We start from the raw sequence: 72,089 nt of genomic DNA, 5'->3' as shown, positions 1-72,089 counted from the left end.
CTTCTGAATAGAATTGTTGTAATAATTAAATTAGATAATTTATTTTTATTGCATGAGTGTGTAATATATGGAAACCAGAGGAGCATGGATTTCAGGCAGAGTCTAACTGGGCTCTAGACATGCCTGGTGAGCTGTCAGAAGTATTAACAGAAATTTATTTACAGAGATGCCTAGAAGCCTCCTGGTAAACATCTCTTTGATCATTTGAGTAAAATGGAAATCCTAACTTTTGAATGGTATCTTCCACTTGGATTTTTTTTCTGGCCCAGTATTTCATATCTGCATATAATGGAGAGTGAGGGTGTAGAGGGATGATGCAGATATAGAAAGAAAAAGAGTAGTTTCATGGAAGACTCTGTGAAACATTATGGATATCAGCAGGACAATCCCTTTTCCTTATAAATTAAGAGGAGAAATATTTTCTCCCACTTTCTTCAGACCATTATGCAGCACTGACATCTTAAAGCTGTGCTTCCCAATATTTTTTATATCATGACAAACATGGAAACTAATATTTTATCAAAGCTTTAGGGTACTGGAATAGATTCAGAGTCATTGCTGTGGTGATTCATGAAAAAGTTAAGATGAGGTCAAGGATAAGGTTAGTACATGAAGCTTTGGCTGCGAGTTCCTACACTTTTACTAGGGATGGAACCAAATTTTGGCTCCAGGCTGTATATAGACAGTCTGAAAGTAGAAGGGAGGATCAGTTACATGATTCACAGTATTCTTGACATAAAAGTAGTTCAGGAGAGTTTTGTTTGTTTTTGATAGTGAGATCAGATTAAAACATCTCTCATGAGACTTCATAGGGAGGACATTTACGAGATATGGTGAAAACAAATGTCTTTAGCATCATATTTATGATAAATGCAGTGAGAAAATCCATAGAGATTTAAACAAAATCATCAGTATAATCTGACATTAATTCAAATGACTATTCAAGGAAATATATTCTGGGTGGAGTCAAGATGGCAGAGTAGGAGGACACAGAGTTCGTCTCTCTACACAACCAGGGCAGCTACTAGGCTCTGGTGGGGGACCACAGACACCTAAGGGGATGGGAGGAAACCCCTGAGCGACCGGGTAGGATATATCGGGGGGAGGGAGGGCAGGAGAATTGGAGGCAGGATGGGATCAGCATCCCTGAGGGGTGACTGATGGAGCGGAGGGGTTCCCATGCCTGGAGGGGCCCACCACAGTGAGGGGATCAGCGGGGAGGGGGAGAGTCCCTCGAGGGATTGGAGGATTGGAAGGAAGCATGGCCAGTGTTTCCTCTGCCCACTCAGGACCCAGGGAGCCTGCTGAGGGCCCGGGCCTGATCCTCCACCCTCCAAGGTGCCCTCCAGCCATGCTAAGGCTAAGCCCCGCCTCTGCACACCCACCTAGGGCCTTACCTCCGCACTCAGCACTCTGAGGCCCCCTCTGGCCATGCTGCCCTTTCCGGCTGCCCAGGTCCTGAGCCTAGGCCTCGCCCACTGCCCTAAACCTGGCCCCTGACTAAGCCCCGCCCCCCACAACCAAGGCCTTTTCTGGCTCTTTTTTCTTTTTTTGAGGTTGTGGTTCTGTTTTACCTTGTTGTTTCATTTATATTTTCTCTAATAGAATTTTTATTTTTCCAATATTATTTTTTTATTGTTTGTAATTGTTCTGCTCCTTTTGGTTTGTTCCCCCACCCACCCTTCTTTTTTTTTTTTTTTTTTTTTTTGCTGTTGTGGTTCTCTTTTACCTTGTTTTTTCACTTATATTTTTTATTATATTTTTAATTTTTCTAATTTTATTTTTTATTCTTTGTTATTGCAATACTCCTTTTTATTTTTTTGCTGTGCCACCCAGCTTGTGGGATCTTGGTTCGCAGTCTGGGTGTTGAGCATGAACTCCTGTGGTGGGAGTATGAGGTCCAAATCACTGGCCTGAAAGAGAACCTCAGACCCCAGGGAATATTAATTGGAGTGAGGTCCCCTGGAGGTCCTCATCTCGGCACCAAGAATGGGCTCTACCCAAATGCCTGCAAACTCCACTGCTGGATGCCTCAGACCAAACAACCAGTAAGAGAGAGACACAACCACACTCATGAAAAGAAAATGAGATGACAAAAAAATATGTTACAGATGAAGGAACAAGGTAAAAAACTACAAGACCAAATAAATGAAGAGGAAATAGGCAACCTACCTGAAAAAGAATTCAGAGTAATGATAGTAAATCTGATCCAGAATCTTGGGAATAGAATGGAGGCATGAATCGAGAAAACACAAGAAACATTTAACAAAGACCTAGAAGAACTGAAGAACAAAGAAACAGTGATGAACAACACAATAACTGAAGCGAAAAATACACTAGAAGGAATCAATAGCAGAATAACTGAGGTAGAAGAACGAATAAGTGAGCTGGAAGATAGAATGGTGGAAATAACTGCTGAGGAGCAGAATAAGGAAAAAAGAATGAAAAGAATTGAGGACATTCACAGAGACCTCTGGGACAACATTAAACGCACCAAAATTCGAATTATAGGGTCCCGGAAGAAGAAGAGCAAGAGAAAGGGTCTGAGAAAATATTTGAAGAGATCATAGTTGAAAATTTCCCTAAGATGGAAAGGAAATAGCCACCAAGTCTAGGAAGTGCAGAGAGTCCCATACAGGATAAACCCTATGAGAAACACACCAAGACACATGTTAATCAAACTAACAAAAATTAAATTCAAAGAAAAAATATTAAAAGCAGCAAGGGAAAAGCAACAAATAACATACAAGGAAAAACCCATAAGGTTAACAGCTGATCTTTCAGCGGAAACTCTGCAAGCCAGAAGGGAGTGGCAGGACGTATTTAAAGTGATGAAAGGGAAAAACCTACAACCAAGGTTACTCTACTCAGCAAGGATCTCATTCAGATTCGACGGAGAAATTAAGACCTTTGCAGACAAGCAAAAGCTAAGAGAATTCAGCACCACCAAACCAGCTTTACAACAAATGCTAAAGGAACTTCTCTAGGCAGGAAACACAGGAGAAGGAGAAGACCTACAAAAATCCAAAACAATTAAGAAAATGGTAATAGGAACATGCATATTGATAATTACCTTAAATGTAAATAGATTAAATGCTCCAACCAAAAGACATAGACTGGCTGAATGGATACAAAAACAAGACCCATATATATACTGTCTATAAGAGACCCACTTCAGACCCAGAGACACATACAGACGGAAAGTGAGGGTGTGGAAAAAGATATTCCATGCAAATTGAAATCAGAAGAAAGCTGGAGTAGCAATACTCATGTCAGATAAACTAGACTTTAAAATAAAGAATGTTACAAGAGACAAGGAGGGACACTACATTAATGATGAAGGGATCAATCCAAGAAGAAGACATAACAATTATCCATATTTATGCACTCAACATAGGAGCACCTCAATCCATAAGGCAAATGCTAACAGCCATAAAAGGGGAAATCAACAGTAACACAGTAATAGTGGGGGACTTTAACACCTCACTTACACCAGAGGACAGATCATCCAGAGAGAAAATTAATAAGGAAACACAAGCTTTAAATGACACAGTAGACCAGATAGATTTAATTGATATTTATAGGACATTTCACAGAAAGCGGAAGAATACACTTTCTTCTCAAGTGCACATGGAACATTCTCTAGGATAGGTCACATCTTGGGTCACAATTCAACCTCGGAAAATTTAAATTGTATCAAGCATCTTTTCCGATAATAATGCTATGCGATACATGGAGGCTAAACAGTGAGCTACTAAATAACGAAGAGATCACGGAAGAAATCAAAGAGGAAATAAAAAAATACCTAGTAACAAATGACAAGGAAAACACAATGATCCAAAACCTATGGGATGCAGCAAAAGCAGTTCTCAGAGGGAAGTATATAGCAATTCAGTCTAACCTCAAGAAACAAGAAAAATCTCAAATAATCTAAACTTACACCTAAAGCAACTAGAGAGAGAAGAACAAAGAAAAGCAAAAGTCAGTAAAAGAAAATAAATCATAAAGGTCAAAACAGAAATAAATGAAATAGAAACGAAGGGAACAGTAGCAAAATCAATAAAACTAAAAGTTGGTTCTTTGAGAAGAAACACAAAATTGATGAAACTTTAGCCAGACTCATCAAGAAAAAAAACTGAGAGGACTCAATAAAATTAGAAATGAAAAAGGAGAAGTTACAACTGACACTGCAGAAATACAAAGGATCATATGAGACTACTACAAGCAACTATACACCAATAAAATGGACAACCTGGAAGAAATGGACAAATTCTTGGAAAGGTACAACTTTCCAAGACTAAATGAGGAATAATTAGAAAATATAAACAGACCATTCACAAGTAATGAAGTTGAAACTGAAATTAAAGATCTTCCAACAAAGTTCAGGGCCCGATGGCTTCACACCTGAATTCTGTCAAGCGTTTAGAGAAGAGCTAACACCTATCCTTCTCAAACTCTTGCAAAATATAGCAGAGGGAGGAACACTCCCAAACTCATTCTCTGAGGCCACCATCACCTTGATAACAAAACCAGGCAAAGGTGTCACAAAGAAAGAAAACTGCAGGCCAATATCACTGATGAACATAGATGCAAAAATCCTCAACAAAATACTAGCAAAGAGAATCCAACAGCACAATAAAAGGATCATGCTCCGTGAGCAAGTGGGTTTTTTCCCAGAATGCAAGGATTCTTCAATATATGCAAATCAATCAATGTGATAAACCATATTAACAGATTGAAGGAGAAAAACCATATGACCGTATCAGTAGATGCAGAAAAAGCTTTTGACAAAATTCAACACCATTTATGATAAAAATCCTCCAGAAAGTAAGCATAGAGGGAAATTACCTCAACATAATAAAGGCCATATATGCCAAACCCACAGCCAACATCATTCTCAATGGTGAAAAACTGAAACCATTTACACCAAGATCAGGAACAAGACAAGGTTGCCCACTCTCATCACTATTATTCAACATAGTACTCGAAATTTTAGCCACAGCCATCAAAGAAGAAAAAGAAATAGAAGGAATCCAAATTGGAAAAGAAGAAGGAAAGCTATCACTGTTTGCAAATGACATGATACTATACATAGAGAATCCTAAAGCTGCTACCAGAAAACTACTAGAGCTAATCAATGAATTTGGTAAAGTAGCAGGATACAAAATGAAAGCACAGGAATCTCTTGCATTCCTATACACTAATGATGAAAAATCTGAAAGCGAAATTAAGGAAGCACTCCTATTTACCACTGCAACAAAAAGAATAAAATACCTAGGAATAAACCTACCTAAGGAGGCAAAAGACCTGTAATCAGAAAACTATAAGATACTGAAGAAAGAAATTAAAGATGACACAAACAGGTGGAGAGATATACCATGTTCTTGGATTGGAAGAATCAACATTGTGAAAATGTCTGTACTACCCAAATCAATCTATAGATTCAACGCAATCCCTATCAAACTACGACTGGCATTTTTCACAGAACTAGAACAAAAAATTGCACAATTTGTATGGAAACACAAAAGACCCCGAATAGGCAAAGCAATCTTGAGAAAGAAAAATGGAGCTGGAGGAATCAGGCTCCTGGACCTCATACTATACTACAAAGCTACAGTAATCAAGACAGTATGGTACTGGCACAATAACAGAAATATAGATCAATGGAACAGGATAGAAAGCCCAGAGATAAACCCACGCACATATGGTCACCTTATTTTTGATAAAGGAGTCAAGAATATACGGTGGAGAAAAGACAGCCTCTTCAGTAGGTGGTGCTGAGAAAACTGGACAGCTACATGTAAAAGGATGAAATTATAACACACCCCAACAGCATACACAATAATAAACTCTAAATGGATTAGAGACCTAAATGTAAGGCCAGACACTATAAAACTCTTAGAGGAAAATATAAGCAGAACACTCTTTGACACAAATCACAGCTGCATCCTTTTTGATGCACCTCCTAGAGAAATGGAAATAAAAAGAAAGAAAAATGGGACCTAGTGAAACTTAAAAGTTTTTGCATAATAAAGGAAACCATAAATAAGATGAAAAGACAATCCTCAGAATGGGAGAAAATATTTGCAAATGAAGCAACTGACAAAGGATTAATCTCTAAAATATACAAGCAGTTCATGCAGCTCAATATCCAAAAAACAAACAACCCAATCCAATTTAGGGCAGAAGATCTAAATAGATATTTCTCCAAAGAAGATATACAGATTGCCAACAAACACATGAAAGGATGCTCAACATCACTAATTAGAGAAATGCAAATCAAAACTACAATGAGGTATCACCTCACAGCAGTCAGAATGGGCATCATCAAAAAGTCTACAAACAATAAATCCTGGGGAGGGTGTGGACAAAAGGGAACCCTCATGCACTGTTGGTGAGCATGTAAATTGATACAGCCACTATGGAGAACAATATGGGAGGTTCCTTAAAAAAGTAAAAATAGAACTACAATATGACCCAGCAATCCCACTACTGGGCATATACCCAGAGAAAACCATAATTCAAAAAGTCATGTACCACAATGTTCATTGCAGCTCTGTTTACAATAGCCAGGACATGGATGCACCCTTAGTGTCCATCAACAGATGAATGGATAAAGTAGATGTGGCACATTTATACAATGGAATATTACTGAGTCATAAAAAGAAATGAAATTGAGTTATTTGTAGTGAGGTGGATGGACCTAGGGTCTGTCACACAGAGTGAAATAAGTCAGAAAGTGAAAAACAAATACCCTATGCTAACACATATATATGGAGTCTAAAAAAAAAAAAAAAAAGGTTCTGAAGAACCTGGGGCAGGACAGGAATAAAGATGCAGACGTTGGTAATGGACTTGAGATTACAGGGAGTGGGAAGGGTAAGGTGGTACGAAGTGAGAGAGTGGCATGGACATATTTACACTACCGAATGTAAAATAGATAGCTAGTGGGAAGCAGCTGCATAGCTCAGGGAGATGAGCTCGTTGCCTTGTGACCACCTAGAGGGGTGGGATAGGGAGGGTGGGAGGGAGATGCAAGAGGGAGGGGATATGGGGATACATTTATATGTATAACTGATGCATTTTGTTATAAAGCAGAATCTAACACACCATTGTAAAGCAATTATACTCCAATAAAGATGTTAAAAAGAAAAAACAAATAGAAACATAGATCAATAGTACAGGATAGAAAGCCCAGAGATAAACCAAGGCACGTATGGTCACCTAATTTATGACAAAGGAGGCAAGAATATACATTGGAGAAAAGACAATCTCTTCAATAAGTGGTGCTGGGAAAACTGGATAGCTGCATGTCAATGAATGAAATTAGAACAGTACCTAACACCATATACTGAAATAAACTCAAAATGGATTAAAGACCTAAATGTAAGACCAGACAGTATAAAACTCTTAGAGGAAAACTTAGGAAAAACACCCTTTGATGTAAATCACAGCAAGATCTTGTTTTCACCCATCTGCTAGAGTGACGAAAATAACAAAAATATACAAATAGGACCTAATTAAACTTAAAAGCTATTGCACACAAAGGAAAACATAAACAAGACAAATGTAAAACCCTCAGAATGGGAGAAAATATTTTCAAATGAAGCAACGGACAAAGATTAATCTCCAAAGTGTACAAACAGCTCAGGCAACTCAATATCAAAAAACAATCAACCCAATCAAAAAATGGGTGGAAGACTTAAATACACATTTCTCCAGAGAAGACATTCAGATGGCCAGGAGCACATGAAGAGATGCTCAACATCACTAATTATTAGAGAAATGCAAATCAAAACTGCAATGAGTTATCACCTCACACCAGTCAGAATGCCCATCATGAAAAAAATTACAAACAATAAATGCTGGAGAGGATGTGCAGAAAAGGGAACCATCTTGCCCTGTGGGTGGGAATGTAAATTGATTATAGCCACTGTGGAGAACAGTTTGGAGGTTCCTTAAAAAACTAAAAATAGAACTACCATATGTCCCAGCAATCCAACTACTGGGCATATACCCTGAGAATACCATAATTCAAAAAGTCACATGTACCCCAATGTTTATTGCAGCACTATTTACAATAGCCAGGACATTGAAACAACCTAAATGTTCCTTGACAGACAAATGGATAAAGAAGATGTGGTACATATATATAAAATGGAATATTACTCAGCCATGAAAAGGAATGCAGTTGGGTCATTTGTAGAAATGTGGATGGACCTAGAGTCTGTCATACAGAGTGAGAAAGAGAAAAGCAAATATTGTATATTAATACATATATGTGGAATCTAGCAAAATGGTATAGATGTACCTATTTTCAGGGCAGGAATAGAGCCCAGATGTAGAGAACAGACGTCTGGATGTGGTGTGGGGGAAGGGGAGGTTGTGATGAATTGGGAGATTACATTTGATATCAATACACTACCATGTGTAAAATAGATTGCTAGTGGGAACCTGCTGTGTAACATGGAGTTCAGCTTGGTGCTCTGTGATGGCCTAGGTGGGTGGGATGGGGGGAAGAGAGTTCCAAGAGGGAGGGGGTATATGTATACATACAGGTGATTCACTTCACTGCAGCAGAAACTAAAAACATTGTAACACAATTATAGTCCAATAAAAAGAAAAAAATATATGGTATGTGTATAGTAGAGTCTAATATAGTGCATTTGGATCCTCAGTTTTGTGATGGTCTGGTTCAATCCAAGGGTGACTTTTATAATGGAGTATTTCTAAAGCCTGATTACAAATTAGAATCACTTTTCATGCTTTTGTCAAACACATAATAACTGGGCTCCCCTCCCCACCCCCGCAACTTCTGATTCCTTCTGTCTTGTGTAGTGTCTAGGCATAGGCAAGAATAATGAATGTGTGGCATTTTTTTCAGATTATCCTTTATAGATGTTATTTCTTTCTGTTGAGTTTATTATGGGTATAATACAACTATAAGTTTCAGAATATGTTTCCTGAAAAATGCTTGATTCATATCTATTTTATAATTTTAATCAAATACAGAGTTTTAATCAGCTGACCTGCAGATGGGAGTGGCAATGTAATATCTTCACCAACACTTATTATTGTTTGTCTTTTTGATTTCAGTCATCCTAGTGGCTGCGAAGTGGTATCTCAAAACCACTCAAAAAGCCGTGGTTTTAATTTACATTTCACAGATTGCTAATCATGGCTAAAGATGGCCATTTTTAAGTCTTCTTTAGAGAAATGTTTATAAAGATCCTTTTCACATTTCTAGATTGTGTTATCTTTTTATTTTCGAGTCCTAAGAGTTCATTAGAATTCTGGATACAAGTCCCTTACCATATATGTGATTTGCAAATATTTTCTTCCAGTCTGGATTGTCCATTCACTTTCTGGATGGGATCTTTTGTAGCACAAGAGTTTTAAATTTTGATGAAGTCTAAGTTATCTGTTTTTTTTGTTTTATTATTTGTGCTTTTGGTGTCATATAAAAAAGAAACCATTGCCAAATCCAAGGTCTTGAAGATTTACTCTTATATTTTCTTCTAAGAGTTTTATAGTTTTATGATCCATTTTGAGTTAATTTTTGTGTATTATATGAAGGTATTCAATTTCATTTTTTTGCATATGTATATATATTCAGTTGTCCTATTACCATTTGTTGAAAAGACTATTCTTTCCTTATAGAATTGCCTTGGCACCCTTATAAAAAATCAGTTGACCCTAAACATAAAGAGTTTATTTCTGGACTTTCAGTTCTTTTCCTTTGATCTATGTGTCTGTCCACATGCCAGTACCACACTGTCTTTTTTATTTTTATTGAAGTATAGTTGACTTATAGTGTTGTGCCAATCTCTGCTGTATAGCAGAGTGACTCAGTTGTACACATATTTCCATAGTGGAAAACATTCTTTTTTTTAATATTCTTTTCCATTATGGTTTATTCTAGGAGATTGGATATAGTTCCCTGTGCTATACAGTAGGACCTTGTTGTTTATCCATTCTAAATGTAATAGCTTGCATCTACCAACCCCAAATTCCCAGTCCATCCCTCTCCTTCCCCCCTCCCCCTTGGCAGCCACAAATAGGATCTCTATGTCTGTGAGTCTGTTTCTGTTTTGTAGATAGGTTCATTTGTGCCATACTTTAGATTCCACATATAAATGATATCATATGGTATTTGTCTTTCTCTTTCTGACTTACTTCACTTAGTGTGATAACCTCTAGGTCCATCCATGTTGCTGCAAATGGCATTATTTTGTTCTTTTTTTATGGCTGAGTAGTATTCCGTTGTGTGTATATATGTGTGTGTGTGTGTGTGTGTGTGTGTACCATATCTTCTTTATCCATTCATCTGTCGATGGATATTTAGGTTGTTTCCATGTTTTGGCTATTGTGAGTAGTGCTGCTATGAACATATGGGTGCACGTATCTTTTTGAACTGTAGTTTTGTCCACGTATATGCCCAGGAGTGGGATTGCTATATCACTCTGTTTTTGGTTTTTTAAGGAACCTCCATACTGTTTTCCATAGTGGCTGCACCAACTTACATTCTCAGCAGCAGTGTAGGAGGGTTTCCTTTTCTCCATAACCTCTCCAGCATTTGTTATTTGTAGACTTTTTAATGATGGCCATTCCAACCTGTGTGAGGTGGTACCTCACTGTAGTTTTGATTTGCATTTCTCTATAGTTAGTTATGTTGAGCATCTTTTTATGTGTCTACTGGCCATCTGTATGTCTTCTTTGGAGAGATGTCTGTTAAGGTCTTCTGCCCATTTTTCGATTGGGTTGTTTGTTTTTTTTGTTGTTGAGTTGTATGAGCTGTTTGTATATTTTGGAGATTAAGCCCTTGTTGGTTGTATCATTTCCAAATATTTTCTCCCATTCTGTAGGTTGTCTTCTCGGGTTTTTTTTTTTATAGTTTCCTTTGCCGAGTACAACACTATCGTGATTACTGTAACTTTGTAGTAAGTTTTGAACTTGGCAGTCCTCCTACTTTTTCTTCGTTTTCAAGATTGCTTTGGATATTCAGAGTCCCTTAAAATTCCATATGAACTTTAGGATCAACTTGTCAATTTCTGCCAAAAAGTCAGTTGGGATTTTGATAAGGATTGTGTTGAATTTGTAGATCTTGCCATCTTAAAAATATTAAGTCTACTAAACTTTTACTTGGGTCTTTCTGTTTATTTACTTATTCATTTTTTTTTTATTTAATTTTTTTTAGTGGTTTATAGTTGATTTACAGTATTGTGTTACTTTCTGGTGTACAGCAAAGTGTATCAGCCATACATATACATATCCAGTCTCTTCTAGACTCCATTTCCATGTAGGTCATTACAGAGCACCAAATAGAGTTCCTTGTGCTATACGGTAGGTTCTTATCAGTTATCTTTTATATATAGTAGTATGTATATGTTGATCACAGCCTCCCAATTTATCCCCCCCTTTTTCCCCCTTGGTAACCATTAAGTTTGTTTTCTACATCTGTGACTCAATTTCTGCTTTGTAAATAAGTTCATTTGTACCATTGTTTTAGATTCCACATATAAGCGATATCATGTGATGTTTGTCTTTCTCTGTCTGACTTACTTCTCTCAGTATGACAATCTCTAGGTCCATTCATGTTGCTGCAGATGGCATTATTTTGTTCTTTTTTATAGCTGAGTAATATCCCGTGGTATATATGTACCACATCTTGTTTATCCATTCCTCCGTTGATGGACATTTAGGTTGCTTCCCTGTCCTGGTTGTTGTAAATAGTGCTGCAGTGAACATTGAGGTGCATGTGTCCTTTTGAATTATGGTTTTCTCTGGATATATGCCCAAGAGTGGGATTGCTGGATCATATGGTAGCTCTATTTTTAGTTTTTAAGGAATCTCCATACTATTCTCCATAGTGGTTGTACCAATTTACATTCACACCAGCAGTGTAGGAGGGTTCCCTTTTCTCCACACCCTCTCCAGCATTTATTGTTTGTACATGTTTTGATGATGGCCATTCTGACTGGTGTGAGGTGATACCTCATTGTAGTTTTGATTTGCATTTCTCTGATAATTAGTGATGTTGAACACCTTTTCATGTACCTCTTGGCCATCTGTATGTCTTCTTTGGAGAAATGTCTATTTAGATCTTCTCCAGTTTTTGATTGGGTTGTTTGTTTTTTTGATATTGAGCTGTATGAGCTGTTTATATATTTTAGAGATTAATCCCTTGTCAGTCACTTCGTTTGGAAATATTTTCTCCCATTCTTTGGGGTGGTTTTTCATTTTGTTGCTGGTTTCCTTTGCTGTACAAAAGCTTTTAAGTTTAATTAGGTCGCATTTGTTTATTTTTGTTTTTATTTTTACTACTCCCAGAGGAGGATCAAAAAAGATTTTGCTGTGATTTATGTTAAAGAGCATTCTTCCTGTGTTTTCCTCAAAGAATTTTATGGTATCCAGTACATTTAGGTCTTTAATCCATTTTGAGTTTAATTTCGTTCTTTTACATGTAGCTGTACAGTTTTTCCATCACCACTTATTGAAGAAACTGTCTTTTCTCCATTGTATGTTCTTGCCTACTTTGTCATAAAGTAGGTGACCATAGATGTGGGGTCTTTCTGTTTATTTACACCTTCTTAAATTTCTTTCAACTGCATTTAATAGTTTTCAGAGTATAAACTTTGTACTTTTTTGTTAAATTTGTTCTTAAGTATTCTTTTCATTTTGATGTTATCTAAATTGTATTTTCTTGACTTCATTTTTAGACTGTTCATTGTTAGTGTATAGAAATACAGTTGATTTTTGTATATTTATCTTGTACCCTGTAATATTGCTGAACTTGTTTATTAGTTCTAATAGGTTTTTAGTGGATTCTTTAGAATTTTGTATATCTGTAACAAAATATCTGCAAATAGAAATAGGTATACTTTCATTCTGGAAGGCTTTTAGTTCATTTTCTTGCCTAATTACTCAAGATAGACCCTCCAATATAATTTTTAATAGAAATGGTTAGAGCAGATATCCTTGTCTTATTCCTGATTTTAAGAGAAAAACATTGAGCTTTCACCATTATGTATGATACTAGCTGTGGGGTTAGCCAAGATGGCCTTTATCAGGTTGAGGAACTTCTCCTCATTTCCTAGTTTATTGAGTATTTGTATCATGAAGGGGTGTTGAATTTTGTGAAGTAACTTTTCTGCCCTTATTGAGACATTTATGTGGTTTTTATCCTTTATTCTATTGAAATAGTTTATTACTATAACTGGTCATTGTATAAATCCTTTTTATATGTTAATGGATTTGGTTTGCTAGTATTTTATTGAGGATTTTTGCATCTATACTTATAATAAGAGATATTGATCTTTAGTTTTCTTTTCTTGTGGTGTCTTTCTGGTATTGGTATCGCAGAAATTCTGGCCTCGTACATTGAATTGGGAGCTGTTCCCTCCTTTTCTATTTTTTGGAAGTGTGTAAAGTATTAATTTTTTTAAAGTATTAATGTTAATAATTAATATTATGTTAATTTTTTATTGAAGTAGATTCACATACAATATTATGTTATGTTCAGGTGTACAACATAATTGGTCAGCATTTATATACATCAATAATACAATCACCACAATAAGTCTAGTAACCATCTGTCACCATACAAAATTATTAAACTATTGTTGACTATATTCCCTATGGTGTACATTATGTCCCCATGACTTATTATATGACTGGAAGTTTGCACCTCTTAATCCTGTTCACCTATTTTGTCCATTCTCCTACCCCACTCTGGGAACTACCCATTTGTTCTCTGTATCTGTGAGTTTATTTCTGTTTTGTTTTGTTTTTTAGATTCCACATATAAGTGAAATCATGTGGTGTTTGTCTTTCTGTGTCTGACTTATTGCACTTAGCATAATACCTCTAGATCCATCAATGTTATTTCAAATGGCAAGATTTCATTCTTTTCTATGGCTGCGTAATATTCCATTATATACATATACATATATATACACATATATATTTTTCTATGTATACACACACGTGTATATATGTACGTATGTATGTATACACACACAGACACAGACACACACCACATCTTCTTTATACATTTATCTGTTGATGGCCACATAGGTTTCTTCCATATATTGGCTATTGTAAATAATGTTGCAGTGAACTTAGGGGTGCATATATCTTTTTTGAATTAGTTTTTTGTTTTTTATCACAAAAATACCCAGAATTGGAATTACTGGATCATATGGTAGTTTTATTTTTAATTTTTTTGAAGACCTGCATGCTGTTTTCCATAGTGGCTGCACTAATTTACATTCCCATCAACAGGGAAAGTGTACAAAGGTTTCTTTTTCTCCACAACCCACCAACACTTGTTATTTGATGTCTTTTTGATAATAGCCATTCTGAGAGGTGTGAAGTCATATTTCATTGTGGTTTTGATTTTCATTTCCCTGATAATTAGTGATGTTGAGCCTCGTTTCATTTATCTGTTGGCCATCTGTATGTCTTCCTTAGAAAAATCTCTCTTCAGGTTCTCTGCCCATATTTTAATTGGATTGCTTGCTTTTTGATATTGAGTTTATGAGTTCTTTGCATATTTTGGATATTAACCCCTACTGGATACATCATTTGCAAACATCTTCTCTCATTCAGTAGGTTGTGTTTTCATTTTGTTATGGTTTCCTTTGCTGTGCAGAAGCTTTTTAGTTGGATGTAGTTCCATTTGTTTATTTTTGCTTTTGTTTCCCTTGCCTGAGAAGACAGAACCAAAATGATATTTCTAAGACCGATGTTAGAGTGTACTGCCTGTGTTTTCTTCTAGGAGTTATGTGGTTTCAGGTCTTACATTTAAGTCTTTAATTTATTTTGAGTTTATTTTTGGATATGGTGTAAGAGTGTTGGTTCAGTTTCATTCTTTGTATGTATCTGTCCAGTTTTCCCAAAGTCATTTATTGAAGAGTCTGTCTTTCCTTCATTTTATATTGCTGCCTGCTTGTCATAGATTAATTGACTGCGTAAAGATGGATTTATTTCTGGGTTCTCTATTCTTTTACATTGGTCTATGTGTTTTTTTGGTGTGTTTGTCAGTACCATACTGTATTGATTACTAAACCTTTGTAGTATAGTTTGAAACCAGGGAGCATGATACCTTCAGCTCTGTTGTTCTTTCTCAAGGTTGCTTTGAGTATTCAGGATCTTTCATGGTTCCATACAAATTTTAGGATTTATTCTAATTCTGTGAAAAATGCTGTTGGTGTTTTGATAGAGATTGCACTGAATCTGGGGATTGCTTTGGGTGGTATGGATATTTCGAACAATACTAATTTTTTTAATCCATGAGCATGGTATATCTTTCCACTTATTTGTGTTGTTTTCACTTTCTTTTATTAGTGTTTTATAGTCTTGAGAGTACAGGTCTTTCACCTCTGGTTAAATTTTTTCCTAGGTATTTTATTTTTTTGTCTGATGTAGTGGTAAATGGGGGCGTTTTCTTGATTTCCCTTTCTGATAGTTCATTATTAGCATGTACAAAAGCAACACGTTTCTGTGTATTAATTTTTTATCCTGTAACTGTACTGAATTCATTTATTATGTTCTAATATTTTTTTTGATGGAGTCTTTAGGGTTTTCTCTAATAAGTATCATGTCTTTTGCAAATAGGGGCAGTTTTACTTCTTCTTTTCTAATTTGGATGCCTTTATCTTTTTCCTGTCTGATTGATGTGGCTAGGACTTCCAATACTATGTTGAATAAAAGTGGTATGAGTATGCATCCTTGTTTTGCTCCTGATCTTAGAGGAAAAGCTTTCTGGTTTTCACCGTTCAGTATGATGTTAGTTGTGAGTTTGTTACATATGGCTTTCATTATGTTGAAGTATGTTCTTTCTGTACCCACTTCGTTGAGAATTTTCTTCATAAATGGATATTGGATTTTGTCAAGTGCTTTTTTTTTTACATCTAATGGGATGATTATGTCATTTTTATTTTTACTTGTATTAATGTGGTATATCTCATTGATTGATTGTGGATATTGAATCATCTCTGCATCTGTGTGGTAAATCTTATTTGGTCATGGTGTATGATCCTTTTAATGTATTGTTGAATTCACTTTGCTGGTATTTTGTTGAGGATTTTTGCATCTCTATTCATCAGAGATATTGGCCTATAATTTTCTTTTTTTGTAGTGTCTTTATATGATTTTGGTATTAGAGTAATGCTGGTAGAAGGAATTTGGGGGTTATCCTTCTTCTTTACTTTTTTGGAATACTTTCAGAAGGATAGGTATTAACTCTTCTTCAACTGTTTTTCAGAATTCACATGTGAAGCCATCTGGTCTGGATTCTTTTTTGTTGGGAAGTTTTTGATTACTGATACAATTTCACTATTAGTGAGTGTTCTGTTCAGATTTTCTATTTCTTCCTGATTCAGTCTTGGAAGATTGTATATTTGTAGGATTTTGTCCAATTTTTTAGGTTGTCCAGTTTGTTGGAATATATTGTTTGTAGTAGTCTATTAGGATTTGTTGTATGTCTGTGGTATCAGTTGTAACTTCTCTTTTACATTTCTGATTTTATTTATTTGGGGGTCTCTCTTTTTCTTTAGGCGTCTAGCAGAAGGTTTATCTATTTTGTTTATCTTTTATAAAGAACCAGCTCTTAGTTTCATGGATCTTTTCTATTGCTTTTTTTTGGTCTCTATTTCATTTGTTTGTGCTCTGAGTTTTATTATTTTCCTCTTTCTACCAACTTTGGTCTTGTTCTTCTTTCTCTTGTTCCTTTAAGTGTGATGTTAGATTGTTTATGTGAGATATTTCTTCTTTCTTGAGGGAGGCCTATATCACTACAGACTTTCCTCTTAGAATTGCTCTTGCTTTATCCCATAGATTTTGTTTTGGTGTGTTTCCATTTTCATTTGTCTCAGGTATTTTTTGATTTCTTCTTTGATTTCTTTTTTAACCCATTGCTTGTATAGTAGCATGTTGTTTATCTTCCATATGTCTGTGTTTTTCTATTTTTCTTCTTGTAATTATTTCTAGTTTCATACCATTGTGGTTAGAAAAGATGCTTGATATAATTTCAGTCTTCTTAAATTTATTGATACTTGTTTTGTGGCCTAACATGTGATCTGTCTTAGAGAATCTTCCATGTGCGTTCGAAAAATGTGTGTATTCTGCCACTTTTGGATGGAATATTCTGTCTATACCTGTTAGTCCATTTGGTCTAATGTGTTGTTTAGTGCCAGTGTTTCCTTATTGATAGTCTGTCTGGATGATCTAACAGTTGATTTAAGTTAAAGTCCCCCACCATTATTGTATTACTGTTTCTCCCTATATGTCTGTTGATATTTGCTTTATGTATTTAGGTGCTTTTATGTTGTGTGCATAGATATTTATGAGTGTTATGTTCTCTTGTTAGATTAGTCTTTTTATTATTATTTAATGCCTTTCTTTGTGTTTTGTTGAAGTCTTTAAAATCTATTTTGTCTGATATAAGCATTTCTTCCCCAATTTCCTTTTGGTTCTCATTTGCATGGACAATCTTTCTCCATCCCTTCACTTTCAGCCTGTGAGTGTCTTTAGATCTGGAGTGAGTCTCGTATAAGCAACATATGTATGGGTCCTTTTTTTTTTTTAATCCATTCAACAATCCTGTGTTTTTTGATTGGAGGATTTAGTCCATTTATATTTAAAGTAATTAGAGATAGGCATGTACTTATTGCCATTTTGTTAATTGTTTTCTGGTTATTTTTGTAGTTTTTTAAAAAATTTTTCTTCGTTTTCCCTCTTCCCTTGTGATTTGATGACTGTCTTTAGTATTATGTTTGGATTCCTTTCTTTTTATTGTTTCTATTTTGGTATCTATTATAAGGTTTTTGGTTTGTGGTTACTATGAGGTTCACATATAACAATCTTTGTCTATAGCTGTGTGTTCTAAATTGATGATCTCTTAAAGTTGAATGCATTCTAAAAGCCCTACATTTTTTTCTGTTTTCTGTTTAGTTTCAGTGATTTCCACTACCCTGTCTTCCAGATTGCCTATCCATTTTTCTGTATCATGTAATCTACCATTAATTCTCTCTAGTGTATTTTTTATTTTAGTTATTATATTTTTCAGGCCTGATTGGTTCATTTCTATATTTTCTAACTCTTTGTTGAAGTTCTCACTGTGGTCATTAATTTTTCTCTCAAGGTCAGTGGGTATCTTTATGATCATTATGTTGAATTCGTTGTCAGGTAGATTGCTTATCTGTTACATTTAGTTATTTTTCTAAGGTTTTGTCTTTTCCTTTTGTTTGGACAATATTCCTTTGTTGCCTCATTTTGCCTAATTATCTGTGTTTATTTCTATGTATTAGGTAAGTTTGTTATGTCTCCTGATCTTGGAGAACGGGCTTTTTGTAGGGAGATGTGGTGCCTATTAGCATACTCCCTTCTGGCTACCAGAGCCAGTTTCTCCAGGAGTGTACCCTCTGTGGGCTGTGTGCATCTCTCTTTTTTGGTGGGACCAAGTGCTGCAAGCACACTGGTAGTCAAGACTGGTCCCCAGCCTGGCTGTCTGTGAGGCCCTGCTTTGTGTGGTTGCTCTGGGTGCGCTCTTGGGTGAGGCAGGCCCCTGGCATGACTGGTCGTGAGGCCTACCAGCGTGTGACTGTTTAGGATGCTGGTAGGTAGGGCAGGCTCCCAGCATGCCTGGATACGAGGCTTGGTGGTATGTGACTGGTGCGGACATCCTGGTGGGCAGGACAGGCTCCTGGTGTGACTAATTGTGTGGCTGGACAGTGTGTGACTGCTGCAGCTTCACTCGTTTGCTGTGATTGTGACCAGTGCTAATAGGCTAGAGGAAGGGTGCCTGCCAGTGTTGCCATTTCAGCGTGGTAGAATGAGATCACAAAATTGGATGCCATCAGCATCTCAGTCCCTGGCCAGGTTGGGGGAGTTCCACCTGCCTCTGGCCTGAGAGGCTTTCTAAGATTAGCAAGTGGGCTTGACCTTGGTGCCTTTCAAATGCTACATCTGCTGGGACTTGGAGTGAGTATTTGTGCATGTCCTTTAAGGGTGGAGTCTCAGTTTCCTGTAGCCCTCTGACTCTCTTGAGTGTAAGCCCAGCTGGTTTTCAAAGTCAGATATTTTGGGAGCTTGTCTTCCTAGTGCTGTACCCATGGACTGGGAAGCCTGATGTGGGGCTCAGACCCCTTACTCCTAGGGGAGGACCTGTGTATTTCTGATATCCCTACAGCTTGTGGGTTGCCATGCCAAGAGTATGGGTCCTTACCGGACCGTGTCTCTGCTCCTCTTACTCATCTTGTGTCTCCTTCTTTATACCTTTTGTTGTGGAAAAGCTTTTCTTCTAGCCTTCAGGTCATTGTCAGAGACAGTTGTTCTGTAAGTAGTCATGTTTTTTGTGTGACTTTGGAAGGAAATGATCTCAGGTCTTCCTACTTTGCCATCTTGATCTCAACTCTTTATTAATTCTTCTTAAGTTTTTGGTAGAACTCACCAGTGTAGGCAACTGGCCATGGTCTTTTATTTGTGGGAATTATTAAAATTAATAATTCAATCTCTAATTTTTATAGGTATACTCTGGCTTTCTATTTTTTCTTGATTCAGTTTTAGTAGTTTTTGTCTTTCTAGGAATTTGTCCATTTCATATAAGTTAGTAATTTGTTGGTGTACAGCTTATAGTATTCCACTATAATTCTTTTTTATTTCTGTAACGTCAGTAGTAATTTCTCCTGGGAAGGCTTGATTTAGAAGAGGGAGACAGCCAATAAAAATTTAAATAACGAGATCAAGTAGTGATCAGTGTTACAATGATACTAAAGCAGGGTGAAGTGAAAGAAGTGGGCAGGTGGCTATTTTATTGAGTGATAGGTAAAGGCCTGGCTGAGAAGTAACATTTTAATTGAGACTTGCATGACAATGATGAGCTGGCCACATAACTATTCATAGCATTTTAGGCAGAGAGAAATCGCTAGTCCAGTAGTGTAAGAGGTTAAAAGCTGGTGTATTTGAGGAATATAAAGAAAGCCAGTATGGCTGAAGTGTACTGTGTGAGAGATTAGGAGATTAGGCCAGAGATACAGACAGGTCTAGAACATATGGAACCTGGCAGGCAGCTATGGTAAAGAATTTGGATTTTATTACAACTGAAACCATTGGAAGAGTTTAAGCAAGGGACTGACATGGTCTGTTTTATATTTTAAGAGATTACTCTGGCTCCTGCATAGAAAACATTGTTAAGAGTCAAGAGGGGAAGACCATTTATGGGAGACAAATTATGTTTTATAGTAGCAATCCAGGTGAGAAAAGCTAGTTCTGGACCAGGGTAATAGTGGAGATAGAGTAAAAAGGATGCATTCAGAATATGTCTGGTAATAGAGTCACTTTGCCAATGGCCTAGATGTCAGTGGAGAAAAGAGAGGAATTATAAGAGGAATCTGAGGTTTTAGACTTGAGCAGCTTGGTAGATGGCATGATAGTAGATGATATTGTTGTAGGTCAGAGCAGGTTGCCCCAAGATATGCCATGGTGGCATATCATGGTTGCCCCAAGATATGTCATGGTGACAAATTATTTTGAATTACAGTTACTTGACAAATACCTGGTGTGGGAAAGTCATATAGAAAACACTTTCCCTCTGAAAGCAGGAAATAAATCTCCCATGTGAAGGTACCCTCTCTTTACCAGGAGCACAGAAAGCATTCTTATCACCAGAGTTAGGTAATTCAAGGCTAAGAAAGCTGTATAAGCAAACTTCGTTACTTCTTCATCAGTCTGTTACCCCAAGTACAAGCCCCTTTGTTTTGTTAAATCTTCACAAATAATTGTTTCTTTGTCTAAAAATGATGTATAAACAGTCTGCTTTAGTTACTCTGGGTGTCCTATTTCTATGAGACCTCTTTACATACAGATTAAAACCTTTTTTTCCTCCAATTAATCTGTCTTGCATCAATTTAATTATTAGACCAGTCAAGATAACTGAAGATGGGGAGGGGGGAAATTTCCCCCTCCCTGACATTATACATAATTTTTCTTTGCATGAGTGTCTCCAGTACCAGACTAGGAACTTGGCATGGCAAGTCTCTTTTTTTTTTTTCTTTCGTTTTTTTTGCGGTACGCGGGCCTCTCACTGTTGTGGCCTCTCCCGTTGCGGAGCACAGGCTCCGGACGCACATGGTCAGCAGCCATGGCTCACGGGCCCAGCCGCTCCGCGGCATGTGGGATTTTCCCGGACCGGGGCACGAACTCGTGTCCCCTGCATCGGCAGGCGGACTCTCAACCACTGCACCACCAGGGAAGCCCATGGCAGCTATCTTATTCATTGTCGTATCTCAAGCACCTAGCAAATGCTGGGTCAGTTTGGATTGGAAAAATTATATACCATGATAATAATAAAATATTATTATTATCTTTGTCCTAATTTAACTTAGGGCAATCAGAAAATGCTCCTAAGAAAGAATGTTTGAACTGACCCATGAAGGAAAGCAGGGGTTGTTGGGAAAAGGGAAAATTTGTAATTTAGCACAAAATACTCTGTTATAGTGTCTAAGCTAGTGCTATAAGCAGAAATGAGCTTCTTTCCCTCACAAAATTAAGTCCCTCCTTAATGGTCACTCTCATTTCTTGAATGAAAAAGCGATACTGGTTAAACTTTCTATATGCTGTTAGCTAGTTGAAGTGGTAGAATGTATATGGAGTCATAAAGGTTGGAATGAGCTTTGCCAAATTTGGGCAGCTTTATTTGTGTGTGGTTAGAAAAATGGTGATGATTAGGACATATGCTTACTTTATTGTTTAAATTTGTACAGCTTTTTTATTTTCAATTTAAATGTTCTTTATGTTTATCAACAGTGTTGGCCTTAGATTATGTGTTCTTTTTTTTTTAACATCTTTATTGGAGTATAATTGCTTTACAATGGTGTGTTAGTCTCTGCTGTATAACAAAGTGAATCAACTATACATATACATATACATATACCGCCGTATCTCCTCCTTCTTGTGTCTCCCTCCCACCCTCCCTATCCCACCCCTCTAGGGGGGTCACAAAGCACCAAGCTGATCTCCCTGTGCTATGCAGCTGCTTCCCACTAGCTATTTTACATTTGGTAGTGTATATATGTCCATGCCACTCTCTCACTTCGTCCCAGTTTACCCTTCCCCCTCCCAGTGTCCTCAAGTCCATTCTCTACGTCTGTGTCTTTACTCCTGTCCTGCCCCTAGGTTCTTAAAAGCCACAGACTGTATTAGTTTTTTGTTACAACACTTAGTACAGTATGCCATGTGTATTTGGATGATAAATACATTTGACTTTTCTGGTGATAGTTTCCTATCTAGTTCTGCTTTGTGTTTCTGTAGAGATTTTATTTCCTAACAATGTTGGATTGAGATATCTTGCCTTCCTTCCCAGACTTACATTTATCAAAATTAAAAACCTACAGAAAAATTGAAATAATAAATAATAGTGCAGTGAATGCTCATATACACTACATTTAGATTTACCAATTAAAAAAAAATTTTGCTACACTTGCTTTATACACACACACACACACACACACACACACACACACTATATACATATGAAAGTAAGTTGCATTTTACCCCCAAATACTTCAGCATGAATCTTTAAGGAACAAGGACATTCTCCTTCCTAAATGTAAAACATTATTAAGCCCAAGAAATTTAACTTCAAATTAATAATATTTAGTATAGATTCTGTATTCAATTTTCTTTAATTATAACAAAAAATGTTTTTTATAGCCTTTAACTTATTTCTGGTTTTGAATCCAGGAGCCACCCAGTGATCACACATTGCATCTGGTTGAGAGGTGACATGCATTGTGTGTTAAATCTATTGTATATCTTGTCTGCTCTTATAGAGTCATTTGCAGTCTTTAAAGGTAACATATTTTGCCTCTTTCAAGAATAGTGCATGACATTTACTAACTATATAATAGAATAAGCTGCTTTTCCAGCTGCTGCTTAGCCCTGAAGGTTAACTATGAAAATGACTTTTCCAGTAACTGAGTGAGCTGAACTGTTGCTTTTAAAATTCTTTGTGCTTATTTTCTAGCCTTTGAACTTTTCACTAAGCATTAGTCATTTTTAATAAAAATACATTTTGTTTGTAGGTCTTAATAGCATTTTGTCCTCATAAAAATGTGGAAAACTTCGCCAGACTCAATCCATTGTAGCTCTTAAAAAAAGGTAAGTTTTGAAGTGAAACGCAAAAGTTTCCTCCCTCACTCCCAAGTTAATAAATTACATAATTACTAAATTCTCTCTGACCAACTTTGGAATTTCCTAATTTTAAAAACTGATGTCAGAGAAGAAATGTTGAAATACTATTAAAAACATTAGATTTGCTGAAAAGTATCCCCTGCCTAGTTATGCTACTCTAAATACTGTGGCAACATCGACCACATTTTCTCTATCAATGCGGAGAATTTGGAGTTCTTTATTCTTTTGAGCGGCTCATTCTCATTCATTGCTGCATTTTTTGTGGATGAAGCAGTATTATCCAATGTTACTTCCCAAAGGAGTACTTTTAATTTGATTATTTCATGTTCTCCAAATGTGTAGTTTGTTTATAGTTGCAGTATAAATGAGATAAGGGAGGATTAGGTCATTAGTGGCTACAAAGTATTTATATCTTGATGGTATTTATTATTTTAATAAAAATTCTTGACATCATTATTAGAGCCAAATTGGATATGATTATTAGCTCTGTCTTGTCTTCCTCAGCTCCATTTTTTCCTTTCTGAGTTTTCCAATGTTTTTTGAAGCTGTACCTTTTTTTTTTTTTTTAACATTTTCCTTTTTTTCCCTAAAATATGTTTTTTGGGGAGTCATATACTTAGCTTTTACAGTTTTTAATTTTTCTTTCAGCTCATCTCCAGGCCATTTTATTGTTTGTATTCATGGGAATTTTCTCCCCTCAGGTCTCTTAAGGCATGTCAACCTCCTTTAAAGCGTTCCTTCTTCAGTGAATTTATGTGTGGAGATATTATTAAAATTTATTCCAGGGTCTCTTACGTTGGTTTAAATTGCTCCTGTGTTGAAAATTTTTGGCTAATGAAAATGATGTTTTTCCACTCCTCCAACTTAATGGTGCTGGCTGTCCTTGAGGCCTTGAACTTCTGTCTCCATCCTACCATAACATGATCTAGTGTAATATATTCTAGACTTTATCATTCATCACAGTAAACTTCTACCTCTGAGGTCTTTAAAATCTGTGGAATTGACATCTTGCTTATTGCCCATTCCACCAAGCCTGCATTGTTAGTGAAACATTCAATTACTCAAGCCTTTTATATCCTCTCTAATCAATTTCTGTGTGCTTAGTATCCAAAACTAACTCTGTGGAGAGTCTTGCCTGCACTTTTTTTGAAAACCATGTTTCTATCTATCTACAAGCTCATCCATTAGGGTTATCCTAGCAGTAACTCAAACTCATTGTGTTCAAAATAGACTCAGCATTAATTACCCCAGATATGAATAAGAACTGTGTTTATTTTGTTTACTGCTGTGTTCTCCACATCTGGTACGTACCGTACATGAAGTGTGTTTTTGTTGGATGAATGAACAAATTAATAATATTTCCCTCAACTAAACTGATTCCCCTTCCTAACTTCTCTATCTCATTCCTAACATTATTCCTTATCAACTGGCAGAGAGGATGTCAGGGTGTTTTGTGTTTCAGGATTTTAGGTCCAATGAAGAGGATGAAGCCTGGAATTATACTTCCAAAGGGGGAAAAAAATGGAAGCCAGGCTTGAGTTGAGATAGGTAGAAAGGTTTTAATCCTGGAAGAATATGAGTTATTTTGGGGGATTTTATCAAGGTTGAGGAAGGCAACAATATTTTGGGAAGTGTTGTTTTTTTCATGTGGCAGATACATGTGTCCATTCCCACGCTGAGCCGCAAAGAGGTAACAGTACCTCTGATGGCGTGGTAGAGGGGTATGAGTGTGTGTGTGTGTGTGTGTGTGTGTGTGTGTGTGTGTGAGATTGAACATTAGGAGTCTTGGTCTTTAGCTTTTTCCTCTCCGTGATCTTGGAGCTGTATCAGTCAAGTACCACAAATATGGCATAGAAACATATTTTTGTTAATGGAATATATGCAATTTTATATTATGATTTCATTAGATAGCAATGATTTCCATGTTGTCCCACAGTTTTTATGATGAAAATTCATGATACTAATTGAGGGTATGTTCTGTAACTGAGCAATTCCTGTATTAATGTGCATTTAGGTTATTTCCATTTTTTCTCATTTTAAAATAAAACTGATGAATGTCTTAATATATAAAGTTTTTCCTATGGCTTATTTTCATTGCTTATATAACCATATTCCCTTAAAGTTTTAAGTCTGAATCCTTCTCTGTTTCCCTGACGATTTTCTGTTTGTGTCATGGTATCAAGGCACAGGAAGCTTAATGTTCCTGGGCCTTGAAATGCTTTTTATCAGCCAATGACTTTGAATTCAGTAATTTTAATTTCTTAGATGTTTATTTGAGTCCACTCATTACTGAGGATTTACTGATATTGAATAAAGAGTCAGCTGTTTAAACCAAGTATAACATACCATCATGAGCTTTATTTTTGCTGTGGATAGCTATTTAATTGTTTTTTCTCTGGAGAGCCTAGTATTTCTTGTCAATGTAAGATTTAAACAAATAATTTTCATAGTTAGCCTTTTAACTTTTAACTAAGTAGGAAATTCCCACGTATGATGAGGTAGATGGCAAACCCTACCATCTTATGTTTGCTATATGGATTCTTAATATCTTTACTGTTTAAAAATGTTTATATTTAATATATATTTTTTATTTTTTGAAAAATCAGTACTTATATATGATGAAAAATTCAAGCACTACAAAAAATATACAGTAAAAAATCCTCTAGCTTTCTTCCCTAGAGGCAACCATTATTATCAGTTTCTGTGTATCCTTTCAGAGTCATTCTATGCATATTCTAGCTTTTCTCTATCATGTTTACTTTAGCTAAAACTGTAGTGTTCCTGAAAAGGGGGAACATATCGTTGTTTTTTATTTAAGCATTTATTTTTATTTTATTTATTTATTTACTTATTTTTGGCTGCGTTGGGTCTTCGTTGCTACGTGCAAGCTTTCTCTAGCTGCAGCGAGCGGGGGCTACTCTTCGTTAAGGTGCGCGGGCTTCTCATTGTGGTGACTTCTCTTGTTGCGGAGCAGGGGCTCTAGGCACGTGGGCTTTAGTAGTTATGGCTCATTGGCTCTAGAGTGCAGGCTCAGTAGTTGTGGCACACGGGCTTAGTTGCTCCGTGGCATGTGGGATCTTCCCGGACCAGGGCTCGAACCCGTGTGCCCTGCATTGGCAGGCGGATTCTTAACCAGTGTGCCACCAGGGAAGCCCCATATTGTTTTTTTTTTTTTTTTTTTTTTTTCTTTATTGGAGTATAATTGCTTTAACCATATTGTTTTAATTACTACATTTTTTGTCATTTTAACAATACATTTATTTAAATTATTATTTACATGGGCTCAATGTAGTTTTGCTTAGTTATATTTGGCTTTTCTTTTATCTGTAAATAAAAATTTGAGTAAGGTTGATTCAGATAGTCATGAACTTTTTTTGAGAATTAAAATTAGGAAATTAGGAATTAAAATTAGGAAATTAGGAGAATTAAAATTAGGAAATTGTTGAAAAGGTAGAGAAACTGAATAAGACTGGGTTGGAAGTAGGGGAAAGTAGGAGTCAGGACTATTGCCTATAATATTTTAGGAGAATTCTCTATAAATACTTTTCTTCCCTTCTTTAGCACATATATGTGCTTCTATTATCCATACTGTTGTTTGATAAATTATTAAATTCTGTATAACTGGTTTCTAAGCTATGCTCTGGGAATGTTAGTATTTTGCAAGATATTAATAGGTATGTGATGAAACAATTCTGTGGTGAAAAGTGTTTGGGAAAAGTGCTGTGGCATTGAGAGTAAACTTTTTTAGTGAAATTCATAAATTTCTTTCAAGATATAAGGTGCTGAATGCATCCATCTGAGCTGCTAGGATATTTTACAACATATTTAGAATGAAAAGAAAATCTATTACAGAGCTCATCATTTTCTTAACTCTTTCACTAATAGATACCATCTTTGTATTTGGCAGAAGTATTCTTCTTCTTTTTTAGTGTTTGCAGAATGCAGTTTTGGCAATTCCTGGGGGGAATAGAATTTGCTGAGGTAGTTTATATTCTTCAAATGCAATAACTTACTATGTCAGAAGCTATTTAGAAATGCCAGAAGAAAATGTTTCCTCTTTCTTTGCCTTTCTTCTGTCATAATTGCCATAAACAATGCAAGTTGTATACATAAACGGTACAATTATTTACTTTTAATGTTTGATGGAATGGATTTTAAAAAGTCAGACATACTGCCAAATAGTAAAATACGTATTTATTTATTTTTCTTTGAATCAAGGGAATGTGGGAGGGCAGCACCAGCCTGGTGGGAAAGACCCTGGTCTGGGGAAGGGCAGGAAAATCAGCAGCCGTATTAATACTACTTCCACTGCTGCCACCACCTTTCACTAGTGGAGTCTTTGATAGTTTAGAAAGGAATTCTACCTAGATCCTTCTTTGAAATTAGTTGAGTGGGAAGTAGATAAATAAAAAATAAATGAATAAGAACTTACATTTATATTTTCCTCCATATTCACAAATTCTCTATGAATTAGATATGCACTATACATTTTTTTTTTGAAACTGACAACCCTTTTCCAATGATTGAGACTGTTATTTCATTATAGTTATCTGTGTATCTGGGAATAAATATTATCATTGTCTTAGCTTTATTTAATTTTTTTTCTGTCTAGTTTTAGTCTTGACTTTGGTTTGGTTATATCGGCCTATGAAATCCATAAAAAATAGTTATATTTGTCAGTATTTAGGAGTGAAACTTCTATTTATAATCCCTCTATCATCCTCTTGAAAATGAAAGAGTTCATTTTAAACAGTGAGGACAACTCAAGGTCATAGAACTCTTGAGATTTTTATTTGACCTGATGGCAGAGCCAGACTTCATTAGATATAGTGGTTCTGTTGTTGTCACCCCTTCCCCATTCATAACATAAACAAACACAAAAAATAAAGTAAGGAGTGGAAGAAATTTCACTGTGGACTTGAATGATTCTCACAAGGTTTTGTTTAGGGTGAAGGTGTGTGTATTTATATTTTAGGAAACATTCACATTTATATATAAAATAAATTCTATATATAAGTATGTTATTTGAAATATTTATGTTACTATATATTTATATTAATATATTTTACATAAAATATCTACATCCATAAAATACATATTTTATATATGTATCTTATATAATGTTTATATATTCATAAGTAAATAAATACAAATACTATATAAAATTCAAAATATAAATAATACATAGCTATATATAAATACGTATTTCTAAATATTTGTGGTTATATTTCTATATATAGCTCTCTGTATAATATAAATATACATATATATTTATGTTTTGGGGATGTTTCATATGATAGTCTAGCAATTCCTTAAAAAAAACCAACCTAAAGTAAATACATTCTTGGCTGATATAGTGTTGTATGTAAGTGTGCATGGAGGCTTAAGGAGGTAATAATGCTTTATTAACTTTTTTCAAAAGTGTTTAAACCAGTTATTGAGAGAATAAGTGGTTTAGTGAACATATTTCCCAGTAAGATATCCCCTTTAGTGAACAAATTTTCCCAGTAAGATACCCCTTTTCTCTTCTGGCTCAAGTCTTGATCCATTAGTATTCTCTACACATCAGTGTGTTGGGGGTGGTGGGTACTTGGTGGTGGGCTTAATTGTGTTGGTGACAGAAGGTGTTACAAAGCTGGGGGGAGATCCCTTGGCATAGGAGAGGGAAAGAGAGTAGAAAGAATAAGCCAGTGATTTGAGCTGTTCATTAACCTTGCCTTTCTGTGGAAGAGATCCTTTACCCTGTCATTGGGCATGGAACTGGAAGCTGGAGTGTTGTCTCTGACCCCTGAAAACCAGGCGAATGAGGCTGTTGAAGGATGGGGTCAGCTGTGCTCCAGCTGCCACATGCCGTGAATAAAAGTCACAAAGAGACTCGTACATGCCACTGAGCAGGACTGCAGTGAGGAGCTAGGACCTTTTAACTGCTGGTTTGTTCACCGTTTCCAAAGGACTTACATTAAGAAGCACTAAAGGCCATAATGATGGAAATGGTTACTGATTAAAGATTATAAAGAAGACAGCTTGAAAAGGTGTTGGGTAGGAGTTTCCTTTTAGAGTCATGCCCATTAGCCATAGGCTAAGGTTGAAACCCACTGCTGTCAGAGGTTTGCTTTCTCCTGAGAGCTCTGTAGCTGTGGGCTTATTGGGCATTAGCTCTGTCACCAGGGCACCATGGCAAGGCTTGAAGTTCTGTAATACAGTTGTAGTGCCTGGTGTGGGAGGAACACAAAATGGCAACTCAGCGTATTTGGCTGGATATTCCCCGGTGGTGCCAGCGTAAGAGCTGGGTGAGTGGTTGCTGAGACTTGTCCAGGCATTGCTCCACCTCCTTTCCATTTGGTTCAGACCTTTGGACAGAGGATAAAGAATTGTGTCAAACTTTACTTAGTGGTAGTGAAACAACCCAATTTAGTTGTCTTCTGAAACTTTAGCTGACATGGATGTCTAGGGTCATAAGAAAAGGAAATGCTTTGGAACATGAAAGTGATAGAAGGAAGCACCCTATTTATCTTTCCCACTTCATCTTAAGACATAAGCTCTTTGGAAGTTAAATGTTTGGATGCTTAACATTCTGACAGACAACTCTGATCTTCCTCAGACACTTCTACTCCATATTGTCAAAGGTCCAAATCCTTGAAGAGTTTCTCGTCATCATCTTCAAACACCTACTGACTGTTTCTCTGTGATGAAGCTTCTACTGGACTGTCTGAAGCATGTGGTAGTTCACCATCCTTTTAGGAAATTCTGGGATGATTTAATATTTACATAGTAACTCTTTTATGGGAACTTTATATCACTTTTGAGGCCTTCCTTGTCTGCCAGTTCAAGTAAGCAATATTAACTAAGCACTATCCTGTGCCCTGCATGAGGACTAGATCTCAAGGGACTTAGGGGGTCACATGGATTTCACATATACTAAGCAATTAGAGAACATTGCAAGAATATACAAATTAAGGACATATTTGTGTGGTACAAGCTCTTAAGTGCAGGATGGATCAGCATAACTGAGAGTGAACCCTGGCTTTACCACTCTGGATAAATCACAGTCTCTCTAATCCTCATGTATCTAATAGGGCATCATTAACTATCTGTAGAATTTTTTAAAGAATTAAATAACACAATGAAATACTACTCAGTCATAAAAAAGAAGGAATATTTGCCATTTGCAGCAACATGGACGGACTTGGATGGTATGATGTTAAGTGAAATAAGTCAGACAAAGACAAATACTGTATGATATCACTTATATGTGGAATCTAACAAATACAACAAATTAATGAATATAGCAAAAAAGAATATAGAGAACAAACTAGTGGTTACCAGTGGGGAGAGGGAAGGAAAGAGGGGCAGTATAGGGGTAGGGGATCAAGAGGTACAAACTTTTATGTATAAAATAAGGATATATTGTACAACACGGGGAATATAGCCAATATTTTATAATAACTATAAATGAGGTATAACCTTTAAAAATTTTGAATCACTATATTGTACACCTGTAACTTGTATAATATTGTACATCAACTATACTTCAATTAAAGAAAGAAAAAAAAAAGAAATAACATATAAAAAGTGCCAAGCCCATTTTAGCTACTCTGCACATGCCAGTTAGATCCATGTAGGATGGGAAGACTTAAAAGGAGATAGGGGAATGTAACCTGGAAGATGAAGAATGGGGAAGGCATGATCAGCAGAGAGGAGTGATGAGTATGTTTGTAAGGAGGTGGGAAGGGTAGATTAGTTAAGATAGGCAGCTGGGAATGATTTAGGTGTGAACCTGGGCCCCACTGGGATGGAGGGTTGTACAGAGAAATAATGAGATAAAAAAGAGTGACTCGCAGAGCCTGCTTAGAAGTTTGATTAGCTCCAATGAGCAGTTGAATACTGTATGAATACAAGTAGTGTTTTGGAGAGATTTTTGCAGTATGTAAAACTAATGCAGCAACTTTATGAGGAAGGTATTATTATTATCCCCATTTTCCAGGTGGAAAATAGTGTTTGGAAGAGGTTTAAGAAAACTTTACAAATGTATTTACTATGTGAGTAACACTAATGGCAGTCAAAATGGAAGAAAACATTAATTCATGATCCAGCCATCCAAACAAATCAGACTGTTTTCGTTTTCTCATATTCCCAATTGGTTTTAGTTTTTCTGCTAAGGTATGAAAATATTGTTATGAATATTATTTGAATTAATTTCTGTCAGTGCTTTAAATAGTGCCTGGCATGTAGTAAGCACTCACTATATGTTAGCTATTATTTTTACCTTAATACAGATCAAGAATTTATAGAGTAGATGAGACAGTCTGTGTTAACAGACTGCTTAAGTAAAAGGCATTTTGGCAGGTAAGTTTGGTGACCTTCACTATTTTCACTCACAATTTCATAACGGTTTCATGTGTAAGCTAAATACAAAGAAAAGTGCTAATCTTTTCCAGAACAGAATGAGGTATGACTGATATGCAAGTTATCTGGTTTTTAAAGCTAAATTCTTTGGTGGCGTGTCAGAAGTTTGCTCTCATTAACCTGCAGGGGGGAAAAGGAACAGAAAATCAATTTATTACAAAAATTTATGTTGTATTTGATGGGTAATCTGTGGTTGGGATTTGTTGACTTAAAATATATGTTCAATTATTATACTTTTCCTAGAAAAGAGATGAATTTATTTTTTGATTATTACTTTCTTGACAGTTTTATTTTGTAGGATGAATACTCAAGGTTTTAGTGTGTCTAAGAGTGAGTCAGGCAGTATATGTCCAAACATCCTCATTTTCTTAAATTTGCCTGGTGAGTTATGTGAGAGTTAGCAAATAGTTACTCAATGCGCAATAATTTATTTCTGGACTAGTAAAATTGTGAACTATAACTGCTAACCCTGAGTTATTTTTCTAAAGACTTTCTGTTCATGTTTCTAAAATCTTAGCTGTTGTTACCACTTAGATAGGGTCATTATTTTTCAAGTGCAGAAATCTTAAGTTGCTGAATGAGTAAGACTAACCTTTGACATGAAAGAAAATTTAGAGGAAAAAGGGATTTCATTTGCTGTTCATTTTCAAGGCTGTGTCTTTTAATATGAATTTATCAAGAACATGAGTCACATTTTTCACACCTCTGTGTCCTTTGGGACATAAACATTTAGGGAGATCCACAGGCATAAAGACTGTGCTGGGAAAAATGATAAAAAAATTAAGAAACTGGAATTAAAAATGAAACTCCTTTGTATATTCTTTGTATAAGTCAATAAGCTTTGTGGGCTTCTGGGTCTTCTCAAATCTCCTTGAAGGCATTTGTGGAACAATTATAATGACTGCAGTTGCCATTACATTCTTTCTAGGGAGCCTGGGAGGAAAGAAGGCTCATTTACAGTGTAGTCTGGTAAATGGGTTACACCTCTGCTGAGAGGATTGTATCGTTTCCAGCTATAAGCAATAGCTCAGAACATCAGTTGGTAAATGGATCTAGGTTTTAGAATTTACCTGTTAGTGCATGAAGATATGGAGACATTAACAAAAATCATTAATGAGTACATGTTCAAGGGCTTTAGTTTGCTTTATACTCCTTTACCCTCTTTCTTTCTTCCTTCTTTTTCTTTATTTCATTCATTCATTTTTAACATCAGCATTTTATAAAATCTAATAGGTAATTTTATACTTGCTGCGGTAGAGAGTTTGCAAGTTCTTCTGGAGAAGAGACTCAAACCAGGAGGATAGGTAAAGATAAGAAAACTTCAGAAAAACACTTTTTTTGGTTGCTCTGAATTCACTAGGGATGTACTAAAGAGAAATTTTTTTTTTTTTTTGCGGTATGCGGGCCTCTCACTGTTGTGGCCTCTCCCGTTGTGGAGCACAGGCTCCGGACACGCAGGCTCAGTGGCCATGGCTCACGGGCCCAGCCGCTCCGCGGCATGTGGGATCTTCCCAGACCCGGGCACGAACCCATGTCCCCTGCATCGGCAGGCGGACTCTCAACCACTGCGCCACCAGGGAAGCCCTAAAGAGAGATTTTTGGAGCATTATTTATTTGAAGAATCTGGCACTTTTGTCAGCTTTCATTTCACTCATAACTCGTTGAGGAAATGATTTTACCATAGAGTTACTATTGTACAATGCAAGTCACTTTTGTTGCTCTTTCCTTGTTCCTTTTCTTACTTTCCCTCTATCCCTCCCTTCCTCCTCCCCTCTGACCATCCCTCTCTCCTTCCCTCTATTCCTCCTTCCCTCCCTCCTTCCCTTCCTTCCTTCTTCCTTCCAAGTGTTTTCCTCTTTTTAAAAATCACTTCAATATCTACTACTCAGTCAAAATAGTGAACAGAGTACAAACTTTTGTGACAGTTGATTTGGAATATTGTGATTTGTTACCTGAGAGCAGTTATTACTGTTTCGCCTCATACTTTTTGCTATGTACTACTGTTGGAAAGATTGATTTTAGAGGACTGGCTAGCAAAGCAGCAGTCACTCTCATTATACTTAGAAGTGCAAGAAAAATATGGCGTCTTTATTTTTCTCTATTGCTGACGGTCTTACTTGGATAGTTAAGAAAAAAAATAAACTTTATGCTTTGCAATTTATAATTCTTTACTCTTTTCTGGTTTAGTCTTTTTTTGATGGCTTAGTTTCTTTTATATTAAACTCATGGCCCTTCTGATTTCTATCCCCTTCCTATGCTTCTCTTCAATATGGAGTCTGAGAGTGATTTCATGGTGGCAGGGGAAATTGGAAACCTCTCTCCATATGGTGTCCTCTGCATCCTTGCTGTGGTTTGGAGTTATAAAGTGCGTGATAAAGTTACGATGCTTATTATAAAAGTCTCTCATTGATAAGCATGAGGTTTGTTCTCTCCTCTTGCCTTGGTAACCATACACTCAAGGGCTTAGCCAGAGAAGACTACATAGGTCTTTCAAGTTACTTAGTTACTAAGAAAAGTCATTTCTTAGGGTAGCCCAAAGATTATTGTGAAATGGCTGTGAAGAAGATTGTCAAGTCACTCTGAAAGCAAGTATTCATATTCTATTTACCTTGAGAAAGCTATGTTTTCCCATCTGCATTCTACACTTTTGTGGCCCAGTTCTTAGTACCTCAAATACAGAAATTCATTCAACTTGGTCCAAATTATGTCATGTGGAAAATTTTGACATTAATAACTGTTTTCATTTTTAGTAATTCTGTCTTTCTTTTTGTTTTTTCAAATGACCTTTATCTCCATATCAGGCAGCCTGTGCTCACTATTTTGGAGAAGGAAAACCTGACAGAACAATTGAAAAAAAACTAGTTGATCCCAACTTCTGAGTTTAAAACTTCTGATGGAAACAGTAGTTTAAAGAAAGGATTGGAAGGTTAGCAAGAACTCATAATAATTAATGTAAAGAGAGTGTTGTCCTTTTCCTAAACTTGATAAAGATTCCATGGACTGAGGATCAGGTGCCTTTCCCTGATGCTGTGACACTAAGCCAACTAGAACTTAAACGAATGGGGGAGAGAACCCTAAATTGAGTTAACTGTGATTTGATTGAGAAAGTACCAAATTAACTGCGTTTAACTTCAATTAGTGAGTTTAAGTTTTTTGCTACCAAGTAGAGTAGGGAGTAAGTTGAATTTCAGAAAAAAAGTATACTTCTTATACTGGACCCTTTGCATAGAGTTCCTAGCAAGTATTAACAATCAAGGTTAGAAACAAAAGCAAAGAACAGGTGCATATTAAGCATTTTTCCAAATATGATCCAGTCTATCTTAGTTGATGTCTATTAAATTGGAGCAGAACTGCTCCAGAAAAGCATTAAGATTTTGCCCTATTAGGTATTCATCAGGAGTGATTCTCACTGTAGGGCATAGAAATCCAGTAAGTTCTCTTCCACCAGTATGATCTAGCATCTTTTAAAGGGTTTCTACCACTTCTTCAGTTAGATCATTTGTAAGGGTGATGAGATTTGTTGGTGGAAGCTTAGGGAATCATCTTCATGTAAAGGAGAACACAGACTTGGAGTCAAACACATGCAATTCTAAATTCAATATCTGCTCCATAGAAGCTGTGTGCCCTCAGTTTTCTTTTCCATAAAAAGGAGTTAATAATAGCTGTGGTAGTTCTTATACTCCAGAACTTGACAGTCTAGCTGGGGTTGTAGAAAGTATGTCAGCTCTTGCTCTACTGTGTGGTAAGCACCAGAGTAAGGTTAAGAACTGGATGCCATGGGAGCAAATGCCTCACCTTTGGGCAATAAGACAAGTTTCCTGGAAGGTGTCCGTGAGGATTAAATAAGACAACGTAGGTACAGTTCTTGTTATACTATATGCCCTCGGTAAACACTAGTTTCTTTTCCTTTCCTCTTTGACAGGGTCACCCCTTATTTCATTTTTAAAAATAAATGTTATTTTTAGAACGGTTTTAGACTTACGGAAAAAATGTGAAGATAGTACAGAGATTCCCCATATACTCTATAACCACTTACCCCTATTATTAATATCTTATATTAGTATGGTATGTTTGTTGCAATTAATGAACCAGTATTGATACATTATTATTAACTATATTAAAATTAACTATATTAAACTTATTCTGTTTTTCTTATTTTTCACCTAATGTCTTTTTTTCTGTTCCAGGATCCCGTTTGGGATACCACATTACATTTAGTCATCTCAGTTATTTTTGGCTGTGACGGTTTTTCAGACTTTCCTTGTTTTTGATAATCTTGACAGTTTTGAGGAGTACTGGTCAGGGATTTTGTAGAATGTCCCTCCCTTGGGATTTGTCTGGTATTTTTCTCATGATGAGACTGAGTTTATGAGTTTTGGGGAGGAAAATCAAGTGCCATTTTCCATAACTTCAAGAGTACATAGTATTAACATGTCTTATCATCTTGATGTTAATTTTTTAAACCTGGCCAAAGTTGTGTTTGTTAGATATCTCCACTGTAAAGTTACTCTTTTTTTTTTTCCCTTTCCATACTGTGCTCCTTACCTTATTTAATTTTCAAATCATCAGAGGCCCACCTTACTAACCCCCATAAACAGTGGTGGTGACATGAACAGAGATAAGCATGTTGGATAAATCATAGGTTTGTTATGAAGATCAAATAAGTAATGCTTCTAATGTGCTTTGAAATCTGTTAAACATAGCTAATATTTTTACTAATAGTTCAAAGAAATAAATCTTCAAGAAATTTGATGCCTTGGTTCAAGATAGGGGGAGAGGAGCTCTGGACAAGAGTCTTCTGATCCATCTTAATACTTGCATCTTTTAAAGTGACCACTTCCTCTCTTTAAGTCCAAAGCCAAAATGATATGCCCTTCTGGTGCATGTATGTCAACTATGATTTCTGATGCAGAAATTCTGAGCAAGAGCAGGAGAGTCATACTCTTATTTTCTTAGGTATTTAGGGCAACAACAGAGGCAAAAAATGGTCTACTTTTACTCCCATTGTCTTCTCATTCTCTTTAACTGAGACTGGAAATATGAGAGAGGAAAAAATATGAGGAAAAAAAAGGGAGAGAGGTAGGGAGCGGACCAGAAGATTTAGCCTGGGAGTGGCAGCTCTTGAGTGATTTATTATGGACCAGGGAAAGCTTAGCATTTCTTCCATATTTTTCAGGAAGGATATGATGAGTTGCAACAACAATCTGGTGACTATTGCAGACTTGTTTGAATAAATCCTTCTTTATGCCTGCTTCCTTTTAAACTCGGGTTGCGTACCTACCTCAGGTTAAATGGCTAATCAGTTTTCTTTTGCCTCCAAGAAGAAACGTCTCTGAGGAGCTTTACAGTTTTACTGGTTCAAGAACATCAACATTTATCCAGGTTCAGCTTAACCAAAGGCAAAGCAATACCAGTAGTTGCTCTTTGTGAAAATAACTTCTCTCTTCGGGCTTTAAATAATGTGTTTTTCTTTTCCGCCACTGGTTTTCTCCTTTGTAATGGAGTATTTTCTGATTATTTTCCCACTACCCCTCCAGGGATTCCTACATCTATGAGAATTAAAAGCAATCAAAATGATACTAAATTTTCTTTCCCTTATGGGAGAGAAGTGTATATCCCAAACACTTACTCTCTGTGTTTATTAACAAGAAATATTTGGTGAAATCTGAGGTATCAAATTTGATTTTACGTTGTTGCTTTCATATCCAGAGGTCCTGCTCTGAGGGTGCTGTTGTGGAGAGGGGTTTTTGAGGAGTAGGGTAGGCAGTGGGACATTTTGTTTAAGGCCATGAGCTTTGGAGCCAGGTCACCTAGGTTCCAATCTGAGCTTTGCCACTTACTAGCTATGTGACCTTGGGCAAGTTATTCAACCTCCCTGTACCTCAGTTTTTTCATCTGTAAATGGGGATAATAATAGTCTTAACTCATAAGGTCATTGTGAGGATTAAATGATTTAATGTATGTAAGTAAGACACTCAGAACAGTGTTTCACATAGTTAATCTTCTGTGTTTAATGTTTATTAATATTTATAATAATAATATTTCATCAACATACATGCTAATATTCTGTATTTGTCTTCCCTCCCACTTTACTCCCTGTCCTGACTGTAATCAACATTATCTGGGCTCCCTTTCCAGCTGACTTCATTTGGGTTCAGCCAGAGGAGGCCCTGGAAGGACATGGATGTGTAGAAGGAAAGAGAGGCATGGCTATCTTTTCTTTTCTTCCTCCCTGCTTCCGTGTAGCTGTTTCTCCTGCAACAGATGTGCTCCTCCATGATTCAGCTCCTGTTGGACAGCCCCTCCTGCGGCTTCAGCCCTTACTGGGCTCCTTTAACACCATTTCCTCCTCCTATTCCTTCAGCTCTAGAGGTGGTAATGCCCTCCCATGGTTGGGTCTCTGGATGCCACATCATGCCTTGTATGCTAGCTCAGTTCTTCTCACACCTTTGTTGTTAGTCTCTTCATTAGCATCTCTTCATTTGAACCATCTTGGGAGAATTCTGTTTTCTGATGGGACCTTGACTTACATAAAATTCTATAACTTTATATTTGGATTTGACAATTTTGTAGCATCCCAGCTATGAATCCTTTCCTCTCAATATGCTAGGGAAGTTTCACTAAAAATTTTGATTATTACTTGTAAACACTTAGCCTCTTCATTACATTTCTTGAGACAAGAGTTACTGTTTTGGGTGCATGCATGTGTTTGTATATGTGCTTCTAACACAGTGCCAGATATATAGCAGGTGGAAAAAAGAACTCCATAGTGTTGAAGGACATTTTTGTTCAGAACAGTGAGCATGATGGTTTATTCCAGTGACACATTAAAAGCTTTGCAACTATAGCAGCTTTAGTTTCAACCTCTCTACAATTACTTGTTAGGCTTTAAAGGATTTATTACTTGTGAAAGGTGACAAAATAATAGCACTGAGGAAGAAAATCCCATAGTCTCACAACAGACTGTGACTGTCCAAGCTTCCTCTGCCTCCTGCCGAAGAGCCCAATGGAGCTGATTGAAAGATTAGCTCATTTTCAACTGAAGTTTTGATGTTCTGGGAGACTGGACAGTTTACCTTCCCCTCAGGAAATTCTATGAAAGAACTAGATTAAGTATTTTCTCTTCCAGAGGAGTCTCTCTTATAGCCCTCCTGCTGCATCCTTGAATAGACTCAGCCTTTTTAAGAGGGAGCAGTTAATTAATTTTGTTTCTATATACTTTTTTCTGCAAAGGAAAATGCTTGTAAAGGGAGTACCTGGTCAACTGCTGAAATAGTGATAGTTTGGTGACATGGCTAATTGTAAATAAGAACCTAGATATAATTTGCTAGCACCTAGCATACAGAGTTCTTAAATGCAACTATAGGTGTAAATATTTAATCTTCGTGAAGACAGAAATGGAAGGTCTCTCTGTGAGTTACTTATGCAAGTAGCTTTTGGAACCTCATTTTCTTATTAGTAAAGCAAATGGTAACACCACCAATCTTGTAGGTTTATTGTGAGAATTAGAGATGCTTACAAAACACCTACAATGCAATAAGTGTTCAACAGATGATAACAAGGAGAACTGATAAGAGCTAGATTGGAATTTTTTTTTAAACTGAAAATGAATAGAAATAATTGCTTTGTTTACTTAAGCAGTAGTGTTTTTGTGTTATATCCTGCATATTTGCCAGTAGAGCAAGGTTGGCTGTTGCCATAGGAGGGAGTATTTTTAGGAAGGAAGTTCTTGGCAAAAGACCACTTACCCAACCACAAATGGGAATTTTCTTGATAGGGTTAGATAGGCAAGCTCCACTAGGTGGTAGCATTGCCACGTGACCTAGTAAGGGACGCTGCAAGAAACTGGCGGAATATTATGTGAATATTAAAGACAGAAGTTTGGACATGAATATCAAACCTGCTGAGGGCCAAGTAATAGGACTTTTGACTTGTCCTAATTGAGAGCCAGCTGAGGGCTTGTCTGGAGGACTGTCACATCTATCACATGTGTGCTTTAAGATATATTTATAAACAGACACACACACACACACACACACACACACACACACACACGTATATATAAAATAGACCTAGGGAATTATGCCATCTGGGATCTAAACTGGAAGAGCAAGTTTCCCTCAAGGAGGTAAAAAATATATGATAATTACATAGTGCACACAAGATGTGTTTTGAACTTTACGGAAATAAACTTTTCAGGCTCAAGTTCTGATGCCAAATAATAATAACAGCCAGAAGAGAACTATGTCTTGTGGTTTTCTTATAATCCCTTTCAGTTCCTCACATGCACCAAATTATGCTCAGGCAAGTGGGACAACACATACTTTTCGGAGGAAGTTCAGTAAATTGAACTCTAGATCTAAACACTAGCAAAACAACATTGAAAAATCACAATATTTAACTTCCCTTTCAGAGTACATACAGACATTAGGAAAGAATGAAAATACCTTCACTTAAAAATTATTTTAAAAGTTCCATGTTTGAATAACAATTAGAGCTCGGTTTTCTCAGACTCTGGATTTTACTTTCAGACAAGGCTTTTTTGGGGGTCATTCGGTGCTATAGTGTCTTCTTTATTATTTACATATCAAAGAAATTTTTCTTTCTCATCATTTCTTTCCCCATAATGATGTTTATTTTTCCCTTTGTACTAGAAATAAGAGGTGGAAAGAGATGAAACTTTTTTATGATTCCATTTTACCATATTTTTCCATGATAAGATAACAGTGGAATTCAATCAGCACATAGCTCAGAATGGAATTAAAACATGCAGTATATATCCAAGTGATATTGTATGATGACACCTAGAAATTGTATAAGTAGGTAGTGGTTACTGTTAGAATGAAAATAAGAACCCTTAATTTTCCTCTACCAGCCCTTTTCCTTGGCTTCTCTTGATGGAGTGTGCCCCTGAGATGGTTGGTCCTTAGAATTTGCCCTAATATTCATGAGTCTTCCTAAGCTTTGTGAGAAGTAGATTTTTGACTTCCATGGGGCTTGGCTGACTCCTCTGACCCTGGGATACCCTCAGGTAAAAGGATGCCCTGGAATTCAGGTGGTGGCAGTACTGACTTCAGAATTTTAGACCTGCTCTGAGGAAAAAACCGGGAAAAATGAGCTGTCAAAAACATACAGATAACTTTGGAAGCAGCCAATAGCCGAAATATTGTCTTTTCTAGATTAAGGCTAGAACGGGCATATATTGGCCAGCTCTGCCTCCACACAGTCCGCTTTGGATGATAGGAATGGATTTTTCTAAGAGTGAGTGACAATGGCCCCTACTCTCAGTAAAGTGTGTTTATATATGTGAGTGGGGAGACTTAATCAAGATGCTGGGATCCTTGTAATTTCCTTTGAGTCTTCATTTAAAATTGATTTTAAATGCTATTAGCTTTTGAGGTGGAGGAAGGAGGAAAGGGAGTAAAAGGTTAATTGCTGGGGGTAGACACGTAAAAAGGTGGCTCTGCCACAGGACACTTAAGAGTCAAATTTAAATCCAGATGAGATTTGACATATCTTTTTGACCATTTTCCTTCTTGCACTGAGATCCTTTGTAATTTATAGTCTGGATCTTGCTTTTATAGAAGTTTGAAAAAATTCCAAATGCTGATTAGCCTACCAAAGGGTTTGAAGCCTACCTGAGATATCATAAAATTTTCTGTGCCAACTACTCTAAACTTATGGAACAAAAACCAAATATAAATAAATAAATAAACAAATAAAGGTACAAAATATTTCTGGTCATATTTAACTGATTTTTTGGGTAAGGAAAAAATTTTTAAAGACTAGCAAAGTGTTTTACTCTGCCATAGGTTAAGAAGAGTACCATTTACCATCTACTCCTTTGTCTATGGATTTTTACATTTTTAAGAGGATGAGAGTGACGTAATATTTTGTGCAATCATGGTGGTCTCTTTTTCGTTAAATTCTGAAGGACACCATAGCTGCCAGTGGATAAAATTTCTTCTGGGAGTAGAGATAGGCTTCCACATAGGATTACTGTGCAGTAGAGTCAGAAATCTGAAGCACATGAATTAAATGGTTAAGCAGTGCTTGCAAGCTGTGATATCAGAGGAAATATCTGCTATTAAGTGAAAGATGAATAGCAGTGTAGAGGGGGGGAAATTTCCTCATTTTCATCAGCTAATAATCAAAACAGTTTGACACTAGCCAGAGAGAGCCAAAAAATATGGAAACAATTATTGAGCTAAATGAAATATCACAAAATTATATGTTATTTTGCATTTTGGATTTTTAAGGTAAAAGCATTTTATGAAGATTCTATTATGTATTGACCAAATAAAGGAAAAAGGTTGGGAGTGGGTTTAAAGGCAAAAGTAAGAAATGTGGTATCTTAAGATACCAGTGGAAAAGTGTATGGATCATTCTTACTTCCATAGGCACAGTTCTATTTTAAATCCCACTGCTGACGGCCTTTATTATTAGGTTGGAAAAATCAGTTCTATGATGGAGTAAAACTGGTTTCACTGACAAGAAAAAGATTCCTTACAAATCTGGTTAGGGGTTTGATCAAATGCATATAGTTACTTTGTCTTAAACAAAAAAGTGATGGTGATTGTCATTAAATCTCAAACTCTGTTTTTACTTTTGTGAGACTATTACACACCCTAACTGCATTAACACTACAATAACAAAATCACGTTTCCTGCTATTTCAAGAAATCTGAAATGGTGATGAAAGACATTTCCTACCAGTGATGTCAATGGTTATTTAATTGCCATTAAGATGGTAATGAAACTCTTTCTTTTCACTTACCCATGATGAAGTGTTCTTGATCAGATTGTGTTAAACAAAATGGCTGCCATCGTATTAGATGTTCCTTCTAAAAACTAGATTTTCATTACTCTAATAATGTTAGCAGAGCAAGCTGAATTATGTTTGGCATTAGCTTTTGAATTGTTGCTTCTAAATAGTATTTTTGTTTAAAAAATTGGATTACCTTACTTTTCCATATTAAGGAAAACATATATTTTTGTAATATTAAGAAAAAAACACACTTTTCATTATTTGAAGTAAAAATAATTTGCCCACCCTAGATCTCAAATTTGTTCCATTTTGGCAATTTCACCTTCTAGTATCATCATCATCATTATTTTTTTTCTGAACACCACACCTGTACTTAGGTTACATCGATGGGATGTAAAGCAAATTAGAAATTTCAAGATGCTTTTTCTTTTGGTTTGAGATATAAATAAAGGGATATATAATGGTCCTGTCTTTGCTCACATTAATCTTGGTATTTCCCATTACCTGGTTAGCTGCTCTCTTTATTCCCTAGAAGGCTTCTATAGTCTGGGGAAGGTTGGGAGAGAAAGAAAAGAAATGAAGACCGCAAAACAAGAAGAAAGATTACATCATCAATTCAGAAGTGGAGAAGCAACATGAACATGAGAATAAGAAAAATTTCCCCATGTTTCAAACCCTAAACAAGGCTATTGATACTTAAAGTTGAAGATACTGTGGTTAGTAGAAAAAAGAAGTCTCAAATATTTGCAAATGAAGCAACTGACAAAGGATTAATCTCCAAAATTTACAAGCAGCTCATGCAGCTCAATAACAAAAAGACAAACAACCCAATCCAAAAATGGGCAGAAGACCTAAATAGACATTTCTCCAGAGAAGACAAACAGATTGCCAACAAACACATGAAAGAATGCTCAACATCATTAATCATTAGAGAAATGCAAATCAAAACTACAATGAGATATCATCTCACACCGGTCAGAATGGCCATCATCAAAAAATCTAGAAACAATAAATGATGGAGAGGGTGTGGAGAAAAAGAAAAAAAATCTAGAAACAATAAATGATGGAGAGGGTGTCTTGACAGCCACTATGGAGAACAGTATGGAGGTTCCTTAAAAAACTACAAATAGAACTACCATACGACCCAGCAACCCCACTACTGGGCATATACCCTGAGCAAAACATAATTCAAAAAGAGTCATGTACCAATATGTTCATTGCAGCTCTATTTACAATAGCCAGGACATGGAAGCAATCTAAGTGTCCATCAACAGATGAATGGATAAAGAAGATGTGGCACATATATACAATGGTATATTAGTCAGCCATAAAAAGAAACGAAATTGAGTTATTTGTAGTGAGGTGGATGGACCTAGAGTCTGTCATACAGAGTGAAGTAAGTCAGAAAGAGAAAAACAAATAACGTATGCTAACACATATATATGGAATCTAAGGAAAAAAAAAAAAGGTCATGAAGAACCTAGGGGTAAGATGGGAATAAAGACACAGACCTACTAGAGAATGGACTTGAGGATATGGGGAGGGGGAAGGGTAAGCTGTGACAAAGTGAGAGAGTGGCATGGGCATATATATACTACCAAACGTAAAATAGATAGCTAGTGGGAAGCAGCCGCATAGCACAGGGAGATCAGCTCGGTGCTTTGTGACCACCTAGAGGGGTGGGATAGGGAGGGTGGGAGGGAGGGAGATGCAAGAGGGAAGAGATATGGGAACATATGTATATGTATAACTGATTCACTTTGTTATAAAGCAGAAACTGACACACCTTTGTAAAGCAATTATACTCCAATAAAGATGTTTATATATATATATATATATATATATATATATATATATATATACCAAAATGGAGTCTACTTTCTCTACCCTTTAATCTAGGTTTGATAATGTGCCTTGCCTCGGTTAACAGAACACTGGGAAATTTGATTCAAGCAGAGGTTTGAGGAACACTTACATGTTCAACCTTACTCTGTCTTGCTGTTCTCTGCAATCCTGAGACTGCTGTGTTTCAGAATGAAATACCACATGGAATAGAGAGGAGCTGTCCTAGCTCTGGTGTCCCTAGACCAACAAGCCTGCCAACACTCAGTTATGTGAGTGAACTATCATAGATTATTCAGTGCCAGCCAAGCTGGTGTAGACCAGAAGATCTGCTTAGCCAACCCACGAAATCATAAGAAATAAAAATGTTATTTCAAGCCATTAAGTTTTGGGGTAATTTCGTATGTAAGCAAAAGCTATTTGATACAAATTTAAAAATGGAACATTTGTCTTTAGATGAAAAATATCCTAAAAGTTTTTGTTGTTGTTGTTTTTAAATTTCTTTTTGAAAAAGGTGCTTCAATGGAAAACTTAGTTTTAGATTTCATGAACTCACTGTAGCTTGGGTAGACCACTCTATAAAGTTTCAATGACTTGAGTAATTCTAGTTGAATACTATACATTTCTCTTGAATTCCTCGGTGCTTTAGTTAGCTTTGTAAGAATTGGTTGCAATAATCAGTCAAGATATTATCACATTTTCTATTAGTTTTTTCATTTCAATTTTGCTGTTATATTTTTATACCGTTTTAAAAATGTACAATTGAGAACTTTTGGAAACCAAACATATTAGCTACTGCTAATTTAATGTGACACATTGTAGATGTAAGTAACATTAGCACTAACATATTTTTTACCTTTCCATTGGAATTTGTACCAAACCCTCAGAACTATCCAAGAAAGACTTTTGCTGTATATACTGTCAATAAGAGTTATATCTCAGGTGTATGTATACAGTACATTCTCCTTTCATCTACTGGGGAATATCCAGATATTAAAATTCATTTATATTTGCATATACGCTCCCTATTTTTTTATACTTGATTAACATAGGTTGTTGACTGAATGTGAGACTGTAGGAAAATTCAAGAAATTGCAGTCCTTAGAAATTGTATTTATCTTATTCTAGGGCTTTCTTGCCTATTTTTGCAAAGTTGTCTGGGCATTTTGATCAAGTACACAAACTAGGTCCTTTTGAATAGGCTAATTTGAAAGTTCAGATTTCAGGGATGGCCAGAATGACTTCTTTTTTGGTGTCAGATGGTCAGAGTTGCAATCTGGTCCTTTGGACATAAGTTTTACCAGATGATCCAGATCTTTGTAAACAATTTGCTCTATAATTCTCTTTGTTAGATAATAAGTTTTGAAATTGCCATCTAAAATCTGGAATAGTTACCCATCCAGATTAGCAACAACTTTGTATTTTCAAAGACTGAGTATAATTCTTGCTAAAAGTCATTATTTGGGGGAAAATTATATGGAATGAATAGAGAATTCTTCCTTAGAAATGAGAAATAAGGAAACATTAAATTTCATGTGTTTAAAATATGGCTCCAGGTTTTATTGATAGTGATTTCAAATTAAATCTGTTAGTTGTATATCAAGGCAACTGAGAGGACCAAAAGCCATATTTGTGAGTTCATAATGGACTTAAATATAGCAACTCAGGATGGAAGGAAGCATGGTAAAGACTATTCTGCTGTGACATGTTCTTATCAGTTTTGTAGGAAGCAAGGTTATATTTGCTCAACCGTAGATTTAGACTAATTCTGTTCCCTTTTTGCTGAAAAGAAGGAACTTTTAAATTTGTTTTTGGTGGAGGAGGTGAGAATCTGTGAGGTCATTCTTTTTTTTTTTTTTTTTGTGGTACGCGGGCCTCTCACTGTTGTGGCCTCTCCCGTTGCAGAGCAGGCTCCGGACGCGCAGCCTCAGGGGCCATGGCTCACAGGCCCAACTGCTCCGCAGCATGTGGCATCTTCCCGGACCGGGGCACGAACCCGTGTCCCCTGCATTGGCAGGCAGACTCTCAACCACTGCGCCACCAGGGAAGCCCCGGTCATTCTTTTAATAAGAATGGATAAGAACGAATCATTGACTAGTGAGCACATCATACAATTCTAGGGCTGATACAACAAATCCCAGATAATTGTACTTTGAAAAAAGGTGGAATTTAGATCTAGGTAATTTGGACCTAATCTGCTGATCTGTTGGGTAGCCTTCAATAAATCACTTAACTTCATTCATAACATGCTTTGAAATTCTTAGATAAAAGTCCTCATGTCTCAAAAAGAGTATCAGACTAGATTCTCATTTTGTACGATACCCAGGGGAAATTTTGAGAGTATAATATAGAGTGAGAATTTGGCACAATAGTATTATTGTGGATTTAGGAACTAAGTGCGCATGTTCAGGATTTATGGTTCTCAGCATTGCAACAGCTCTGTATGATGGAAAAACTTTCAGTTTTGTACAGGTTTCTTTTGAGTGCTCGAGAGACTAGGTACCATAGAGAGAAATGAATGAGGCTCCTTAGTCTGGCAATTAAAATAAAAAAGAATCACTTATGGCTGAGTAATATTCCATTGTATATATGTGCCACATCTTCTTTAACCATTCATCCGATGATGGACACTTAGGTTGCTTCCATCTCCTGGCTATTGTAGATAGAGCTGCAATGAACATTTTGGTACATGACTCTTTTCGAATTATGGTTTTCTCAGGGTATATGCCCAGTAGTGGGATTGCTGGGTCATATGGTAGTTCTATTCGTAGTTTTTTAAGGAACCTCCATACTGTTCTCCACAGTGGCTGTATCAATTTACATTCCCACCAGCAGTGCAAGAGTGTTCCCTTTTCTCCACACCCTCTCCAGCATTTATTGTTTCTAGATTTTTTGATGATGGCCATTCTGACTGGTGTGAGATGATATCACATTGTAGTTTTGATTTGCATTTCTCTAATGATTAATGATGTTGAGCATTATTTCATGTGTTTGTTGGTAATCTGTATATCTTCTTTGGAGAAATGTCTATTTAGGTCTTCTGCCCACTTTTGGATTGGGTTGTTTGTTTTTTTGTCATTGAGCTGCATGAGCTGCTTGTAAATTTTGGAGATTAATCCTTTGTCAGTTGCTTCATTTGCAAATATTTTCTCCCATTCTGAGGGTTGTCTTTTGGAATGTAAGGAAAAAAAAAAAAAAGGTCATGAAGAACCTAAGGGTAAAACAGGAATAAAGACACAGACCTACTAGAGAATGGACTTGAGGATATGGGGAGGGGGAAGGATAAGCTGTGACAAAGTGAGAGAGTGGCATGGACATATATACACTACCAAACGTAAAATAGATAGCTAGTGGGAAGCAGCTGCATAGCTCAGGGAGCTCAGCTCGGTGGTTTGTGACCACCTAAAGGGGTGGGATAGGGAGGGTGGGAGGCAGGGAGACTCAAGAGGGAAGAGATGTGGGAACATATGTATATGTATAACTGATTCACTTTGTTATAAAGCAGAAACTAACACACCATTGTAAAGCAGTTATACTCCAATAAAGATGTTAAACAAACAAAAAAAAGAAAAAAAGAAAAAGAAAAACAAAACAAAACAAAAGAATCACTTATGTGGTGATTTATGGGCTTGGATCCCTATTGAGGGATTCAGAGGTAGTTAAATGAGTGAAAGTGTCATTTGAAATGTTTCCTTTCATGGACATCATGCTTTGGTCATGTTTGATTCTTGGAGAAGTGCCAGGGGATGACACTGAGGTGGCACTGGGCTTCACAGTGTTAGACACATCTGGCCTGGATGCCTGGAGTCAGATGCAGAGGTGCCTGAGGGTTTCGTATAGCCCTCTGGAAAGAGGGTTATTTTTAGAGGTGTAAAATCTGTTTTTTGCCTATTGGAAATCATATATCTCTTAGTTTCTCAAGCTAAGGTGTGATGATATGATAATATTAGGTTGATGTTAGACTGGACATTCGGATAGGGCTGTGCTCAGAATGTATAAATGATAATCCTGGGGCCTGACACTGTACTGCTCATGGGGTTAGCCTGGTGGTTGTTGTGGAAGCCTGGATGTAATTTCATTCCAGTCACATGGAGGAAGCTTAGTGAAGGAAATGGAAAACATTTCCAGCTTTTTTGAGTCATTCAGATCTTTACTGTGCACCTACTCTGCTCCAGGCACTATGCCTGATTTGGGATATGGTGGTTCAATAGACAGATGCTTAATGATACTGCTGCTATAGTAAGCAGCTGCCCTTCTGAATAAGCATCGTTTTTAATAAATGCATTTCATGTGAAATGTAAACATTCTGTATATTGTGCTTCATTTTAGAATGATATGCTTCTACAAATACTGCATTCTGAAGTGGGCCTAAAAAACCTTCTGGGATCAACTTAGTTCATTCGTTCAATAAGTGTTCATTCAATTAACCTTTATTTTGAGCCCATTTTTAAGTGCTAGGCACTTTCCCACTGAGTTAAAATTGAGTTTGTCCTCAGATTAGCATCTGTAACTGCTCTCTGAAAAAGGTTATTGCTGTAGTGAGACTGTTCCCGAAACTTGTGACTAGCCTGAAGTATTTGGTTTTACTTGTTCCTGCTGGTTCATCAACATGTACGTCTTCCCTGGCATTCAGTTGCTGACTTGGTACTATGTATTGTTCATTATTTTTCCATACTCTGTCCAACAGAGTCATCTTGTTGTAGCCAACAAATACATTAATCAGGCATTTATTGTGCACCTGAAGTGCTTTGCTCTGGGGAAACCCAGTACCTACCTTCAAGGTGCCTGCAGTCTAGAGAGGGGGCAGATAAATAAACATTTACAGTAGAGGATGATAAATGACACAGTAGATACAAACATGGGATATTGGAGAAACACAGAGATGGATCACTTAACTCAGACTAGGTTTGTCAGGATGGAAGGGATAAAACGCACTTGTATTAGTTATTATTACTGTGTAACAAATTGCCATAAAATAAATGGCTTAAGACAATAATAAGCATTTTTTTCCCCAATCTCCCAGTTTCTCTGGGACAGGAATTTGGGAACCTTTAGCCGAGCAGTTCTGGCTGGGATGTCTCAAATGAGGAAGTATTGAGATATTAGCTCAGGCTACTGTCATTTAAAGGCTGGACTGGAGCTGAAGGATCTGCTTTCAAGGTGGTTCATTCACACGGCTTTTAAGTCTGAGTTGTTTGCTGGTGGGAGACCTCAGTTCCTTTCTATGGAGGCCATACCACAGGACTGCTTGAGTGCTTTCATGACATGGATACTGGCTTCCTTTAGAGTGAGTGATCCAAGAGAGACCAAGGCAGAAACCCTACTGTCTTTTATGATCTAGCCTTGGAAACATCGCACCTGCACTTCTCTAGTGTTCTATGGGTATCACAGGCTGGCCTGGTAACGTGAGGGAGGGGACTACACACAGTGTGAACACTGGGAGGTGAGAATCATGGGGGCCATTTGGAGCTGGCTACCACACCAATCTTCAGGGATGCTTAGCATCTGTGATTTGATGCTAGTCCCTGGAGCATTAACTCATTTGGGCCTTGGCAACCACATTGGTACTGTGAGTCTTTGATTTTTCATATGTTATACAGGTTTCTGATACTACTACTCTTATTTGAATCATATAGAGTAACAAAATGTTAGCAAAACAGTGGATACAAATGCTTCTTAACTCAATGCTACTGGTGTATTAATCCTGGCGGTGACACTGACAGTTAATAGGTTTCAGACAACATCACAGAAGAAAACATATTTGCTGTGAAACATGAGAATTACAAAATAATTGTTCTTTTTAATAGTGTCACTGAGATATCATCATGTGGCTCCCAGTGGGAATCTCTTTCCCTGGAGGTTTGACAATTAGTCATTTGCACATACTGGCTCATATTGTGTGTAGCTCCAGTGTGGGTTTCAAGCGTATCATGCAGTGGACCATTTAATACTCAATAATGTAAGCATCCTCCAGATCCTATCTCAGAAAAGCGATGAAGCCAGTTAGTATTTGAGACTTGAGGCCTGAAACCTTTCTTTTGTTGAGTAGGGAAAGTGGATGTTGATGCTTCAAAGTTGATGCCCATTATGTTTATTAGATAATAGTATTGTGCTAATACCATTTCCAGTTCTATGGTTGTATCAAAAGGTGATTAAGAAAGAGGCTTCAACTCTTCTTAATTCCAACTAGTCCAAAAAGCCACCCTACTTATAAACTTATCATCTAAGTACAATGTGCTTCTAATATAAACTTTACATCAAGATTCTGGATTCAGTCTTTTAAGTCCCTTATATATAAAAATTAGGGCTGCTACTGTTCCAGACAATCACTTGCCTGCCTGTATTAACGTACTTCCACATTAACATAGCTCAGACTTTGCAGCTTGTTAAATTTTGGCATCTGCATTTATCCATGTAGGATCTGGCCCCTTTCTTCCAATTTGTCATTTTGGGTGAGCTCTGAATTGATTGTGCTTATAGAGCATTTTCTGCCTGTGTCTTGCTAGTAGCACAAATTGGTTATTAGCCTTCCCATTTAAAGCAGACTTGCTGCTTTACAGCCACTCTGACATGCTCAGAGAGCCCACAATTTCAGTACTAAGGCTTGTTAGAGTCTAATGCACTTATAGTATTTTCCATAGCTTGTCATTTGTTGAAAGCAGAGCTGCATTCACGAACAAAGATCCAAGATGCAGAGATTGCTGAGTATATGTATTTTATCTTCTTCGTATAACTCATCTTCCCTTAGTCTCTGTAGGAACCCCATCACTTACAGCCTCTTTGTGTATAGCCACAGTGCTTTGTTGTTTATCCTGTTTTTAACGTAGGCACTGGGGCACATGTTCCTCAAATTGGTTGTATAATTTGGACACACGTTCAGTTTCATCTCCTCATAGTCCTCCCAATGTCTTTTTTTCCATTTTTACCTGTAAAAGACCATACTCCCTCTTCCTGGGGATACCCTTTTTTCTCTATTTCATTTCTCTTGACTGCTGTCATATCTGTTAGACTTCTGTCTTAGGCAATTTTGAGAAAAGAAGTTGGGCATGCAAGGGAAAACTGAGGGTACCCTTTCAATATTGGGGATCTGAAGACCCTGGGGAGCTGGGGACTCTGAATGAGTAGGAATAGAATATTAAGTCAAAAAGCTTTTAGGAAAATTTGGAGACTTTGATATAGAATTACACGCATAAAATTCTTTAGCTCTTTCACACCCTTATGGTATGTATTCTCTCTTTTTAGTTCCTCTGAATTGCCAGCACCTCTCCTCCTTTTAGCCCTTACTCAGTTGTACTTCCCCATGTACACTGGAAGATCCCTCAACCTTAAAGCAATCTGACCCTGTATGTATTTCCCTCAGTCTGTACCAGCCTCACAATGTAAGTGAGGCCAAACTCTAATAGATCAGTTACTTAGCTCCCCTGGCCACATCCAGGTTCCTTCCTCTGATGGTAAAAGAAAGGGGAGTCACTGGGAGTATCTCACACAAATTAAACTCTGTTTCTCACTGGGCTATTCACTTTCAGGTAGCTCTGAGGGCTCTTTCAGATACCCCTGAATTACCTAGCCAAGTCCCTGATTTACCTGTTGAATGCTGGTCAAGTAATATTTCATGATGGGGTCTCTAGCCCTTTATTTGTCCACAGCAGTCTCCCTTTAAGCATTATCTCTCTGTTTTGATAGCCAACTTATTTACAGGTATTACTGAGATTTCTGGTACATAACATTTTACCTTTTTTGTTCCTACATCTTATTTTCTTAATGCAAGGGGAAAGTATATTGAAATGATAAGGTTTGAATCTCTGCATGTTCTTCTGTTTCTCTCCTTAGCTACATTTTGAACTGCCCTGCTTCTGGTCTGAACTCAGAAAACTAGAGGCACTATCCCAGGTTTCACCTCTCTCCATATGATGTCCTCTGCATCCCCTGAAGGTCCCATTCCATCAACACTCCAACTCCTGTCAGTAATTTTGTCAGAGAAAATTGTGATGATCAGAGGTTCACACCCTGTATTTACCACTTCCATATACATCTGTCTAGATGCTTTTTTCCCCTGTTTTAGAGGAAGGGGCAGTGCAGTGTAGACCATGTGTTTTGGCACCATGCAGATAAAATTTGAAACGTGGCTCTGCAACTTCCTAGCTAAGGAACAGTGGTCGAATTATTTATCACCTAAAAAGTGTCCTTATGTGCAAATTGAGGATAATAACCATTGGAGGGGTTTGATTAAATAAGATAATAAATTTATATGCCTAAGCAGGTGCTTGGAATCCAGCAGACTCTTAACAGCTGTCAGCTTCATTCCTTGCTCCTTAGCTTTTCCCAGCTGAGTCTGCTGTATCTTCTGGGGTCTTATTCCATCAGTCCTAAATTTTAGGATCCAACCCTTCAACTATGTACTCACTCTTTCATATTAGAAATTTCTGTTTTTTTCCCATTTAGCTATTGCTCTAATTCCCCCTTCTTTATATCCTAGCTTTTTGAGAAGTTTATCTAAACTATCATGTCCCATTTATTACTGCATGTATCAATGATTGTTTGGCTTTCATCTTTATCTGACTATTGAAATTGCTCACACCAAGGTTTCTAATACCTGCTGAATTGCCAAATATAATGGATACTTTTCAGTCCTTACCTTCCTTGATCTATTCATAGCATTTTACAACACTTACCCATTCTTTAGAATTGTTTCCTATTTTAGATTCTTCTCTACCTCTCTGAGTGCTGCCATATTCTCTTTATAAACTTTATTCTGCTCTCTACCACTTTAATGTTAGTATGCCAGGCTCCAGTCTCCTCGCCTCTTCTTCTCTTTTGTCTCTGCCCTTCACTCTTGCTCTCTCCGCTTTCTCTTTAATTCACTTCTCTCTGGGTGTTTTCTTTCTACCCAACAAATGCAGAATACCAAATACATGTAGAATATCCACTGAGACAGAAAGATACAACAGACCATGATTACATAAAATTGTATGGATGAATCTCAAAAACATTGATTTGAAGAGAAGAAACCAAACATACGAAAGACTAAATACTGTATGCTTGCATTTACATGACGTTCATGAAAGGTCGGAATTAACATATGTTATTAGAAATCAGAACAATGGTTGCCTCTGGGGGAATGGGGATTGACTAGAATGGTTCCTTGCAAACTTTCTGGGGTTGATGGACATGTTCTATATTTTGATTGGAGTGTTGGTTACCCATTGGGTCTATATATTTTTCAAAATTTATTGAATTGTGTACTTGAGATCTGGGCATATCATTGTATGTAATATTTACTTCAGAAGAGAAGGAAAAGGTCATTGAGAGAGGTAGAGATGGTGGTAGAAAGTAAATGTTACCCTCACTCCTCCATATTCCCCCCCACCTCCCATAGGAGTTTCAAAGTGTTCTGTATTAAGCAGGTTGGGTCTGCTTCATTAGAGGGCGCTTTTGACTAGGACATAGATTTTGTAGTTTAGAGGGTTGACCATCAGGGTATGTCCTAGAACTGAAGAAGTATGAAGGAAAGACATCTCCATATGCTAGTACTAAGTTGAGACTGACCTTCAAAATGTCCAATATTGGGCTTCCCTGGTGGCGCAGTGGTTGAGAGTCCACCTGCCGATGCAGGGGACACGGGTTCGTGCCCCGGTCTGGGAAGATCCCACATGCTGCGGAGCGGCTAGGCCCGTGAGCCATGGCTGCTGAGCCTGCGCGTCCGGAGCCTGTGCTCCGCAACGGGAGAGGCCACAACAGTGAGAGGCCTGCGTACCAAAAAAAAAAAAAAAAGTCAAGTATTTAGTTGCATGAAGGGAATAGTATTTACCAGCTTTATATACAGTACAAACACTGAATTAATGGAACTGTGTGCTTGAAGTACTTGGTTTTTGTTTCAGATCTGTTCAGCATGCTAGGGGTAGAAAGAGGGTTGGAAAGGGAAATATGCCAACTTGCCAAATTCCATGTACACAATTATTTGAGGAAATTCTGGTAAGAATGCACTAAAATATAAGTATATTTACTAACATTTATAATTATGATGCCAATAACTCTGATCTAAACAAGGAAAAGTAAGTACCCGTGGGAAAAATTCATTTGCCTATTTAAGTAATCAAAACGTAATTTCTAAAACCCAAGATATCTTAATATATATGCATTGATTTAGTGTACTTAGTTGAAGATTGAGGTAATGGGGCAAAGCATCTTGACTGGCTCTGATTGATTCTCTCTCCTATAAGGATGCATTGACTCACAGATCTCCACGTGGCCTGCCATACTGTCTAGATCTACTGTATTTTTTTCTGGAGAGAGGAGCCTTTGGTTGATAACATCTTTGTTTACACTCGAAAGTGGCAAGTGGTTACTTATAATGACTTGTATCTTTTTAAAGAGGTAACACTATATATTTTGATTGTGAAAGTTCAGCATGTTTGTGTTTCCTGATAAAAGATGCTGCATTTTCTTTGTATTTCATAGAGTAGTTTGGCTTTCACTCTTGGTTATTTCATTAGTTAGCAGAAATTGGAACCAGTTTTTTCTGTCAAGGTACCATGAAGATAATTCTGGGAAAACAAGAAGAATGAGAAACAGTTTTCTGGTTCAGTCCTTTTTTTCCTATCTATTCTAGTTGTCTTGGTGAAAGATTTTTGTAGCCAGGTTGAACTTTCTTCCTTGTTATGCTGTTTTTGTCTCATCATAATATTTCCTCACTTTAATTAAGGCAGAGTGTTCTACTGCCATGGAAATGAATTCAAAGTCACAGGTTTGGCATACTGGTTCCATTTCTTTACCAGGAAAGGTGTATGTGCTGAGAAGCCAAGCCTCTGTTTAAGCATAAACCCACATGGTAGTCTCTAAAACTAGGAAGGCTAATATGATAGAGTCATGATGTAGATGTTTTATTTTTATTTTTTAAAACTTTTTATTTTATATTGGAGTATAGGTGATTAACAATGCTGTTTTAGTTTCAGGTGTACAGCAAAGTGATTCACTTGTACATATATCTATTCTTTTTCAAATTCTTTTCCCATTTAGGTTGTTACATAATATTGAGCAGAGTTCCCTGTGCTATACAGTAGGTTCTTGTTGGTTATACATTTTGAATATAGCAGTGTGTACCTGTCAATCCCAAACTCCCTAACTATCCCTCCCCGCCATGCTTCCCCCCCACCCCCAGTAACCATAAGTTCATTCCCTAAGTATGAGTCTGTTTCTGTTTTGTAAACAAGTTCATTTGTATCATTTTCTTTTTAGATTCCACATGTGATATTTGTCTTTCTCTGTCTGACTTACTTCACTCAGTATGACAATCTCTAGGTCCACGTTTTACAATAGCCGAGACATGGAAGCAACCTAAAAATCCATCAACAGATGAATGGATAAAGAAGGTGTGATACATATATACAATAGAATGTTACTCAGCCATTAAAAAGAATGAAATAATGCCATTTGCAGCAACATGGATGGACCTAGGGTAGGCATTTTAAATAGCTAGTTTACTCCATGGTAAACCTTTGTAGCATATAAGGTTTCTCTTATAATGACTAATATCATATAAATCAATTAAACAATATTAGGACTTCTACTTGTTATGAGTTAGATTTATAAAGTCCTTTTTATTCCACATAACACATCAACTAGTATACTTAGTGGTGACCTCCAAATACAGGCCATATGACTCTCACTCTCCGCAATTTGCCATGACCTTAGACATGTGTACATGAAAATTAATGTTTCATATACAGTTGTTGAGATGGGTATCTTTTGTGTATTTTCTCTAGGTCTCTCTTTCTCCCTCTCCACACACACAAACATATATATTTTTTGTGTATATATGTGTTTCCATGTGACCTGAAAAAATAGATTGATTACATAGCATCCTCAGTATTTTATTGCCTCCTTTCCTCCTCCCTTCTTCCCTTCTCTCTCTCCCTCTCTCTCTCCTCTCCCTCTCCCTCTCTCTTTTCTCCCCACCCTTACCCCCCTTCCATGCATTCTTCTGGAAGAAAGTTAGTGAGTAAACATGAGTAATTGATGTGGTCATTACCACCTTTAGGTTCAGTGAGCTTTTGGCTTTGTCCTTCCACACTGCTGTTCTGCACTTTTACAGAGCTGGTGCTGTGCATACAGATAGACACTTGGCTAGTAGAAATATACTTTTTGTGCTTTATTTCACATATCTGTGTATACACATTGCACATAGAGATGTGGTTCACATTTCCCTGTCACAGGAAATGTCATCCAACATATTAATCATAAACATCCTAAAAATTGGATCTGATCTCTTTAATATCCTATTTGCTGTTGCAATGGAAATATTTCCTAATAAAAGTATTCAAGTCTGCCAAACCAATGTAGTGATCTCCAGTGTAACATACTGCTTTCCAAGTACTCTACAATTTTATGATACTAATGTCATGTCGCCAAACTTGGCCACCAAGCTTGCTCCAAAATGTTGAACTCTTAGCAAAAATGCTTTTATAATAACTCCCATTCCCTTGTCCAGACCAACTCTCAAATCTGTGAAAGCATCCAATTCATTATTAATTTTCTTGCTTCTCATTGAGTACTCTAATATAAAACTATCCATTTGAAAGCTCCTCATCTTTTTAGTCATTTTGTTTTGATTCATTTTCTTTTATTTTGTTCTACGCAAATTATTTTGAGAAAAAGGAAAAGGACACAAAGATTTATATTTAAAGTCTTCTTTCTTACCACTGTTAGTATTTTCTTAGGGTAGTGAGTCAGTGTTTATGGGAATGGCATATATTTGTTTTCTTCAGTGGATTTTTTGGTCATGTATGTGTAAGACATTGATTTGTGATACTGATGCCCATTTGTCCTTCTTTGTTTTTAATGTTCTGAATCCTAATTTTAAATATAATTTTCTCCAGCTTATGAATACAGTTGTCAGTTAAAGCAACCAAAAACTCACAGGATCCCTGGAAGCAGAATGGTGGTGTTTGTAGGAAAGAGATGTGTGAATTTCTGAGTGTCTTGGGGACTGATGCGAGAGAAAATTAAAGAATGGAGGGAAGGTGAAAGAGAGTTAAACTATTTTTCTTTTTGTTAGAATTAAAGTTTTATCACTTTGCTTCACTATTGAGGTTTATTGTGAATATGGACATAGGTATATGTAAACATGTGCTGTTTGGCCACTCAAAAAACAGAAGTGCTGTTCCACTTCTACCACAGAACCGAAAATTCTGACCATTAGCATTACTCCATCTAATCTTAGAAAGACTATACTCTTGGGAAAGAGACTAAGGACAATTATTTTGGTTTCAGACCACTTTGGAATAGATAATTCTTTATGAGAATGGATATTTGCTACATTTAATTTGAATTATTCACTGTCTCCATGAGAATGGGTATTTGCTGCATTTACTTGGACTTATTCACTGGAATAGTTGAAGGACAAGAAATTTGATGAACAAAGAGGGTTGGCCCATGAAAATGGGATGTCTGTAGCTGGGGATTGGCCAAAGCACTCACACTATTGGAGTCACCAAAGGTGAGGGACATAGGTAGAGAACAATGACAAACTGCCTCACTCATGATTTTGTCTCAGGTCATTTATTCATTAATTTTTTCTCTGTTATGTATCTCAGATAGGGTTGGTCCATTAGTCTGTGGCAGACAGTGTGGCACTTAGTTTTTCTGACATCATTTTTTAAAGGGTAGAGATATGTTGCAAACATCACTAATTGATTTAAACTTTTCTTGAAGTTGACTATATTTTTGGTCTTTATCAACTCCTTTAATGTTTACTACTTACCAAGTGAAATTTTCTCTTATTTATTCCCAAATTACTTATTTCTGTGCCAAAGGAGCACTTGTTAGTTCTAGTGTTCAACATAATGAATCTACATTCAACCTTGCTGTGCTTGTTTGTAATATTTGCAAGTTGGTAAAGTATTATACTTATTGATATGTGGGCAACAGAGAAAACATGGAATCGAGACTACTGTTACATCTAGACAACACCTAGGAATAAAATGCTAGCAAGGCATTGTATACTGAGAACAAATGAGTGGTACTGAGAATTACTGTAATAAATTCAGGAAGGGAGAAGTCATGGTGGATTAGGTATAAAAGTAAGGAGTCATGGGAAAGTCAGTCCTGGATTTGCCCAAAATATGCTCCTGACAGTGTCAGAAATAAATGCTTTCATCTCAGCACAGTATAGTAACTCTTCTCTCAAGATGCAGTTGAGGTATATGCCTTCCTCTTGCCCAGGTAACTTCCTTCATTCTGAGAACACGTTTAACTCAAATCTGTCTTTATACTTTATCTTTTTGGACTGGAATTCAATTTATAAAACTTTTAGAAAAGTAGAGTCTTTTATCAGCCTCTTAGTCTCTTCAGTCATTTCAGTTACCTTTAGTTGGACTTTCTCCCCATTGCTATTTCTTGAAGTGTGGTGTCAACAGAGGGGCAGAGTATTGCATGGGTTTCTGTACAGGATAGCATGATGTGTTCTATTTTGTTTCAGATGCGCCTCCTTGATTATATCTGGAACTTTGATGCCCATTTTTATAAAGAGAAATATTGTGTTTGCTCTCAGGATTTTTCCTGGGACTAAAACTTTTATCTTAGAGTGTGCCATCTTTTAGATATAGTTTAGATTTGGCTTCTTATATTTCTAAGTTTCAAAATAGCTCAATGTAATCTACAATCTTAGACATTCCTTTGTGCTCACTCTTTTGAGATTATTTATAAAATAAGATGAATTTCAGGATTTTTGCAGACCCTATTGTTTGTGCTTTTTTCTGTCCAAAGAAATAGCATGTCTTTAGTGAAAGCAAGAAAGGTAATCCTTTATCTTCATGTTAACTTGTCTCTAAGCTAGTTCCCTATCCATGACAAATCAGTTCTCCCTACCACCCTTCACTCAAAATTAATTAAAAAGTATCTTTTAGGGACTTCCTTGGTGGCGCAGTGGTTAAGATTCCACACTCCCAATGCAGGGGGCACCCGTTCAATCCCTAGTCAGGGAACTAGATCCCACATGCATGCCACAACTAAGGGGCCTGCCCGCTACAACTAAAACGTGGTGCAACCAAATAAATAAAATTAAAACAAACAAACAAAAAATAAAAGTATCTTTTAGTGTGGAACTTTGTCAAAGGCATCTTTGAAAATCAGCATCTGATGTAGTACATTGTATATAATGGTAAAGTTATGATAAATATGAATAGTACTTAAGCCTGTCTAGAGAGAGATCTTTCAGAAGTTTTCAGGCTGAGGGGTCCTTTTCATTGGGATAACAGCTTGGATAAAGCCAAATAAATCAGTATTCTATCCTGATAATCTATAAAAGTTGACTGATCAAGGCAACTATACTCCATACTTGCATTTGGGAAAGAAAATAGAAGAAAGGAATGCTGTAAAGGAAAAAAAATAAGCTAAGAAAAGTGGAAAGCTCTCAGAAACAGATGGAGAAGGGATAGTTGAGTATTACATTTTAATACCTAAGTATAGGACTGAAGATATAGTAAAAGTATAATTTATAAATATGCAGTATTTAATCTGCTATCTCAAAAATAATATATATTTTTTATCTCTGTTGATTATTTAGCCTATTAACTTTAAGGCCTGAAACTATGGGTCAGTTTTTTTAGAGGGATTAGAATGATAGTTGAAAATTCAAGTCATAATGTGAACATATTCTGAATGAACCCATTTGGTATCCCCTGTGCAAAAAGGCCATAAGAAAATGAAGATTCAATAGGAGGACTGAACAATGGAGAGTGAGGTACTGCCAAATTTGTTGAGAAAACCTCTCTGTAATGGTTATTTCTATATGCTTACCCCATGTTCATTCTACAGAATTGGTGGCTTTGTCTTCACCACTTCTTTAAAAGTGTTCTTGTTATGGTTAATAATGAATTCTTCATTTCTGAACCTAAAGTGTCTCTTCTCATTCTCATCCTACTTGCCCTCTCTATATATAATCTGTGTTGATCCAGTCCAGCTTGGCCTGAGAACATATAGATGTGGGGGTTAGAATAATGTCAAAGTGACAGTCACAAATTAGTATTTCTGCCCACTCTTCTGGAACCCAAGAACATCTAAAATTACATCAGTGTTATTCTGGGAACAGTGCTTCCTATGTGCTCTGTTGAACAATTCTTTACTACCTGTGGTATCTGCCATTTTTCTCCTTTTCTGCTACAGCTCAGAAACAGGCAGTTATGTCACAGGTTCTGGAGGAGGATATAACCACCCTTGCTGCCTGTTAAAGAGGACACTGTATCAACCTGCTATTTCCCAGTGTCCAGTGTCATTGGCACTGTGGTGACTTGATGCTGGTTACTGTTGTTGCCAGAGCAGCTTATTGTTTTTTATGGTTCCTATGTAAGTTGTGACATCAGTGTTAATTAATTATTTAGACTTTCAGATATTTATGAAACATCATGAAACTGTGCATGAATCCTTGAAGACTGAATCTGGGAACAATTCTGAATCATTACTCATTAAAAAATAATAGCTTTATTGAGATATAATCCACATACCACACATTTCATCTGTTTAAAATGTATGTTCAGTGGTTTTTAGTATATTCACAGAGTTGTGTAACTATCACCATAAGTGACTTTAGATCATTTCAGCATCCCCAAATGAAATCCTGTGCCTATTAGTCATCACTGCAGATTTCTCCTCAACTCCCAACCTTAGGCAAGATTTGCTTGTTTTGGACATTTCATATAAATGGAGTCATACAATATGTGTTCTTTTGTGACTGGCTTTTTTTCACTTAGGATAATGTTTTCAAGGTTCATCTGTGTTGTAGCATGTGTCAATATTTCATTCTTTTATATTGCTCAATAATATTCTATTGTATGGATGTACCACACTTCATTTATCCATTCATAAATTGATGGACACTTTGGTTGCTTTCATTTTTTGGTTATTATGAATAATGTTACTATAAACATTTGTGTATAAGTTTTTGTGTGGACATACGTTTGAAATCCCCTTGGTAATATACCTAGGAATGGAATTGCTGAGTCATATGGTAGCTCTGTGTTTAACATTTTGAGGAATTGCCAGATAGTTTTAAAAAGTAGCTGCTTGATTTTACATTCCCACTAGCAACATATAAAGTTTTCACTTTCTTCACGTCCTCATCAATACTTGTTATATCCTGTCTTTTTTATAGCCATCTGAGTGGATGTGAAGTGGTATCTCATTGTGGTTTTGATTTGTCTTTCACTGATGGTTAATGAGGTTGAGCATCTTTTCATGTGTCTGTTGGACATTTTTATATCTTTCTTTTGAAAATACCTATTCAGAACCTTTGTCCAATTCTTAGTTGGGTTTATTTGTCTTTTAATTATTGAGTTGTACAAGTTCTTTATAAATTCTAAATACAAGTCTCTTACCAGATACATGGTTTGCAAAGATTTCCTCCTTTCTGTGGGTCGCATTTCCACTTTCTTGATGGTAGCCCCTTTGAAGTACAAAAGCTTTTAATTTTTTATGAAGTTCAAGTTACATATATTTTTCTTCTATTGCTTGTGCTTTTGGTGTCATATTACAGAAGGCTTTGCCTAACCCAAGGTCCCAGAGATTTTCTATATTTTCTTCTAAGAATTTTATAGTTTTAGTTCTTAAATTTAGGACTATAATACCTTGAGTTAATTTTTGTGTATGGTGTGAGGAAGGTGTTCATCTTCATTTTTTTGGCATTTAAATCCAGTTGTTCCGGCATCATTTATTGAAAAGACTGTTCTTTCCCTATTGGAATGTCTTGTTGAAAATTAATCAATCCATTGTTTTTAAACCAAACTTCTGTGCCTCTAGTGTCTTTCTTAAGGATGAGGGTATTTCACCCACTCCCCCGCCCCACAAGGAGGCCTCTCAGCTCCTCCTCTAAATAGAGTTCTAATTAGTCTACCCTGTGAGTTCTCCACATACTCATATTTCCAAATTACTTTGCAGCAGACAGTTCCAGACACTTCCTGATTAAAAACATTGTTCTTCCTTGCCCCCAAAACACCGATCATTCTTTTCTCCTGGTTTTCTAGTTTTCTCAGTTTATCTTGGCTTATTTCTCACTGTGCACATAATTTCACTTCCTGTTTCTGTGCTGGCTTCCAAATCTGTAATTTCAGTCCCGACATTTATACTGAGCTCCAGACCCATATTTCCTGGATGCCCAAGATTGAAATCAAATCCAACACAAATAAAATTGAACTTTTTGTTATCTCTCCTCCCCTTGACATGCTCCATTTCTTCAATTCTCTATTTTAATTAATGTCACCACTATTCATGTAGTCCTGAAGTTGGAATTCCTAGAGTTATTGTAGACTCCTCTATGCCTCACCCCCCCCAGCACCATGTTCTGTTGATTCTACCTTGGGACTCTAATATCTGATCATTACTGTCCATCTTCTGCCTTAGTTATATCCTGATCATTTTCATCTTCATTTTGCATTGGCCTACCTAATCTTTGTGCTGCTAGTTTTACTCTTTCCAACCTATTCTTCATGCTGAGTCTAGAATTATTTTTCTTAACATAAATTTTGTGATGTTATTCCTCCCTACAGACACTCCAGACCTTCATGGGTTCTTACTGCCCAGAAGATCAAGTTCTTTGCAAAGTGTGTCAGGCCTCCTCTTCTTACTTTTGTAGCCTGTTTCCTGCCACTCCCCTCCCTAATCCACTGTTCCTAGCCATGTTAAGCTATTACTATTTGTTGAACAGGCTCTTGTCTTTTGTGCTTCCTCTTATTTTTTTTGGCACGTGCTATTCTTGCTATCTAAACTGCTTTGAATCCTTCAAGATGAAAGTATAATTTCTTCTAATGTTTCTTCCAACTTTCCCAGGTAGTTAACTTTCTACTTGTGCATTTACCCTGAGTACTTACTAATGTTATAGCATTTACCCCGTTGAATAATAATTGTTTGAGCATTCCTAAATAATAGAGCATAAATCAGTTTTCAATCAGTATCTGTTGCTTAAAGTGTATGCTCAATAATGATTTGTTTAATTATTGAATGAATAATAAATTTTTTGTCAGATTTTTCTGCTGTTTAGTTTATGAGAGAACCATTATTTTTATCTTACATATTTTATAGAAACTTACTGAAAATATAAATTTAATAGAATATTAATAGATTTCTATCCAAAAAACAGTGTTCTAGTGGGATTTTCTTTCCCTTAACAGTGTGGGGTTTGGACTTTTTCTTTCTTTTTTTCAGTGTGATGAAATCTGCAGAGTTTAAAACAGGATACAAGCTGATGAAAGAAAATTCTTTTAAATCTATATAAAAATTTACTTACATTTTCAGAAGCCCACCATGAACTGAAATTATACCTCAGACATTATATATGGGTGGTTTCATGACTTTTTCCTTTATGCTGTTTAAAAGTGTCATATAAAGTGGTTCTTTACTTTTGTTTCTTGATTTAGCACTGACTGTGATTTCTGAATGAGTCCCCTATGGTCCGAAAAGTCTGAAGCTCAGTGGGGTTTGCAGTTGCATGGAAATCATGACTCATCACATTTGGCATTGAAATGGAAGTAGATTGTAAAGATGGGGCATGGTACTGACAGTAATAATTGTAACTTAACTCTTCATGGCAAGATACAATGAAAAGTAATTGAATTACATGAAATGTACCTAGAAATTACTCTAAGATGTTAATTGCTATGCTTTGTTTAACTATAGTTTATACTTTTTCTGTTGTTTGGGTTCAGGGCATTTTATGCCTGTGGAGAAATAATGATTGCTTGTTTCATGGAATTTTTGGTAAATGACAGGCTTTAATGAGTAATAAATTTCCTTTGAATAAGGAGACAATTATTTAGCATCCTGAGTGTTTTGAGGGTAGTTTTATTTTATTAGTTTTCTTTTACATGTTGTATAAAATTTGGCTATCAGCTATGAGCGTGGAAGAAAATAAGACAGACTTGATCCTTAATTTGACATATATTAATTATAAATTTTACTGTGTCTCTTATATGTCAGGCATTGCAGTAGAGGTAAGAAAGAGAACATGATCTTAAAGAATTCATATACCAGAGAGTTAGAAGAGAGTATTAAGCAAATGAGTTATAGCTTAACGTGGCAAATACTGTAAAAGTGTTGTAAAAATGAACTTCTAGATAGGTGGATATGACTTGGGGTTAAGGAAGCCTTTACATAGAAGATACCTTTGCGCTGGATCTTGGAGGATGAATGGGAGTTATCAGGGCAAAAAAGAGGAAGATTATTTCATACAGAGGGAACAGCATGTTCATAAGTTTGGATTTATCAAGGGATGATATTTTCATGAAATAAAGAGATTGTGATGGAAGAGACTGCAGTATTTTAAGTTGCTGCAGTGACTCCTTGTTGGTTGGAGCAAATCTAAATACTTCAACAAGGCATGCAAGGATATTCTATTTAATAGCTCCAGTAAATGTATATCCATTATTGATTCTGCCTACTTCCTCCTGTAGTCCCTTTGCTTTAATGGCTTGGTCTCATTAATGTATTGCACATGTGCCTGAAGACCTTCTTGACAAATCTAACATTGTAACTCTTCCCTTACTTTGGACACCCCCCTCTCCACCTGTTGCCGTCATAGTTCTCTAATGATTTAAGATACGTGTATTTACAGTATGAACATTTGTGGAGCAGAGACTATGTACCTTCTACTACTGTTATTTACAGTGCTCAGCAAAGAGCAACTAACCATAGGAAATTTATAAATTACTGAGAATTGCTACTGTAGCTCTAAATAAATTTTTATATATTTTACCTCTATAGCCTCTGTATTAATTTTTATTTAGTTTGATTTTTCAAGGGCATCTGTGTTTTGTGAAAACACATGTAGGGAAGTGTATCTGAGACCTGTCTCTGCTGCTCATTTATTATATGAATATAAAATTAAATGTCATGGCATGGACTAAGTGATATGTAGAATCCCTTATAGTTCAAAATATTCTTCTGGAATAGGGTAAGGAGAACTCTGGATGATTTTGATATGAGTATGTATTTATATTCTCTGTCCCCTAACTCCCATACTGCCAGGTATGATGATTCCCATATTTACTTTTGTGATTGATTTTCCCAAATCTGTAATGATCTCAAAGATTGCTATAAAATTCTCAAATAAAATTAGAATTAATTCATTTAGATTTTTTGAAAAACATGCCCTGCAGTACACTCTATATATGTAATATCCAGGAAAACGGATCCAATAGACAAAGTTACAGGAAGAGTTGGGACATAGCATTCTAGGTATTAGAGAGCAATAGATGCTCTCTAAGTAAGATGCATATGACCAGTGCCAGTTTTGGTTTTGATTCTGGTTATCTGTTGTTGTGGAACTCACCCCCAAACTTAGGAACTTAGAAAACAACTTATATTCATTTAGCTTTCAAATTTGCAGGGGTCAGTGGAGAAGGGTCATGTTTGCTCCACAAAGTATCAGCTGGGGTGGCCTGATTGGGAGGCTGGAGGATCGTTTCCAAAATGAGTCACTTACATGGCTTTGACTGAAGCTGGCAGGGAGCTCAGTTGGGGCTGAAGGCCAGGCACCTTGGTTCCTGGGCCTCTCTGTTGTGTACTTGAACTTCCTCACAGAATGGTGGCTGAGTTCCAAGAGAGAGTGTCCCAAGAGTCAGGAATTGGAAGCTGCCGATGTTTTTAAAGCCTGGTGTGGAAACTGGCACTGAATTACTTCTGATGTATTCTATTGGTCTATCGGTTGCAGAGCCCAGATTTGAGGAGAGGAGACGTTTACCCCACCTCTAGATGGGACTGTATCAAGTAATTTGAAGGAATGTTTTTAAACTGCCACTTGTTTCTTCAGTGAAAATAGTATCATTGTTTTTATTATGGTACTTATTTTCATTGTAAAAAAAGTCAGACAGGGCTTCCCTGGTGGCGCAGTGGTTGGGAGTCCGCCTGTCGATGCAGGGGACACAGATTCGTGCCCCGGTCCGGGAAGATCCCACATGCCGCGGAGCGGCTGGGCCCGTGAGCCATGGCCGCTGAGCCTGGGCGTCCGGAGCCTGTGCTCCACAACGGGAGAGGCCACAACAGTGAGAGGCCCATGTACCGAAAAAAAAAAAAAAAAAAAGTCAAACAATACAGAAAACTTCCAGGGCTCATTTGATACGAAATTTGGAAATACTCCAAGTCTGCTTTAGTAACACTCTTCTGTATCTAGTCATCTGTCTAGTGATGTCTACCTTAATGCTGCCTTAAGTTAGCTAATCACACATTTGTGTTTTATAAACAAAATATTTACATTTGAGATTTAATATGTTAATTCTCTGCTTCCATTCAAGGCTTTTGTTAATTCCAGTTTAGGCTTAGAAGTGAATTTGTGTGTGTGTGTGTGTGTGTGTGTGTGTGTGTGTGTGCGCGCATGTGCACGCGCATGCATGCATGCTGTTGTTTATGGAACACTTTCACTCTGTCATTTTTCAAATCTCTATGACCTTTCACCAGCTTTAAGTCCTCTTTTCAACCAGGCTTACAATAGATACTCCAGAGGAACAGTGGAATTCCCTTTGAAGGAAGATGGTGAAAGCACTGAGAGTATAGCATTTCTATTTTAGAATTTAGAACCTTAATATTGGAAAAGTGCTTTGAAACTCATATAGTTCAGGTATTCATCAACCAATTGCTTGAATTCCTTCTATAACATTTCTGCCAAGTAATTATCTAGCCTATGCCAGAATAGTTCCAGTGGTAGAAGATCTACTAGTCTTGTGTGGTAGCCAGTTTCATCTTCAAATATTTCTGCATTTTATTCCTCTTTTTGAGCTGAACTTCTATCTCTGTAACTTCTTAACATACACGAAATTCTAAAGACTCTTGGCCATGAAAAGCCTTCATGGCTATTTATTGTTCTGTTAATTTTTCTTACTCCAAACTAAACAGTCTTTTTTCCTTCAATTGTTCCTCTTGACATAGGTTCAGGTGAGTTTCTACCTAACCACTTACTTTGAGTATATTCTGGTTTGTTGATGTTCTTGGATATTATTTAGTATTTAAGAAGAAAATAACACTATTTTTAAATACTAAACAGTATTTAAGAACAAAATACAACACTCCAGAAGCAGTCCAACAGGGAACCCTCCCATGATGTTCTTAGCTGTTTATTTTCAATATAGAACAGGTTGCAAGGTGCCTGCTTGGAGTTCCAAGACTGGCTCAATCTCTTCTTCACATTTTGTCTCCTTCAAGACTGTGTTGTGACTGGACTATGGATTTTAAATCTGGAAGAGGAGAAGAAGTCTGTGTCATTTATTTCTAATGCAATAGACACCTAGTTCCTTTTCCTTCTAGTCTATACAGAATTTAGCAATTGTGATGTGTACTGAAGCATTTAGTAGGCAAAATGACTTTCCAACTTTGTCATTCTTTTCTTTTTTTAAATTTAATTTTATTTCATTCATTTATTTATATTTTAACATCTTTATTGGAGTATAATTGCTTTACAATGGTGTGTTAGTTTCTGCTTTATAACAAAGTGAATCAGCTATACATATACATATATCCCCATATCTCTTCTCGCTTGTGTCTCCCTCCCTCCCCCCCTCCCTATCCCACCCCTCTAGGTGGTCACAAAACACCGAGCTGATCTCCCTGTGCTATGTGGCTGCTTCCCAGTAGCTATCTGTTTTACATTTGGTAAGGTATATATGTCCATGCCACTCTCTCACTTTATCCCAGCTTACCCCCTCCCCCTCCCCGTGTCCTCAAGTCCATTCTCTGGTAGGTCTGCGTCTTTATTCCCATCTTACCCCTAGGTACTTCATGACAATTTTTTTTTTTTTTCTAGATTCCATGTATATGTTGGCATACGGTATTTGTTTTTCTCCTGACTTACTTCACTATGTATGACAGTCTCTAGGTCCATCCACATCTCTACAAGTGACCCAATTTCATTCCGTTTTATGGCTGAGTAATATTCCATTATATATATGTGCCACATCTTCTTTATCTATTCATCTGTCAGTGGACACTTAGGTTGCTTCCATGTCCTGGCTATTGTAAATAGAGCTTCAATGAACATTGTGCTACATGACTCTTTTTGAATTATGGTTTCTCAGGGTATATGCCCAGTAGTGGGATTGCTGGGTCGTATGGTAATTCTATTTTTAGTTTTTTAAGGAACCTCCGTGGTGTTCTCCATAGTAGCCATATCAATTTACCTTCCCACCAACAGTGCAAGAGGGTTCCCTTTTCTCCACACCCTCTCCAGCATTTATTGTTTCTAGATTTTTTGATGATGGCCATTCTGACCAGTGTGAGATGATATCACATTGTAGTTTTGATTTCCATTTCTCTGATGATTAGTGATGTTGAGCATTCTTTCATGTGTTTGTTGGCAATCTGTATATCTTCTTTGGAGAAATGTCTATTTAGGTGTTCTGCCCATTTTTGGATTCGGTTGTTTGTTTTTTTGATATTGACCTGCATGAACTGCTTATAAGTTTTGGAGATTAATCCTCTGTCAGTTGCTTCATTTAAAAATATTTTCTCCCATTTTGAAGTTTGTCTTTTCGTCTTGTGTATGGTTTCCTTTGCTGTGCAAAAGCTTTTAAGTTTCATTAGGTCCCATTTGTTTATTTTTGTTTTTATTTCCATTTCTCTAGGAGGTGGGTCAAAAAGGAACTTGCTGTGATTTATGTCATAGAGAGTTCTGCCTGTGTTTTCCTCTAATAGTTTGATGGTGTCTGGCCTTACATATAGGTTTTTAATCCATTTTGAGTTTATTTTTGTGTATGGTGTTAGGAAGTGTTCTAATTTCATTCTTTTACATGTAGCTGTCCAGTTTTCCCAGCACCACTTATTGAAGAGGCTGTCTTTTCTCCATTGAATATTCTTTCATCCTTTATCAAAGATAAGGTGATCATATGTGCATGGGTTTATCTTTGTGCTTTCTATTCTGTTCCATTGATCTATATTTCTGTTTTTGTGCCAGTACCATACTGTCTTGATTACTGTAGCTTTGTAGTATAGTTTGAAGTCAGGGAGCCTAATTCCTCTAGCTCCGTTTTTCTTTCTCAAGTTTGCTTTGGCTATTCGGGATCTTTTGTGTTTCCATACAAATTGTGCAATTTTTTGTTCCAGTTCTGTGAAAAATGCCTGTGGTAGTTTGATAGGGATTGCATTGTATCCGTAGATTGCTTTGGGTAGTCTACTCATTTTCAGAATGTTGATTCTTCCAATCCAAGAACATGGTATATCTCTCCATCTATTTGTATCATCTTTAATTTCTTTCATCAGTGTCTTATACTTTTCTGCATACAGGTCTTTTGTCTCCTTAGGTAGGTTAATTCCTAGGTATTTTATCCTTTTTGTTGCCATGGTAAATGGGAGTGTTTTCTTAATTTCTCTTTCAGATTTTTCATCATAAGTGAATAGGAATGCAAGAGATTTCTGTGCATTAATTTTGTACCCTGCTACTTTACTAAATTCATTGATAAGCTCTACTAGTTTTCTGGTAGCAGCTTTAGGATTCTCTATGTGTAGTATCATGTCATCTGCAAACAGTGACAGCTTCCGATTTGGATTCCTTTTATTTCTTTTTCTTCTCTGATTGCTGTGGCTAAAACTTCCAAACCTAGGTTGAATAATAGTTGTGAGAATGGGCAGTCTTGTCTTGTTCCTGATCTTAGTGGAAATGGTTTCAGTTTTTCACCATTGAGGACGATGTTGGCTGTGGGTTTGTCATATATGGCCTTTATTATGTTGAGGTAAGTTCCCTGTATGCCTACTTTCTGGAGAGTTTTTATCATAAATGGGTGTTGAATTTTGTTGAAAGCTTTCTCTGCATCTATTGAAACGATCATATGGTTTTTCTCCTTCATTTTGTTAATATGGTGTATCACATTGATTGATTCGCATATATTGAAGTAGCCTTGCATTCCTGGGATAAACCCTGCTTGATCATGGTGTATGATCCTTTTAATATGCTGTTGGATTCTGTTGGTTAGTGTTTTGTTGAGGATTTTTGCATCTATGTTCATCAGTGATATTGGCCTGTAGTTTTCTTTCTTTGTGACTTCTTTGTCTGGTTTTGGTATCAGGGTTATGTTGGCCTTGTAGAATGAGTTTGGGAGTGTTCCTCCCTCTGCTATATTTTGGAAGAGTTTGAGAAGGATAGGTGTTAACTCTTCTCTAAATGTTCGATAGAATTCACCTGTGAAGCCATCTGGTCCTGGGCTTTTGTTTATTGGAAGATTTTTAATCACAGTTTCAATTTCATTACTTGTGGTTGGTCTGTTCATATTTTCTATTTCTTCCTGGTTCAGTCTTAGAAGGTTATACCTTTCTAAGTATTTGTCCACTTCTTCCAGGTTGTACATTTTATTGGCATATAGTTGACTGTAGTAATCTCTCATGATCCTTTGTATTTCTGCAGTGTCAGTTGTTACTTCGCCTTTATTATTTCTAATTCTACTGATTTGAGTCTTCTCCCTTTTTTTCTTGATGAGTCTGGCTAATGGTTTATCAATTTAGTTTATCTTCTCAAAGAACCAGCTTTTAGTTTTATTGATCTTTGCTATTGTTTCCTTCATTTCTTTTTCATTTATTTCTGATCTGATCTTTATGATTTCTTTCCTTCTGCTAACTTTTGAGGTTTTTTCTTCTTCTTTAATTGCTTTAGGTGTAAATGTATTTGAGATGTTTCTTGTTTCTTAAGGTAGGATTGTATTGCTATAAACTTCCCTCTTAGAACTGCTTTTGCTGCATCCCATAGGTTTTGGGTCATCGTGTTTTTATTGTCATTTGTTTCTAGGTATTTTTTGATTTCCTCTTTGATTTCTTCAATGATTTCTTGGTTATTAAGTAGTGTATTGTTTAGCCTCCATGTGTTTCTTTTTTTTTCAGATTTTTTCCTGTAATTGATATCTGGTTTCATAATGTTGTGGTCGGAAAAGATAGTAGATATGATTTCAATTTTCTTAAATTTACCAAGGCTTGATTTGTGACCCAAGATATGAGCTATCCTGGAGAATGATCCATGAGCACTTGAGAAGAAAGTGTATTCTGTTGTTTTTGGATGGAATGTCCTATAAATATCAATTAATTCCATCTTGTTTAATGTATCATTTAAAGCTTGTGTTTCCTTATTTATTTTCATTTTGGATGATCTGTCCATTGGTGAAAATGGGGTGTTAAAGTCCCGTACTATGATTGTGTTACTGTCAATTTCCCCTTTTATGGCTGTTAGTATTTGCCTTATGTATTGAGGTGCTCCTATGTTGGGTGCAGAAATATTTACAATGTTATATCTTCTTGGATTGATCCCTTGATCATTATGTGGTGTCCCCCTTTGTCTCTTGTAGTAGCTTTGTTTTAAAGTCTACTTTGTCTGATATGAGAATTGCTACTCCAGCTTTCTTTTGATTTCCGTTTGCATGGAATATCTTTTTGCCTCTTCTCACTTTCAATCTGTATGTGTCTCTAGGTCTGAAGTGGGTCTCTTCTAGACAGCATATATATGGGTCTTGTTTTTGTTTCTATTCAGCTAGTCTATGTCTATTGGTTGGAGCATTTAATCCATTTACTTTTAAGGTAATTATCAATATATATGTTCCTATTACCATTTTCTTAATTGTTTGGGGTGTTTTATTGTAGGTCTTTTCCTTCTCTTTTGTTTCCTGCCTAGAGAAGTTTCTTTAGCATTTGTTGTAAAGCTGGTTTGGTTGTGCTGAATACTCTTAGCTTTTGCTTGTGTGTAAAGGTTTTAATTTCTCCATCAAATGTGAATGAGATCCTTGATGGGTAGCATTATCTTCGTTGTATGTTTTCCCGTTTCATCACTTTAAATATGTCCTGCCAGTCCCTTCTGGCTTGCAGAGTTTCTGCTGAAAGATCAGCTGTTAACCTTATGGGGATTCCCTTGTATGTTATTTGTTGTTTTTCCCTTGCTG

This window comes from Aethalodelphis obliquidens, unplaced genomic scaffold (assembly GCF_003676395.1).
Source record: "Aethalodelphis obliquidens isolate GAN/ISIS:26980383/991018 unplaced genomic scaffold, ASM367639v1 scaffold6, whole genome shotgun sequence".
NCBI lineage: Eukaryota > Metazoa > Chordata > Mammalia > Artiodactyla > Delphinidae > Aethalodelphis > Aethalodelphis obliquidens.
This window is presented reverse-complemented; position numbering follows the sequence as displayed.